Raw genomic sequence first — 72089 nt, forward strand, 5'->3', positions numbered from 1 at the left:
CAACAGTTTTGAAAAACAAAAGGCCCACGGGCCTTAACGGTCAACTGACTATAAAAAACTTTCAGCAGGGAGTTATTTTTGCTTCTTTGAATGAAATCTTACTGAGAAGCTGATTTCCATGATGCGAATGATATTTTTGGTGAGAAGTAGGTAACTGTAACAAGTGTTACCTATTTACTGACAGAAACGTTTGAGCTCAAACCAACTGGTGAAGAAATTTTAAATAGATGTTGAACAGGAAAACCATGATTTCACAATCGTGTTACAAAATGGAAGTTTAGACAAGGGCGAAAAATAACAACAATCTGTTGGCTACCGTACCTTAACATTCTCACCAATTTTTAAGTTTCAAATATGTTTTTCAAGATGGCGGTCATTACGGCCATTTTTTATTTCAGAACTATCCGAAAAATAAAAACACTTGGTCAGGACCATCTCAGGATAATTTCATGCAAGTTTGAGCTCAATCCCACTGTTAGAACTTTAGAAGAGATGTCAAAAGTTTACACACGGCGTACGACGACGGACGAAGTACAATGGCTATAGGTCATCATGACCCTTTGGTAAAAATGTATCAGTATTGTACTTCCGTTCTCGTAAGCCATCAACGTTTCGGAGAATTTCGAACCTTGTGAAATACAAATGGATTTATATGGATCAAAATTAAGAAGTCATTACGAGTTGCTGCATAAAGCTTTCAATCTGACAAAGATCAAGGTCACAAAAAAGTTCAACGACAAAGGTCAAGGTCACACAAACTTTTCTACGGTGAAGGCTATGTGTTTCTTCAATCAAATTTTACAGCGTCTTGTCATTCTCCTAGAATACCCCTTGGGCAGCAATAATGTATGCTTGTACGCTTAAGCATACGGTCGAATCAGCGATTATTACTCACGGAAACTATTTACTGCGTTTTGTCATTTTTGTTGAATAAAATGTGCTGGTGTAAATAAGATACTTCTGACTAGCTAATACCCGACAGCGACCACCCCTTTTGGACGAAGCACGTATTGACTAAGGAATACGATTGGTAACAGTTGTCTCTTTCATTGAGAATCTGGATCAATATCACGTTGCAAAATACTTGAAATTGATAATATCGATTTTTCAAACTGTAGCAATATTCAACAATTGACCCCTGAGTTACTTAACCCGATTAGTAAACAACCACTTTAAATGTGACGATATACAATTTCCGATAACCATTCATAGCTTGCTAGTTCAGTCGAGTTCTTACGCTCGTTGATACTAAACCCGGATATTATCACTTCCTTAGTGCACCCAGCTGAAGCTGGAAAAGAAAATACGAGTGAAGTAGCTCTCGTCAATTTCCCGAATGTGGTAAAATGTTCACTGTCATTTAGCGTTAACTAGAGGAGTTTTCAGTGTCGATAAGTAGATTGTATTGATCAGTAAATATTCATGAATATTTCAATAATCTGCATTTAACATTCGTCTGATTAATACTGAAGAAAAAACAAGAACGGAAAAGTGATGTGTGTGCACGGAAGTCCGCCTAGCTAGCTGGTGTTTAAATCATAATGGTTATACATATTTCATATCACTGTTTTTCAATTCAGAATTCAAATATCAAATATTCCGCATCGTTATAGAACTAATAGTGTTCACACCGTGATTCCTTTATGACCCTGTCTTTGTCCAATGAACGGTAGGCTATTGTTGATAAAACTTAAGTGCACAATCACCCAATGAAAACACATATTCACCTGAAATATTTGTCTATACAGATTCGATATTTTTTCTCGCTTTACGCGTAAACGAGTTATATGAGGATATGTAAATTTCAGCCATTGTTTTCCTGTGTGAGGCTATACTCAATTAAACAAACGCGTGAGTAAAACAGTGACTTGTGATAATATTAAATAACCCAGTTAGTGAGGCGACTACTTAAATATATGAAGTTTTGTCACAAACTTAGTCAGTTAGTGTGATCTTTGACTATGTCAGCTAGTTTGGACATTGACTAAGTCAGTTAGTGTGATCATTGACTAAGTCAGTTAGTGTGATCTTTGACTAAGTCAGTTAGTGTGGTCATGGACTCAGTCAGTTAGTGTGATCATTGACTAAGTCAGTTAGTGTGATCTTTGACTAAGTCAGTTAGTGTGGTCATGGACTCAGTCAGTTAGTGTGATCATGGACTAAGTCAGTTAGTGTGATCATGGACTAAGTCAGTTAGTGTGATCATTGACTAAGTCAGTTAGTGTGATCTTTGACTAAGTCAGTTAGTGTGATCATTGACTAAGTTAGTGTGATCATTGACTAAGTCAGTTAGTGTGGACATGGACTAAGTCAGTTAGTGTGATCATTGACTAAGTCAGTTAGTGTGATCATTGACTAAGTCAGTGTGGACATAGACTAAGTCAGTTAGTGTGATCATGGACTAAGTCAGTGTGATCATGGACTAAGTCAGTTAGTGTGATCATTGACTAAGTCAGTTAGTGTGGACATGGACTAAGTCAGTGAGTGTGATCATTGACTAAGTTAGTGTGATCATTGACTGAGTCAGTTAGTGTGGACATAGACTAAGTCAGTGTGATCATGGACTAAGTCAGTTAGTGTGATCATGGACTAAGTCAGTTAGTGTGGACATGGACTAAGTCAGTGAGTGTGATCATTGACTAAGTTAGTGTGATCATTGACTGAGTCAGTTAGTGTGATCATTGACTAAGTCAGTTAGTGTGGACATGGACTAAGTCAGTTAGTGCGATCATTGACTAAGTCAGTTAGTGTGATCATTGACTAAGTCAGTAAGTGTGGACATGGACTAAGTCAGTGAGTGTGATCATTGACTAAGTTAGTGCGATCATTGACTAAGTCAGTTAGTGTGGACATGGACTAAGTCAGTGAGTGTGATCATTGACTAAGTTAGTGTGATCATTGACTGAGTCAGTTAGTGTGGACATAGACTAAGTCAGTGTGATCATGGACTAAGTCAGTTAGTGTGATCATGGGCTAAGTCAGTTAGTGTGGACATAGACTAAGTCAGCTAGTGTGGTCATGGACTTAGTCAGTTAGTGTGGACATTGTCTAAGTCAGCTAGTGTGATCATGGACTAAGTCAGTTAGTGTGGACATAGACTAAGTCAGCTAGTGTGGTCATGGACTAAGTCAGTGCAGTCATGGATTAAACCAGTCTTTGTGGTAAATTTGGTTGCAAGTAGTCAGGGTGGTGAAGAATCTATTAAGATATTGTCAAGGTATTTGTTGACAAAAAAACCCGGATGTATTGTCACTATTGATCGTGATAATCTAGTTTAAACAAAGATTGAAAACATCATTATAGTAACCATTATTGTTACAAACTTTGTTAAGTTCTAGTTAACATGGAATATTTTCACACATTCTTTAAAGTTTGTTTAAATATGTTCATTGACAATATCTGCACTAACGCAGATAAATAGATGACTTCAGAACAAGGACATTTGGCACAAAACGTCGAGGAAGTTTCCGTTCGTAAAGCTCAATTCGCTTGATAAGTCAATATTTATAGAATCTCGCACGGAAATTATCATGAATATTTCGTTACGACAGAAGAGCGTTACACATCACGTTTCTAAAATGTGACACCCATCTGTCTGCAAGTGTATAGAAATAATTAAACAAGATCATATTTCGTTTAGTACAATTTTGTTTGTAATTTATTCATTAATATAATGTTACTTCAGACAACTATGTGAAGTATACAATGATTATATCTTCAGGTTGGACTCATGACCAAGATAGTCATTCAAGATGTAGAAACACAAATTCTTTAGAAAACATTCATAAAAAATATATCATGAAATGAAAACATTGCATAATTAACTATAACGATGACAAGCAGAAAAATATCGATTTTTTCTTAATTCCTAAAAGTCGACCATTACACTCTCAAAATTCAGTTAAGTGTATTTAAAAGCATTAAAAATAGAAATTTGTATTTAAAAGAAATGAAGGCCTCAAATTCTATTGTGTTCATTAAAATATGAACGCATATATGCGGTTCATATAATACTGTAATTAATCCATATTTGGAAGAACTAGTTAATTTTGGCTAAATCAATGTACATGCATTATATTTATATATATATGTATACAATTATAGTGAAAGTATAGATGATTTCTGTCCTTCGACAAACAAGTGATAGACTCTTGTTCCACTAAAAGTACCTTTACGAAGAAGAGTTCTGCAAACAAATTACTTCCGGTCCACACTTTTTTTTCGGTCGTTTAAAATTTCACGTATAATCCACGGACGAATCATTATCCATTTTATTAATTACTGGTACACAATATCACGTCACACTGAATGGTAACAACTTGCATGATTTTTGCCATTACGTTTCCATAGCAACGGACTTTTCGAATTTCCTCAATAGGGTGTATAACTATGCGATCAATATCACTTCAACAGATGTCACAGTGTTGCCGTGAGATACCGCGTGTGTAAACACACACTCTCCAACTTAGTGACGGGACTTTTTTCCCTTCGGCTGATGTTTCAGTTGTAAAATCCACATAAATTTAAACATCTTTGACGGTGTTATAATCGCGGACATCATGTTTCAGAATCTTTTAGCACTCAACGATTCCATGTTTGTCTGCGTTGTTTCTAATATTGAAATTCGTCTTAAAACTATTCAATGTTTTTCTTTCCAAAAATAAATCTATTGAAGGCGCATGCTATCTCTCTCAGTCTTACCAGGCACCGTCTTAACAGAACAGATGTCGGCAAAAGGTCACAAGTTCACATGCATAACAAGGTCATGTTTTTCTCTTGTGAGGCACTTCAGTGAAGAATTGGCTCATCGACATCGTCTGTCGTCCATCATTCTAATCCGAACAGCAATTTGTTGCCCCAATTTGCAACAAAACAACTTACAAAAAACATTGCAAAACACTAGCAATGTTGTAATTATTTGCAAACCGTGAGAACCTACTAGTTAGAAAGTGCGACGGGATTTTTTCAAGCGTTGAGATGTTCTGTACCGGGTGTTTTCAAAATTCTAAAAAGTCAGTTTCATTTTATCGATCCGACACAGCACGTCATAATCAGCAGTAATAAAAGTTACAATTTTACATGTTCTAGTAAACTTTCATAAAATGGATGCATGCATATCGAATAATTAATTGTCAATTACTCTCCTTACTTATTCCCTGGCAATAGACTGTGGTGTCATTCCCTGGACCTCTTGAGCTTCCTGTACTAGGGCACATATTCCACAAAAACACCATGTAAGTAAGTCCGACACGGCCGAGCCTTCAATTCCTTTAGCTTCACGGATTTTCCCACGGATCTTCATCACCGCGTAAAAATTCACTAAAGGCACCATTGATGCTAGCCCGCAAAGGAAACACCCTTCTCCAACGGCCTCTGCATTTTTACCAAACTGGTAACAGGGCACAAAATATGATACGAGGCACAAGCCGATGTTGTCGAAACATCCAAAGAGACCATGTTGGAATTCAGCCATGTTGAGTATTAAATGTGAAGCTGTTTAGCTTAAAGAAATTCGAAGCGTAGTGACAATCTGTCGCTTGTCTGACCGTGTGTATATGCCACGCCTTTCTGGAATCGCTGCTGATGCACAGAGCATGCGTACTGACAAACTATTTTATATAGCGTAGGCCTGTATCTTAGGGGGACACGACAGGGTACAGCTGTATCGGCTGCGATCAGGAAGTATGTTTAACACAACGTCATTGAAAAGATGAAGTATTGAATGTCACTCGTTTTTTTAACATGACACACGAGAAATTTATCACAAATTCATGATAAAGTTAAGGTTAGTTTAGTACTTTGTCATGATCTGTAAAATTTGTAAAAGATGAAAATTAATACATGTGAAACACAACCCTCTAGGCACCTCAATGTGGCGTTGAAGGAATTTGCCCCTCGGGATGTTACATACGACAAGATAGGGCTAGAAGGCATACGCCAATTAGTTTACGATACGTCCCGCTGACCCCGACGGCACATCCACGGATTCAAAACAAAAAGGTTTAGATATATACTTAAAATTAGTATAAGAACTGACAATGCGAATCCAGTGTAAAACGTCCCTGTGGCTGTTTGCGCTGTCAAACTTTCACCCGATAGCACAAGTTTGAAAACAGCCCATGTGAAATACACACGTGTGACGACCTACATTTGTAATGGCTAGGCTAGTCGAGTTCAACACATTTACATTACGCGTATACACAACAAAACTTGGCTACGCATCATGTATTTCTGACATTGTACGGTGACGTTACCTATCTATAATTATGTTACTACGGAAAACCCCGCCACTAACTACTTTCCTTGTCGTTTTATCTCCACAATCCCTAGGTGTGCTTTCAGTATACTTTTACACCTACGCGATATGATTCTGAAACGTGTTTTCAAGATTGTATACTTTAACGAGTGGAGATATTTGATATTCAAACCACAGGTTTGAAGTGGGCGTCAATGGCATCCCCTCATCGTAATCATAGTCAGCTTCAAACATGAAAAAATAAAACGCTGCATCAATTTTCATTGCCTAGCGTCCCCCCACCTTTTTCACAATTTCAATTTCGCTTTTAAAGAATATACAAAACTTAAGTATATATCAAGATATTAGCTTTAAAGCGACGATCGTTTCTTAGAAGTCACTAAATTTATCTTTCAACAATGTCCTCCAAACATATATTAATTGATGTGACTGATACAGCCTGCCAAGCCTTCACCCTAGCGTACTCGATGCCTAAAAAATAGTGTGGAAATCTGTCTTAAATCAAAGAGAGGTTAGATATTCTGATTCTACTCAAACACATTTATTTGAACAAATTGAACACGAGTTTATAAAATACACTTACTCGATGGCGAAGATCTGGATTATAAATTATACACAAATGTTATTCTGATTAGAATGATGATAGTATGGTGGGACGTTTCTCTAAATAGGTTACATGACTGTTACACATCATGAATCTTTTTATCAACTTTCGTGATGATCTAACTAGGCCTGTTATGATGATTATCTCAGCAAATCCACGGATAAGATATTTACATGACCGAAGTATGAAGTAAAATAATTGACTAGAAATGAGTTTTAAAATTTGTTTATTGTGTAATATAAATCAAGGACGCCCGGAAGCAAGCCTACCATTAGGTAGATAACACCACTACGATCATATCAGTATTAACGTCATTAGCAACGGAGTGGACATATTCTGTTTCCCTTGACACACCTGTACATCGTCCTGTTACAGAGTGGACATATTCTGTTTCCCTTGACACACCTGTACATCGTCCTATTGCAGAGTGGACCGTATATTCTGTTTCCCTTGACACACCTGTCCATCGTCCTGTTACAGAGTGGACATATTCTGTTTTCCCTTGACACACCTGTCCATCGTCCTGTTACAGAGTGGACATATTCTGTTTCCCTTGACACACCTGTACATCGTCCTGTTACAGAGTGGACCGTATATTCTGTTTCCCTTGACACACCTGTCCATCGTCCTGTTACAGAGTGGACATATTCTGTTTTCCCTTGACACACCTGTCCATCGTCCTGTTACAGAGTGGACATATTCTGTTTTCCCTTGAAACACCTGTCCATCGTCCTGTTACAAAGTGGACACATTCTGTTTTCCTTTGTGCACCAGGCCATCGTCCTTTTTACAGAGTGGACATATTCTGTTTCCCTTGACACACCTGTCCATCGTCCTGTTACAGAGTGGACATATTCTGTTTTCCCTTGACACACCTGTCCATCGTCCTGTTACAGAGTGGACATATTCTGTTTTCCCTTGACACACCTGTCCATCGTCCTGTTACAGAGTGGACCGTATATTCTGTTTCCCTTGACACACCTGTCCATCGTCCTGTTACAGAGTGGACATATTCTGTGTTCCCTTGACACACCTGTACATCGTCCTGTAACAGAGTGGACATATTCTGTTTTCCCTTGACACACCTGTCCATCGTCCTGTTACAGAGTGGACATATTCTGTTTTCCCTTGACACACCTGTCCATCGTCCTGTTACAGAGTGGACATATTCTGTTTTCCCTTGACACACCTGTCCATCGTCCTGTTACAGAGTGGATCGTCCTGTTACAGAGTGGACATATTCTGTTTCCCTTGACACACCTGTCCATCGTCCTGTTACAGAGTGGACATATTCTGTTTCCCTTGACACACCTGTCCGTCGTCCTGTTACAGAGTGGACATATTCTGTTTCCTTGACACACCTGTCCATCGTCCTGACACATATTCTGTTTCCCTTGACACACCTGTCCATCGACCTGATACAGAGTGGACAGAATATTCAGTTTCCCTTGACACACCTGTCCATCGTCCTGTTACAGAGTTGACATATTCTGTTTTCCCTAGACACACATGTCCATCGTCCTGTTACAGAGTGGACACATTCTGTTTTCCCTTGACACACCTGTCCATCGTCCTGTTACAGAGTGGACATATTCTGTTTCCCTTGACACACCTGTCCATCGTCCTTGACACACCTGTCCATCGTCCTGTTACAAAGTGGACATATTCTGTTTCCCTTGACACACCTGTCCATCGTCCTGTTACAGAGTGGACATATTCTGTTTCCCTTGACACACCTGTCCATCGTCCTGTTACAGAGTGGACCGTATATTCCGTTTCCCTTGACACACCTGTCCATCGTCCTGTAACAGAGTGGACATATTCTGTTTTCCCTTGACACACCTGTCCATCGTCCTGTTACAGACTGGACATATTCTGTTTTCCCTTGAAACACCTGTCCATCGTCCTGTTACAGAGTGGACATATTCTGTTTCCCTTGACACACCTGTCCATCGTCCTGTTACAGAGTGGACCGTATATTCTGTTTCCCTTGACACACCTGTCCATCGTCCTGTTACAGAGTGGACATATTCTGTGTTCCCTTGACACACCTGTACATCGTCCTGTAACAGAGTGGACATATTCTGTTTTCCCTTGACACACCTGTCCATCGTCCTGTTACAGAGTGGACATATTGACACACCTGTCCATCGTCCTGTTACAGAGTGGACATATTCTGTTTTCCCTTGACACACCTGTCCATCGTCCTGTTACAGAGTGGACATATTCTGTTTTCCCTTGACACACCTGTCCATCGTCCTGTTACAGAGTGGACATATTCTGTTTCCCTTGACACACCTGTCCATCGTCCTGTTACAGAGTGGACATATTCTGTTTTCCTTTGTGCACCTGTCCATCGTCCTGTTACAAAGTGGACACATTCTGTTTTCCTTTGTGCACCAGGCCATCGTCCTTTTTACAGAGTGGACATATTCTGTTTCCTTGACACACCTGTTTTCCTGTTGTGACATATTCACCTGTCCATCGTCCTGTTACAGAGTGGACATATTCTGTTTCCCTTGACACACCTGTCCATCGTCCTGTTACAGAGTGGACCGTATATTCTGTTTCCCTTGACACACCTGTCCATCGTCCTGTTACAGAGTGGACATATTCTGTTTTCCCTTGACACACCTGTCCATCGTCCTGTTACAGAGTGGACATATTCTGTTTTCCCTTGACACACCTGTCCATCGTCCTGTTACAGAGTGGACATATTCTGTGTTCCCTTGACACACCTGTCCATCGTCCTGTTACAGAGTGGACATATTCTGTTTCCCTTGACACACCTGTCCATCGTCCTGTTACAGAGTGGACCGTATATTCTGTTTTCCCTTGACACACCTGTCCATCGTCCTGTTACAGAGTGGACATATTATTTTTTCCCTTGAAACACCTGTCCATCGTCCTGTTACAGAGTGGACATATTCTGTTTTCCTTTGTGCACCTGTCCATCGTCCTGTTACAGAGTGGACCGTATATTCTGTTTCCCTTGACACACCTGTCCATCGTCCTGTTACAGAGTGGACATATTCTGTTTTCCCTTGACACACCTGTCCATCGTCCTGTTACAGAGTGGACATATTCTGTTTTCCCTTGACACACCTGTCCATCGTCCTGTTACAGAGTGACATATTCTGTTTTGACACACCTTTGATCGTCCTGTTACAGAGTGGACATATTCTGGTTTCCTTGAGATATCTGCCCGCCGTCCTGTTACAGAGTGGACATATTTTGTTTTCTCTTGAGATACCTGTCTATCGTCCTGTTACAGAGTGGACATATTCTGTTTCCCTTGACACACACACCTGTGACACCTGTTTTCCGTCCTGTTACAGAGTGGATCGTCCTGTTACATATTCTGTTTTCCCTTGACACACCTGTCCATCGTCCTGTTACAGAGTGGACATATTCTGTTTTCCCTTGAAACACCTGTCCATCGTCCTGTTACAGAGTGGACATATTCTGTTTCCCTTGACACACCTGTCCATCGTCCTGTTACAGAGTGGACATATTCTGTTTTCCCTTGAAACACCTGTCCATCGTCCTGTTACAGAGTGGACATATTCTGTTTCCCTTGACACACCTGTCCATCGTCCTGTTACAGAGTGGACATATTCTGTTTCCCTTGACACACCTGTCCATCGTCCTGTTACAGAGTGGACATATTCTGTTTCCCTTGACACACCTGTCCATCGTCCTGTTACAGAGTGGACATATTCTGTTTCCCTTGACACACCTGTCCATCGTCCTGTTACAGAGTGGACATATTCTGTTTTCCCTTGACACACCTGTCCATCGTCCTGTTACAGAGTGGACATATTCTGTTTTCCCTTGACACACCTGTCCATCGTCCTGTTACAGAGTGGACATATTCTGTTTCCCTTGACACACCTGTCCATCGTCCTGTTACAGAGTGGACCGTATATTCTGTTTCCCTTGACACACCTGTCCATCGTCCTGTTACAGAGTGGACATATTCTGTTTCCCTTGACACACCTGTCCATCGTCCTGTTACAGAGTGGACATATTCTGTTTTCCCTTGACACACCTGTACATCGTCCTGTAACAGAGTGGACATATTCTGTTTTCCCTTGACACACCTGTCCATCGTCCTGTTACAGAGTGGACATATTATTTTTTCCCTTGAAACACCTGTCCATCGTCCTGTTACAAAGTGGACACATTCTGTTTTCCTTTGTGCACCAGGCCATCGTCCTTTTTACAGAGTGGACATATTCTGTTTTCCTTTGTGCACCTGTCCATCGTCCTGTTACAAAGTGGACATATTCTGTTTTCCTTTGTGCACCTGTCCATCGTCCTGTTACAGAGTGGACCGTATATTCTGTTTCCCTTGACACACCTGTCCATCGTCCTGTTACAGAGTGGACATATTCTGTTTCCCTTGACACACCTGTCCATCGTCCTGTTACAGAGTGGACATATTCTGTTTTCCTTTGACACACCTGTCCATCGTCCTGTTACAGAGTGGACATATTCTGTTTTCCCTTGACACACCTGTCCATCGTCCTGTTACAGAGTGGACATATTCTGTTTTCCCTTGAAACACCTGTCCATCGTCCTGTTACAAAGTGGACATATTCTGTTTTCCTTTGTGCACCAGGCCATCGTCCTTTTTACAGAGTGGACATATTCTGTTTTCCTTTGTGCATCTCTCCATCGTCCTGTTACAGAGTGGACATATTCTGTTTCCCTTAACACACCTGTCCGTCGTCCTGTTGCAGAGTGGACATATTCTGTTTTCCTTTGTGCATCTGTCCATCGTCCTGTTACAGAGTGGACATATTCTGGTTTCCTTGAGATATCTGCCCGCCGTCCTAACATTCCTGATGGTTCATAGTTAACTTGAGTATGAAGTATAAGAACTTGTTACACGATTATTTTTTATCTCCATTGAAAATTTACCAATATAGAAAACAATTTGAAGATAAAAAACGTAATGTGTTGACCAAGATATGCTGGGCGAAATTTTTTTGATGTGTAGAAAACCCACACTATTCCGGATCGTCTGGTCTTATTCTTCTTGAAATATTTATTGGTCTATTTGTATGTACATTACGTGTCCCTTTCTACTAGTTTAATTGATTTCTAATTTGAATTAATATGTTATTAACGTAATTGTTAATAAGAGTTGTATCAAAAGAGAATATTTAACATATAACTTCAAACTCAATACTCACATTTCGTCATGAGTTCAAGTATTTTTTGTTCGCATATAAATTGCTAGGAATTAGAAGGAAAAAGAAACTGATGGGATTTGGAAGAGAAGAGAGTGAAGGAAGAAAATGTTTACAGAATATTACGAAATGATTCATATCTGATTATGCACGATTATGCATTGTTCCATATCTTTCAATCCCCTTTTGATTTTTTTTCTGTAATTGCTTGTGTTTTTAAATTTCATAAAATCTATGTTCTCCTAAGGGTGAAAGTCACTCACATGACTGACACAGAAGTGCTGAAGGAATACAAAATTATTCTTAGTAATATAAGTTGCACTTGTACCAAGTGAATGTAAGTCGTGTTATCATTTTATATCGCCTCAGTTTATCTTCGGGTTCATCAACTTGTTAACTATCAAGGGAGGGGTGTTAGAGCTCCAAGGAGAAGAACAGGTCCAACGTTCACAATCTCCAGGGACTTCTCTGATAACACTGCGATGTCATCTGCAGTCATGGACGGATATCTCTCCCGTGTCAAATACTGAATCACCTAAAGCCCGTCTACATAAAGACTACCATGGCCAATTAGTAAGACTGACCTGCACGTTATCAACTCGGCCATCTGTCGCCCATCACGTGTGGTCACAAGTGAATAAATTCCGGACGTGCTGTTAAGGGGGTGTTATTAGTCTTTAGTGAATTTGATAATGTTTGTTAGCCTGGACTCATCTTTATCGAACACCCCCGTTAGGATTCACTTGTTTGTTTGTTTTGTTGTGTTTGTCGCCCGCCAACAGCCACGGTCATTTTAATGGGGTATTCTCGCAGTATTATGAGAGCCATCGCTTCTTCAACTACTCAACATTTCGGATATCCTGGGAGACGAATCCACCCACTGTGGGGGTTACAGTTCGCCCTCTATCGTCGCCAGAACAATGACGGACGAGACAACGCCTAGAAATAGGAGTCAATTCGATAAAAAAAAAAAAAAATAAAACCTGTAACTAACCGACCAGGTATCAAAGTGTCTTTCCTTCGTATCACTCGACAGGGACAGAATGTGTTGCAGCAGTCATGCCGATGCTTGTTTTACTGAACAGCAGAAGGGAGGTCCGTCGCATTCAATTAAAACTAATGCAGTAAAGCTAGGTATCGACCACAAATATAATACAGTTTTCCACATGCGGGGACAAACACTCAATACCGCACAAGGAAACAGTAAAAAGTCGTATACCAGTGTGGTAAATGCATGTGGTAACAGGTGGTCCTTTATTATTCTATATAACCCGTTTTAGACAGGTAGTGTTTACTGTTACTGTTAATTATTAATTATCTATATGTTACCACAGTGATCTATGATACGTAATAAACATATAGATTACATAAATGAATTACAGAGAAATGTATCAGACGGGTCAGTCGTCACAGTTAGACGCGGATTACGACCATATATAAGTAAATTACAGAAATATGCCACCATATCTAGCCTTAAACCTCGTTATAGCGAATTACTACCAAATAAGGCGATACGGAAATATTACACAAAACTATTATGCTGTTTAGACACCGGGGAATCATTCGTAATACCATCGATATATATATAAAACATTGTAGTTTCCAGGCGTTTTCAAAAGGAGTAATTTAAACCAGGGATTGATAATGCATGTTCAATAATGAATCACACTTTGATCACAATGTTTTGGATTATTTTCATTTTATGACACAGACTAAACATTTCACGGTTCATCATTACCTAGATCGCCATAGTGTTGACATAATATATATTTGAAAGTATATTTAGAAAAATCCCTCAGTTTTTAAAGCTATTTATTGGCTAAATTTTAGCAAAGTATGAAGCCCTTAATTACTATGTAACATATGATATATGTTGTCTTTGTTACGAGAGGATCATCATCTGTACATTGTACTTAATGATGAAATGTATAGATAATGATGGACCAATGACATAAAGGTTAAACTTCTGCTTTAACATCCTCAAAATTGAGTAGGAAATATTTTTTTTATATAATATGCCTTCGATTCTATATTCGTTTTTTTTTTTTTTTTTTTGGTGGGGGGTAAGTCTCTGGTTAATAACACCAGTAGGCAGGCCATAATGAAATCCTTCCGCAGTTTCGAACACCGGTATGCGTATTAATGATCAAGTTTCCCGTGTCTCTATAACAAACTAGAATTACCGAGAGTCTGAACAGCTTGTTCTAGATCATTAACTTTGTAAAATACACGCAAGACACCTCACGTAAAACTTCAGTAACAACACTTAATTAGTTATAAAAACATCTCTAAATATGACTAAGATGTAAACCAGTTATGATTAAACTTAGGTCTGTGATATTGTTACATAAAACACCGAGTTTCAGGATTGATTTACTATGTAACTATATCATGTGACCTGTTGGCATGGTGACCACAAGAGATAACATTGATTCGCATTACCTACTCAACGACCGACCACCACTGGGCCGAGAGCTGACCACTGCTGGGCCGAGAACTGACCACTGGGGCGTCTATCTTCAACTAGATTGTTAATCTGGTGGTAAGGCCTACAACCAAAGGACCGTAAACGGATGTAACATATCAAAACACAGAGTACAATCTCAACCTCGGAACGTCTTACCTTCTATCATGTATACTGTTCTCTAAATTTGAACCCTGTATGTACTCTGATAGTCTAACCTTTTGTACTGTATACTGTTCCCTCTATCTCTAAATTTGAACCCTGTATGTACTCTGATAGTCTTACCTTCTATCCTGTATACTGTTCCCTCTATCTCTAAATTTGAACCCTGTATGTACTCTGATAGTCTTACCTTCTATCCTGTATACTGTTCCCTAAATCTGAACCCTGTATGTACCCTGATAGTCTAACCTTCTATCCTGTATACTGTTCCCTCTATCTCTAAATTTGAACCCTGTATGTACCCTGATAGTCTTACCTTCTATCCTGTATACTGTTCCCTAAATCTGAACCCTGTATGTACCCTGATAGTCTAACCTTCTATCCTGTATACTGTTCCCTCTATCTCTAAATCTGAACCCTGTATGTACTACGATAGTCTAACCATCTATCCTGTATACTGTTCCCTAAGTCTGAATCCTGTATGTACTACGATAGTCTTACCTTGTATACTGAGACGCTATATTTGTCTGTAAGATATATACTTTGCTATAAGACACTATATCTGACTGTGAGACGCTATACTTGACTGTAAGATATATACTTTGCTATAAGACACTATATCTGACTGTGAGACGCTATACTTGACTGTGAGACGCTATACTTGACTGTGAGACGGTATACATGACTGTAAGATATATACGTTGCTATAAGACACTATTTCTGACTGTGAGACGCTATACTTGACTGTAAGATATATACTTTGCTATAAGACACTATTTCTGACTGTGAGACGCTATACTTGACTGTGAGACGCTATACTTGACTGTGAGACGCTATACTTGACTGTGAGACGGTATACTTGACTGTAAGATATATACTTTGCTATAAGACACTATTTTTGACTGTGAGACGCTATACTTGAATGTGAGACGCTATACTTGACTGTGAGACGGTATACTTGACTGTAAGATATATACTTTGCTATAAGACACTATATCTGACTGTTAGACGGTATACTTGAATGTGTGTTAAACTTTACTATGTGTTATACTTTAGTTGAATGTGATGCACTAAACCTGACTTTGAAATACTATACTTAGCTTTAGAATATGAAACAATTTGATTTTGATTGCGTTTATCATATTATTTCCGTTTCCATTTCCAAAGCTTTTTGTTTCCGTATTTCTCTGAACGTAGTCATTTATCTCCTCTCTACTGACAGCTACTGCTTCCTGTGCTGATTTCCTTGTCTATTTATTAGTTAGAGCTGATATCCTTGTCAACTTTGTTATTTCTCGGTCTGTCTATCTCCACTCCAACAACCTGGACCTCACAATTATCTGTGTACGAATAACGTTGTATTGTACACCGACAGATCTGTATGAAACAGGTCGGAAATAATAGATTGTATTGTTCAGATGTGATCGATGAGGTTTTAAATTGTGATTTCATGGCAACGAATACAGACTGTATTTGGTGTGGCGTTTGTGTCAACTAATGACGATTGTGTTGACAGTGTAGATACGGTTTATATTTTTAAATCAATTTGGACTTGAGCAAGTCTTATTAGCAGTAGTTGTCTTTGGTGTTCCGGTGAAAACGGGGAAAAATAACAACGGGTAATATGTGTTAATATGATCCAACAAACAATGTCAGTTCAACTAAAACATCGGTGATCTTTCTCTTCTGGTCGCGATATAGATAATGTCGGGCTCCATTTAATTATGGCGACACGTTGAAGCGCTGCTACAACTATTTAAACGAACAAAAATATATCTTCATATATTGCATTCTGACATATATCATAGACCCCTTATGTTCATTACCATAGATAAACATATATGTATGGGTTTAACTTGTAGACATGCTGTGCATCGTTTACATAATTACAAAGATAAAATTAGCACGGTAGTTTGCTAACGACAGTAAATGGTCATGGACTGTGTTATTTAGTAACGTCATACACTATAAGCAGTAACACTATTTCCCTCTATTCTTATCATTGATTACGTCATAATTTCGTTACTAAGTCACCAAGGATGTTCTCCTCTGAAAGGGAAATGAAAGTGTCAAACATTTTTAACTGGTGATGATTTTTTGAAAGGTTCGATTTTAGAAAGAAGATTAAAAGTAAATAAATCAATACATTGCTGCACTACATTGTCCGGTATAGGCGGAAGAATATGTGTAACAGGAAACTTACTTACTTTTTTTCCCGAATAACAGACGTTCTTTATTTTCGCGGCAACCTTTCTCGAAATTAATTTTCGTCTTTCATTACAAAGAAAAGGTATGATACATGGATTAAGAAAACAATCTTGTGAAAATGCTTTTTTTAGATGAATTAAGTATCTTTCAAATGCATAGCAACGGCTAGTATTAAAATTTGTTTCTAAAATTTGTTTCTATTTTCATTATTGAAAAAGAGAGGGTCTGTGTTTTATGTTTTGCAATTATCATCCAATGAGCTACAAGATCAAGAAACCAAAGGAATGATTTATCTGTAGGTCCTGAGAATCCGAGAAAGTGGCCATCAGGTCGGAATTCACGAATTTGAAATCTATCATTTTCGGTGATAATGTATACAAAATTTAATTGAAAATCTACTCAATACTTTCAGAGTTATACCCAGATGAAGTACCGTAACAACCAGAAAACGTTGGAATTGTTGACGTCATAAAGCGAATCACGCCGTCAACTACACCGTCAAAAGTTTTAATCCCCGAACGAAATTTCTTCAAAACGTCAAATAGATCTACCGTTTTCAACTTATAAGTACAATTGTAGATAACTGACAAAGTATATAAAAAGACAAATCACAAAATAGGGTAGAGAGTTTATTTTATATTGAAAACTTCAGAGGAGTACATCATTAAAACACCTGAACACCTGAAGAGGGCCTCTAGGCCTGAAACCGCTAGCAAACTACCGTGTTGATTTATCGTTTTAATTATGTAAATAAATATATATATCCTGCATGACGTATCAACTTCCGGTTGTGTCCGCTGTCGTCCCATTACCATATAACTGCTAGACAGAGGCAAAACTAATAACTGCAAGTGATCCCCACGTATTGTGATGTCATAATAATTTTGCTAACAATTCCAGGTGTTGGCTGTTCCCTTTACTGCATTTACTCTAAGGTATAAGATGAAATTAAGTTTAACCTGACCTATATTGCCCAAAATGTTGACTGTTATGTAAATATAACCAGAAAGTAAATAATAACAAGAATAAAACACAAACGATTTTGCGGTAAATGAACGAGCAAAGGCTATTTGATTTAATGACACATATTTGAAAAAAAAAAAAAAAAAACATTCAGGTTCCTCTTTAAGTCTATACTACACACCAGCTCACATATTATATTTCGGCTGATTCCGTAACTATCGACGAAGAGTACCGAAATCAGTCGAGGATAGCCGAATCAGGGACGTATAATACCGAATGTAATTTTCTCTTATTATCTACATCTGGACATGATCGATCTCCAAGCCACTGACCTCTTATCGTCCAGTATCATTGGATACCGTCGCTATGATGGCCCTATTCTCCCCTAGAGCCGACGGAGGTGGTTATTACAGGGTACTGAAGTCCATGTTTTAAGTGACACCTACCGGCGATTAAATTACAACGGAACATATGTCATCTCCTTACATAACACTTCCCTTTCCGCAGACTAGTGATTTAATTAGATCCTAGTCGACCGTGTTATAATGCCAACGGTCATCATGGCTACGGACACATGTCAGTGACGTAATCAGCTATTCAAACCGCGTTAATAACATATGGGGAAGAGCTGTGATCACATTTACATAAACAAGCGACGATAACGAAAGCAGCGTGCCATTAAATACAGTAATATTTAATGACTCTTCAGTATCACCAATAATGGCGGTCGACGCCTACAACAAGAACGTAAACGTCATCAGGACCTACTTACTCGTACAATTGATAATTTATATCAAATTGATATAAAATCTATACTGTCGCTTTTTCTCTTCTTTTCTTTCTATCCTATCACCTCATCTTTTCCTCCTTTAGACAAAATGATTTAAACTTACAATTGTACGTCTACGAGTTACTTTATAGTATAAATATGTGTCACGTGCAGTATATTAATCATTTATATCCTTTATGGAGCAGAGTTCATAAGTTGCTAGAACTTTTCTCTGATCTATTTATCTAATTCTGATAATAAAATATGTTTATATTAATAAATAATGTAAAATGTATGACGTCAGGGATGTTTACAAGCGACAATATACAAATACAATGACATTTTCGAATTGGATTATATTTTAATGGTTGTCATAACCGTAGAAAGATTTATAGTTAGATACAGAATGTATTGCTTTTCTCCCGAAAAAAAGAGATGCTTTTGCAATATCTAGGAGTGGTTATACGAGAATGCCTTAGTAATTTTATCAATATGTTTTTATCGGTTAAATCAGAGACGTATATGTGTGTTATATATGTCTCTGGTTAGATTGTGCAATCAAATCTACTTAAAATTACATTTCGATTTCGCAATAACATAGATACAGTGTTAGTGCACTTTAGAACATGTACACGCGACATGGTAAGTTAACAGTGACAAACACAGATAACCCTTTGTGTAGTCTGATAGCCTTACTGTACCTCCAGGGTAAAAACCCCATAGCTATCTAGATAAGAAGTGAGGGTCACCCTCGCGCAGTGGTACGAATCATGTGAAGGGATAAACGCTTTCTAGATTTTCAGCGTTTGAATATATTTTGTAGAAGAATATAGTCTAGCTTATCATCATATAAGTGTTTATTTACATCTATAATATATAGACATATTGTACAACTTTTCGAGAGTTTAAATTTAGTCATGATCTTGTTTTAGTTCTCACGATTTCCTGTACAGAACAAGATAGATAACTCTTACATAAAACTCTTACGATCTCAGAATGTTTTTATTGTTCAGTAAAAACAAAATAGAAAGAATAGATACGTGCAAATATATAAATAAACAAAATATTGAATAGAGGAAAATATAATTAAATAAAAATTAAGTCTATACTCTACTGACCACCATGTATATTTGAATGTTAGATAAAAATGATTATGGTTTTTAAACAAAGGACTTTTTATAAGAGGAAAACGCAATATTTCAGATTAACGACTTATTTTATTTCGTAACGTCTTTAAGTGAGTTTAAGGTATTCTAGTATTAGTTACATAAACAATGGTAAATCGGTTAAGGGGATCTACCAGACACCAGCAGCCTCAGAGTTTCCCTGGACTGCGAACAATACCCAGAATACTTTGTCTAACATTTCCGGAACTGCTTCCGGTATACTAGCAGCATCCGAGCCCATTTGGATATTCAATCGCTGTAATATTTCGCTTCCCACATTGCTTTCCACTAACGACTGAGTATTTTCCACCGTCACAGACTTTTCACCCTTCAGCGCCTTTCCAAACTGAAAAAAACGTGCTCACCAATGTAGTTAACCCCGTGAAAACACACTTAAATATCGAGGTTCAAAACTTTCGGTGTCTAGTCGGACACCCTACCGCTCGACACAAGGGAAATCACCCTACATACCCTTGATCTCTAGCCAGACATTCTAACGCTCGACTCAAGGGAAATTCCCCCTATAGACCCCTGACCTCTAGCCAGACACTCTAACGCTCGACACAAGGGAAATCACCCTACATACCCTTGATCTCTAGTCAGACACTCTAACATTCGACACAAGGGAAATCACCCTACATACCCTTGATCTCTAGTCAGACACTCTAACATTCGACACAAGGGAAATCACCCTACATACCCTTGATCTCTAGTCAGACACTCTAACATTCGACACAAGGGAAATCACCCTACATACCATTGATCTCTAGCCAGACATTCTAACGCTCGACTCAAGGGAAATCCCCCTATAGACCCCTGATCTCTAGCCAGACACTCTAACGCTCGACTAAAGGGAAATTCTCTCTATAGACCCTTCAGACTCTGACAGGACACTCTACCTCTCGACTCAAGGGAAATTCCCCCTTCAGTCTCTGACCGGACACTCTATTGCTTAACTAAAGGGAAATTCCCTCTACAGACCCTTCGGTCTCTGACCGGACACTCTCCTGCTCAACTAAAGGGAATTCCCTCTACAGGCCCTTCGGTCTCTGACCAGACACTCTCCTGCTCAACTAAAGGGAATTCCCTCTACAGACCCTTCAGTGTATTGTCTGTTATTGGTTGTTTTTGTTTACCATGAAGTTTGATTTAAATCGCCGGTTAAAATGTGACAGAGTATTAAAATGCTTGAAACATTTCCAATGACAATGTCCATCAAATTTATTACATATATTTAAACGACATACTAACCACCAGTAACAAGTTTGACGCTATTTCCGGTAAGCATGCGCGGACAAGCTCCAGTAGTTCCATAGAAAAGTAGGTCATGGCGCCAATAACGTGACCACAAGCTTTAAATATGGCTGACGTAGGGACTGAGATGGTCAATTCCATATCGCTCTGTTGGACAAAGCAAACAGCTCGTCAACATTAGAAAACACCTCGACATTTTGATAGTATAAAGCAATATTTATTTTCCTCTGAAAGACATATTTTCTTTCACAAAGTAATTTCAAGGTCGTTTGGACTATATGCTGTCATTGAGAGTCGTTAATCTATAACAATAAGTGCAGATTTGGCTCTTTTATCAGGTGTGTCTTTAGAAATTAGGTCACAACATAGACGAGGTCAGCGCGTATTATGACGTCAATCCAATTTGGATTAGTCAACCACCGATAATAAGAATCACATCATTCAAATTCAAAAAGATAGATAATTAATTCTAAAATTAGAAACAAATGGATAAACTTCTGCTTCCGTTTTTTTTTATTGAAGGTTGTTAACTCTTTATATATGAATGATAGTTTCAAGAATTATTTCAGGATAAAAATTTCTGAAATATGACAAAATAATTCCGAAAGAAGGGTGTTACCTTCTCACTGAATCCAGAAAGCTTAAGCAGCATGAGACAGGAGTCTCTATCCATAAACACTTTGTCACCGATGTTGATCACGTGATTTTCTTCTGTACCAGACTTAGCATCAAGAAACTAAAGCAATGAAGAGAAAATAATTGTATTTCAGTACCAAAATGTACGAATTAAAACGCTGAGAAGGAGTACCCCTTCAGGAACCTCAGATCTTTTTTTTGTATTACTTATATAGGTTTCCATTTATTCAAAGTCAAAGATAGAAAAGTATTGAAATGATAAACGTATTATACAATCTATGATGTTGGTTATTATAGGGTTAATATATCAAAACGATTACAAGGGAGAGTTACATCAATCACAAGGTATTAAGTGAGGCATCGAACAAATGTTGCCGATACTCTCATTAGACCTTTAAGACAAATTAATGGTTGAATGGTAAATATTGCCGAGATACTCATCCAACCTATAAGACGATATAACTGTTGAAAAGTAAACTGCATAATATTATGCATATCTTTTATTTCAGATAAATTTCAAAATTCAAAAATATCTTACGATTTTGTCTAGGATCTCAACATCCTCTGGAAGCAAAATGTTGAGAACGGACGTAAAAGATTGTCGTTCAGTTTCCGGTAGGTCTAGTAATGGCTGGAGGACCGCCACTATATCTTCCGGTGTGGTAATGACATCGTTTCCGACGTTGGCGGCTTCGAATGCGAATAGGAACGCATGTAATGCAGACAAAGTGTGTGACAAGGGAGACAAATCTAACGCTCATATGATTACTATAACAATTTAAAGAAAATTTTCAGATATATTTCTACACGGCAAAAAAAGACCACCGATTCTTTTACTTATTATCTTACTTAAGTGTAGTCTATATTAGGAAATTCTCTATGGGTCACCCTTTGTCTTTTTATATATCTAATGTGATTTACATTGCTTGAAGGTTAAAGATGTTTCATGAAAAGCACATGAATAAAGGACAAATGATCATGTCATCAAATGAACAAAAGGGAGATAACTCTGATATTTGATAATAAATAAAACCAAAAACACGTTTTTATTTCAAAAGGAAAGTTTATTCTTTTAAAGGTTGAAAAAAAACCTATCATCACAAATTAATTTGCTTTTTCTAGGAAATAAATGAAGGCAAATACAAAAAATAAAAAATAGTTGTTCTGATCCCTTACACCGTCCAGTGTGTTATGACAATGCACAAGGTGTTCTAACCCAATTTTAAATGTGTTACTTTCTGGAATTAATAAGTAAAAGTATAGAGGCCCTTTTCACACGTTGGGATGAAATCATATCCATTATAATTTATAAGAAAATGTGAACGATATCCTAGCGGTGCTTCACAATTCACTATATCTGAATACAGTTTTTACAATTAGAACTACTAATCTACGTGTTTAGAAGAAAATTCCTGTATCAAGTTGGCCTGTACTTCGTCCGAAACATCAGCAGGTCCCGGCATGGTATTAACTAAAGGATAGGGAGGTAGATCGCCATCTGGAGGCTCCCCAATTGACGGATAAACAGTTCCGTCAGGTGGCAGCATCGGTGGAGCTGACGGTAATGGTAAGGAGTCATTTGAGTTATCTCCCCCTGTTAACGTTTCTACGGGTGGCTGTATAGCCTCACCTTCATTTGTCTGCACAACTTCTTCTATTGGAGCAGTAGTTTCCGGTTCCTGTTGTGGTTCCGGTTGTGGTTCCGGCTCTGATTGAGAGGGTTTAACTTCTTCTTCATCTTCATCACTATCGGCTGTAATTAGAGGAAAAACTTAATATTGAGAAAAAGAAAGTTATTTAATACAGGAAATTTAAGAAACCCAGCGATTCAAATTATGCGGCAAATACGATCTAAATCATGGTATGCAAGACGCATGTGATTCTATTCAGACAAAAATGTTTTACCTGAATGGAGACTACAACGTTTATTAGCGTACAACTTGCATGCATATAAGTAAATTGTAGACACACTTTCATACGAGTCATCGATTGTCCCATCGGGTGGTACTCCCAGCATCCTTGAGTCCTCCTTGAATCCACCTTTGACTCCGATCCCCATACACGGTACGACGACACCGGAGGGAACCCCAATCTGGAGAGGCATCACTTTATACGCTATAGGAGTGCCGCACACAAGTCCGAGATCTTTACTCTTGTCCGATGTTTCTTCTTCGCCAGACTTCTGTGTACCAAGGGACATAACTCATATTACGTTCTGTGTATAAGGGGACAATTATGCTAACGATGTATATTGTAAGGGACATCACTTGTAACACTCATGATAATCTCGAGGAAAGAAACATATCTATGACTGAATATACGTGGGTTAAGGGAAATATTTGATCAGGGTTTTATAAGCTGTAATATTTCACACCACTCAAAATGGAAAAGTGTAGGTAGTAAAACACTAGCTACTGTAATCCACTGTACACCTAATCCTGTCTCACGGGTAATTATGTTTACAATGAAAGGGACTGTGTGCAGTGGACTGTGGTAAGGATTTGAAAGAAAAAAGGGAGATAATCATCACGTTAATAATGATTAGATCGATGACACAGATGAAAGCATCTGTTTTAATATAGTGACATTACCATTTCTTGATTTTCAAATATTTCACACAGCCGGCAACAGGATTTTAAATTTCTTGAACATTTGTTTCAGTAGGAACTGTGTCGGGGGTGGGTGTGGGGATTCTGTCATCATGGAAGTGTATCACGGTTTTTAGAGTGTAGAAAGAGGCTCGTCGTTCCGATAAACGCATTAGGTAATCTGTTTGAGGGACATCATTCTGACCTGATTTTATTAGGGTATGGAACAAGTGTAGGTAAACATGGGTAACGGCTCTTCTAGAAAAGGAATTCTACTTCAATAGATAGATATAATTCAACTCCAATTTATCATTTCAATTGTTGTATTAACATGAATGTTATACCACGTGTAGTATAATAGTTTAACAAGTTTTGATTATCTGTCAGGATGAACTTTGACCTAAAGGGCACTAACGGAAGTAAGAACACTCAATAAGTAATTCATGATTTTGAAATAACTTTTTCAACATAAAGGTGTGGTTATTAGATATGTTACCTCTTTCACTCTAGTTAGTTATTTTCCAAGAGTTGTTCAAGCTCCTGTTTTTTTTTTGTTTTTACTCGAGTAAAAGAAATACCTAATGCCAATACTACTCGTTCTGTAATCTCCATTCATGATATTAAACGGAATTCCGTTTAAAGAGATGCTCGATTATGACTGGTAATATTTTGTTGTTTGGATCACCGACGATCGAAATTATTTGATAAGGAATTTTTATTTGATAGCAAGTATCTATGTGATATGTAACAATGTTATACAAGAAAGAAATTGGATTCTACGGTGTTATGTAGATAATAGTCAATAAATGGGATACAATTTCAAAGCTATCAGATGTTAGCAATGGGGGATATTAAAACATAAAATATTTAAAAGAAACAAACCCCGCATCAAACAAGACTTTTTACAAAGATGTAGTAGATTAAGTATTGACTTTATGCCTACCCGTTTGATTGAAGTAGTTTTTATTTCAGCATCTCCGGCCAGTTTGACGATGGACTGGACAACACAGATGACATTTTTCTTGTCTTGACATACCTGATGGACCCAGGGATGATCCAAGTTGAGTTTCCTTCAACAGACGTGGTTTTAGTTATACTTAAACAAATGTACGAAAATATCTGTAAAGGTTTCTAAAGATATGATATAAACGCATTCATATTCCCAACCAAATTATACTTCAGCACCAGTAAGCCTAATCCAAGAATTGAAAACTTCAATCGTTTGTTACTAACTCCGGGTGTGTTGCAATCGTTTGGATATGACGAAGTTACCATATACGACGTTACCATGGTTACAATTATTTATACTAATGAATTAAGGAATAAGTATATAAAAATAAAAAAGATAAAGGTAAATTATAATTTGCAAGAATGAATAGATAAATATGTAAATAATTTATCTATGCCAACCTTCCAACAAGTTTTCTGTATATTTTATTAGGGTCAATTTTGTCCATTTCTGTCTCTCCTACATTTGCTTCTATCCTGACTTTGTCCTTCTGAGAGAGGCTTTTGTCACCCAAGTCATTCAGTATGGCTCGTCCAAACTTCCCACTAAGTGAGAGTTCTATTTCTCTGCTCCATCTGCAGAAATTCGATGTCTTTTTCTTAGTCTTCATCTTCTTTTTGTAATTTACCAAAAGATTTTTGATCTGTAATGGAAACGTTCGTAAAAACCACGTTAGAGATTGATCGATATCAGAAACTCGTGCTTGTTCTTGTTTTTTTTTTTTTTTAGTTTTTTTTTTCAGTTTTTGTACTTGCATCTAGGAATATCATACATTAGAATAACTTTCAGTGCGCACGCAATCCTTACGTTTACACACGATATTTACCGATATTCATAAATTATGAACCAAGATTAGTTGGCGTCATTGACAACACCCCAATAGCACCAAATAATGACAGATGAAAATAATTAATGTTTTTAATTGCTCATTTACATTCATATTTATATACAGAGAAACATTTACACTTAGTAGTGACAAGGACGTGCACCCTTGCGCAAGTCTGATCACCATATGTATAATCGATTTATGTAATTCAACACAGGGCTTTGTCGGCTTCCTCTAGAGACCATACATTACAAATGTAAATAAATAAGAAATGGTCCATGTTTTTTTGTACGAAAACAAAGGAGGATCAAAATAACTTTTACTGCTAAATCTAATAATTGAAATCTCTAATTAATGTTTGTAACTAAAATGTTTGATTTTCCATCAGACGAATATATATGTAACCCTGGTAAAATACTAGCCGCAATATACCACTCGGCTAGAGAGAACTTCTCTTTAGCTCGATTGGTTGAGCGTCAGACTAGTAAGCCAGGTGTCCCAGGTTCGATTCCTAGCGGAGGCATTGAGATGAAAAATGACCTATGTTACATATAAGATATAACAAATAACTGTAGAAGAAATGATAATTGCTAAATCTTCAATGATCACAAAAATTTTTAACCTTTGATCCAGTATTCAGTGTAGAGCGTACATTTCTGTTTGGAAACCCTGTATACACACCTTCAGAGTTACTTACTTTGAAATCGTAAGGCATGTAGATGTATTTATGCCAGGCGTAATGTCTCTCGCGTCTCTGTACCACCACCTGTAGCAAGTCTATGCTGTTGGCATGGATAATGGTTTCTATGGGAACGAGACTTTCAGTCCCCGTGCTTCTGGTAAAATTGTCGCTTATAGCTTGAAACATTATTTCTGGAATAACAAATAATGTTTAACTTAGTAGAAAGACAAAAGTTTAATTTTATACTTCCAGATTAGAAGCTGCGATTAATATACAGCGTGATATGCTATTTATAGAATATGCGTATTCCTTATAAGTAAATCGTTCTGTGAATTCCTCTGATTTCTTAAAGAAATACAATATTATGTAATAGCTAGACAAACAAAGAAAAAATATCATTTTTAATACAGTACACTGTCCACTGAGTCAGTATTTCAGTTTTAATCCGAGAGTGATTGAAATAGGTCAGTATAGAATATAAACATGCACTTTGTTTACATATACATATAAAGGACAGTGTTACTATGATAACATTACCTACCTGTTCGGAATGAGATTCTACAATTAGGTATAGATAAATTATAGAATATGTTTATCATTAACAGCGATTTAAAACTAGTTTTACAAGGTTTCGAAGATGTCTGTTTACTTTATCAATCAAAGAGTTTTGGTGACTGAAACCTGACGACAACAGACAGTCTGAACACTCCTATACAACAAACAGTCTGAACACTCCTATATAACAAACAGTCTGAACAATCCTATACAACAGACAGTCTGAACACTCCTATATAACAAACAGTCTGAACACTCCTATACAACAGACAGTCTGAACACTCCTATACAACAGACAGTCTGAACACTCCTATACAACAGACAGTCTGAACACTCCTATACAACAGACAGTCTGAACACTCCTATACAACAGACAGTCTGAACACTCCTATACAACAAGCAGTCTGAGCCACACGTCCTCATTGGGTGGAGCCCTCTGTGTGTGGATTGGTCTAGAATTCAGAGATGGTTCCCAGGCTTAATGGTTACTATCCTGTCTACTGAGCTGAGTCATCTTTTGACACTATATATAATAGTTATTTCTGCTAAGGATAAACTTACCTGTTGTCTATTTACGAAGGGTAAATAAGATCCAAACAGACATCAGGGTAGATGTAGTCATGAAAATAGATCACAGGCGAAATAAATTTCACTTTACGATATCAACACGACATGTTTTGTATCTGCTAACTTCCAGGAAGTGTTTACTTCCGGTAATCGACCATTCTTGGTGGATCAAGATTTTCTAAGTATATATCTATGTATTGTTTGTATGGATACTAGGTTAACAAAACTACAACAAAAATAACTGGCTTGTCGGCAAAATCTCAATTAAAACTCAAATTTGATGAAACTAGGGCAAATTATCAATAAAAAGAAGCTTTACACGGAAACCTATGAAAAAGTACAAGGAAAATAAGACTAAAATATGTTTTATTCTCTTTACTAGTAATATATCTTTAATTGTCTATTCATATATCGTTTTTCCGATCGACATTTCAGTATTTCTTTATGTTAATTTTTTCAAATGAATTTTCCTAATAAGCGTGTCTAAACCCCTCGGTTAATATCATCACTAAAATGATCAGACATATATAGTTATTTTATAATTGCTATATATTTCTGATAGCGTCAATATCCTCACCTATATCAAATTTTTGTATAACTAGATATAGATAATGAAATAACGCTTTGAAAGAATTTTTAATACAATTTACAATAGAAATGCTGTAGATATTTAAACATTAGTTGAGTGTTTCGTTCGCTGGTGCTTACTCGGGAACCTTATTCATCTTGACCATTGTGTCTTGATCAAAACTCTGTTTTGTGTATAATACACTTTTATACATGTAGATCACATACATATGTGTATAGGACCACAGGTATTTGTTGGTTTGTCACATCTAACCGGAAGTCTGCACGCGATGGATCACAGGCAACAGTGGACAAGGCAAAAGCATTCTCAGGTAATATTCATATATTTAAATATCAGTATATTTTAATCGATTTTATACCATTTTAATTTATAAAACCAAAAACCAAATATGATTTTGAATAAGCAGTTTGTAATAACCTAGATATCGTGTACAGCAAAAGAGTACAGAGCTATTATTTTGCGCGGTCGCCTCTTAGGTGTAAACAAATATAGGTCTTCAGCACCACTGACAAATCCTAGGAGGATGAAACAACTGTATGATGTAGCACTGACGAGTCCTAGAAGGACGAAACAGCTGTATGTTGCAGCATCACTGACGAGTCCTAGAAGGACGAAACTGTTGTATGATGTAGCATCACTGACGAGTCCTAGAAGGACGAAACTGTTGTATGATGTAGCATCACTGACGAGTCCTAGAAGGACGAAACTGTTGTATGATGTAGCATCACTGACGAGTCCTAGAAGGACGAAACTGTTGTATGATGTAGCATCACTGACGAGTCCTAGAAGGACAAAACTGTTGTATGTTGCATCCTATTGTAAATTTGTAATGAACGGTGTTTATTACTTGCGGTTTTTGTGTAAGATGGAAAAACATGATAAATATTTAAACAGATGCCTCTATGCTTTTTTTAGATTTTACAAATTTATTGCATTGATGGGTTTGTGAACCTTTACCATATTAAATTAACAGTTTTGTCAACTAAGTTTGATTTTCCGCCTTTTAAGTTTCAATACAATATTTCTCTAGCACCACTAACGAATCCTAGAAGGACAAGACAGTGACACGATACAGTTTTTAATTAATTGTTTAAGTCTGCTCGCGAAAATTTGTAATGAAAGTTTCAGTCCACTTGCCTTTGGTAAAATATCCCAAGAAATCTATGAATTATAGAAATGACAAGAATAACGTCGTAATAACGACTCATTTTTTGACCATTTTATTGTGTGACATAATTTGATATTATTGAGGAACAAAGGTTGAATATGATACCCATTAAACGGAACATAATGTTATTAGTTTTAGACATTGTTCCTGTTGTCACTGCAGAAATAGAACTGAAATATTCAGTGTATCATATATCACATAGTCACAGAGATATAACTAATTTGTTGTCGTCGATGCCTAAAATAACATTAAGAGTTATATATCTGTCAATCTCCTCATTATTGTGTGTCGCTTTATCGATCATGTATATTATAGCTACTGTGTACACGTACAGGTCATCCAAGACTGACCTAATTGTCCATCAGAGAAAACATTGGCACATAAGAAATTCTCCAAGAAATTTGGAAATGAGGGGTACTACTGTAAGTCATTTTTCGGTCATTCAGTGACACGCTTAATATTTAGCACGAAAATTTTGGGGTCAAAATTTGGAGGAGATAAAATGTTTTTATTGTATAAGTTCTTACAACCTTAATATTGAAGTGAAAGTTTATCACTGAGATGCTAAAGAACCAGTCAGGTTAACACATTTTACATGTTATTTATAATTTTTTAATTTGTCATGATGTTTAACATTATACATATTGTTACGACAGGTGATTCAAATATGTAATTTCACATCAACATACGTTTACTGTATATGATGCATTGTGTTGATAGAAATGCTCGCCTGTGTACACGACACCTGGTGTAATAAAATAGGAATGAATATGTACATATAGTTATAGTACTGATCTCTATACAGGAATGGCCAACAGAAACTGTCTTCCAGCATGTTCACTTGTACACGGGAGAACATATTCCCTCGACAGGTGCTCGGAATTTCCGGCGTCAGCGAGTTCCTTACGACCAACCCAAATCTGTAAAATACCGACCAAATGTGGCCATTGTAAGTATTTTGTCATTCGTATACAGATATTGTATCAGGTAAATATCAAATACAACTGTTGTATCATTTTCAGATCACGAAGTGAAGATTTTAACGTCATAAAAGTGTTTTCTTATTTGGAGACTTTTAAAAACACCACTGAAAAAATATGTATTTATATCATTAGACAACGATGGTTCATAAAAGTACTTCGAAATAGAAATGTCAATGCGTAGTTTAATTATTTATAAATAATATTTCCAATCAATTACTCAGAATTTGAATTTCTGTGTGGCTATTTTTAATGAAAATTCAACAAAATAGAAAAACAGAAATGATTGTCATAGACAAAAGACTATTCACCATACAGATATTACACTAATTTTTATATACTTTCAGCAGTAACAATAAAGCGATCCTTTTTCAAATAACTATTTTAATACTAATATTTAATTTTAGAAAAAGGTATACTGTTTAATATTTGACATATATCGCGAGATATAAGCAATATTTTACATAGATGACGCGTTATACGAAATGCTTATAGAGATTATGAGTAAATATTTAACAGAGATTACGTGATTTAAGTAATATTTAACAAAGATTACGTAATATAAGTAATATTTAACAAAGATTACTTGATATAAGTAATACTTAACAGAGATCACGTGAGATCAGTAATATTTAACAGAGATCACGTGAGATCAGTAATATTTAACAGAGATCACGTGAGATCAGTAATATTTAACAGAGATCACGTGAGATCAGTAATATTTAACAGATATCACGTGAGATAGGTAATACTTAACAGAGATTACGTGATATAAGTAATATTTAACAGAAATGAAATGATAAAAGTAATAATTTATTCTAGTGACATAAATGTTATTTCACAGATGTGTTTTCTAGGTTACGCGATATTAGTAATACTTTGAGAAGTGACACTGTATAAGTAATATTTGTGTTTGACAGGTGTCGTGATATAATTGATATTTATGTTTGACAGGTGGGGCTACTTGTCTTCTTCATCATGACCACAATCACTGCAGTCACTGTTCTGTTATTAAGGGAGTTAAACCGGAAGTACGAATAAATAAGTGATTTGCATGCTATAAAATAAAAATAATATATATTAGTTTTTTCCCCATTTTTTCATACCTAAATGTCATTATATTTATAGCAAACCGTGTTGATATTGAAATATTATGTTATTTTAGATGGGAATCACATCAGTTTAACCAAGACACATTTTAATATTGTTGAACTTTAAATTTTAAACCAGTCCTTAGTGTTGAAATGCGTTACAGTTTCCAGTTTTAAAAACACGAAAGAAAATACCGACATGTAAGCAGAATCTGAACTGAAACTCAAATACATATATTTAACATCTACTTGTTGTTTTTTTACCTTTTTAATAAATACCTTTGTTGTGGCAAGTAATCATATGCTTTACTTACAGTTACCCGGAAGTACATGTAAAGGTCAAGGTAAGCCCAGAAGCACTAATGTCTGCATATCCTGGAATGTTCCGTACCGTTGACGAAAAAACCGAAGATTTAAACACCGAACAAAAACTTGAGGGATTAAAACCAGTCAGACAATTTGTCAGCATAGGATCAACATGTAGTGTTTCGTGTGATTCATCTACAGCAACTTCATCTATCCGAGATGTTCCGAACGTCAACACACAGCCGCCATTTACACTGCATTCGAACACATTGAGGGATCAAATGATCAAATCTAATATCACAGGTGTATCCAGGCCGCCAAGAATACGAGACAAGAGATCATCGTATCCAGATGATTCCCTGTACCACGGATGTTGCGTGTCGTAAGGCATATCTGTTTTCTTAGTTACAAGAGTGTTTAGTTTACACCAAAATTGGCGTAAGAGTCGCAAAGATTGTACAAAAGACACACATTTAAGTTAGACACAATGGAATCAAAGTATGATTTAAACTGCATCATACAGCTGTTTCGTCCTTCTGGGACACATCAGTCATGATAAAGGCCTAAATTTAAAGCCAATGGGGCGACTGTGAGAATCCAAAGTGATCGAAAGAAAAGGGAAAATCCAGACGAGGAGGTGCAGCAGCCCCATAATGGAATCAATATTGTTATTTTCATTTTAGAGATATTTTTAGAACAATGTCAAGTAAGGCAAACCCCGGGGACTAAAAGTCAACGAGCTTTGTCTACCACCTGTTATCTCAATTATTATTATTATTACATTCTTAACGGCCCGTCAACACATAAAAGGTCATTAGGGGCATCAAACGGTAAAACACACAGCGATCCACAAGGAAATAACATTAAACAAACCAAAAGGTAAAAGACGAATGTTAAAAATCTTAAATGGGTATGTAAACACAAAGGTTAAAATGGTACGTCAAAGTCAATAATATAGACCAACATCTTTCAGGTAATGTTGAATTTTACAAATCTCAACAGTTTCAAAAAGGGATTTTAGACATGTAATGTTACGATAAAAACATTCTCAAGTAGACAGAAGGTCACTGCAGTCCAATAAAAAAATGATTAACGGTGAATGGCTCATCACATCCAATGCACCAAGGATTATCTCCGCCTTTCAAGATATATGAATGTGTAAGGTATGTATGGCCCATCCGAAGACGGGCAAGGAAACCTTCGTCTCGGTGGTTGTCTCTACAGCATTGAGACCATTCACCAATAACAGGTTTAAAGGAGTGCAATTTGTTATCTAAAAGGTTGTACAAAAGTCACTTATGCGAATAGCACCTCTTAGTACTAATTGGTTTCAATATTTAGGCCCCAAATATCACCGATGAGTCAATGAGGACGAAACAGCTGTATGCTATTACATCACTGTCTATTCCTCGAATTTTATTTAATTATTTGACTATCTAATTCCAAACTTGTATTGCAACATGCCATTCAGATGGCTTTTGTAGTCTTAGACTTCTAGACTTTTCAAAGTATTGTCAACATTTAAAAAATCAGTTTGAACAAATAACGTCGATAGGGACAACCCTAGTAAATGAAAAATTAAAATATTTGAAATTTGAAAAAGAATCAAGGCGCCACTGAGCAGAGAAATTGCGAGGTGTTGTAGTTGGATGTACATTTCGGGTAGCTACACACAGAACGCCTGGTACATTTCCTTTACCTGTGTTCAGTTCTCAGTTGTGCAACTCCAGAGAAACACAGACATTAACATTTCTACGGGTGTAAAACAGTATTGATATATAATAATAACTTATAACACCATACATCATTTTCATTTCAAAAGGTACAAACATGACTTAATATCAGACCGGATTTTTTTCAACGTTTCGTTACCAGTTTCTCAATCCGTTTTTCAAGTTCTATCTATGATCTCAATCGAATACGTTACAAAAAGAAAGTAAGAAAGCCATATTTTATTTTTGTTGGAATTATAACAGTTTAAGCTCTGTATAAAGTCATTAACACAGATATCCTTGTTTCTACATCTGCCAAGTGACCATCATGAATCTCTATACGTATTTAATATAACGATCTTATCAATTTTATTTCGCTTGCGAAATTCCCCATTCTTATCCCTAAGCCTCTTCTTGTGAAAAACAAAAACACTCCAAAACCGGATGTTGATTACGCATTCTATAAAACGAAACGGATTACGGGAACGCGTGACCGACATTAATATATTAGAATAGAGGCATGTTCTATAATATACACATGTATTCGATGTTCTATTGAAATAAATAATAAGTCAAATATTGAAAATTTTGAAGTCCATTGAATCTTGGATTAAATACAGTTTTAATGTCCCACTTCAGAATTTTGTTGCAACTGGGGACATTGTGTTTCATAAGCAAATCTTTGTTCTCTACTTATAATGCATTGTCCTTTTGTATTGAAAGACGTTATTTACTTGGGAATCTTTTGTACAATCTTCTATCAATTTCTATGATAATAAAATAGTTACGGTCTATAGAGTACATTGTTGTAACTGACTATTTCGGAGATTAATTTCTTTTTATGTGAAACATAACATGTAAGAGATATCGTCTTTTTCCAGAAACTTCTATCATATAAGTCCCAAGACACTGAGAACTATTGAGGGACATTCCAGAACTTTGATACAGCTCACAAACACGAGACAGTTATTTCAAGTTGAGAACTGCAGGTATGTTTTTTGTTTTTAAGTGCAAGACGAGACTTAACATTCGAAATCTTGATTGTTCTTATTGATTTGAACGAACAGTTCAAATGGAAGATGATTTTGGAGAAAAAAGTATCCATTTTTATGTTGACTTAATATACAAATATCCTGTTTATTAACAGAACCATATTGATTGCAATTTCGATGAATCTAAAGCATAGTTTGACAAAAAAAATCAAGATGACCCCTGAAAAGGACAAGGATAATATGTCCTGGTCTTCTTTAAGGGTAAACGTCTTCAGCTTGTTTACGAAACCGAATGTCGGAAACTCAACATAGATTCACAAGCTTTAAGGAAAAACGATATTTTCTTTACGTTAGGTAATTACCTGAATAGATAGAATTAGTACATGTGCCCTTAAAATGTAAAGGTATTATCATTCATTGAAATATTCAGAGCTATAACCTTAATTTTGTTTACTCTGTATAGTTATGATCTTCAGATTTCCCCCTCAAATCACTGAAGAAAACCGCATTATCTCGACGTCGCAATGAATGAAAGAAAATGTTTATTTTCCACAAATGATATCCCCTCCCTCTTTCCTATCTTGACGTCGCAATGGACACAGGCGAATAATTTTTTTAACCACAAGAGATATTCCGTGTATCCTATATTGACGTCGCAATAGACACTAACGATGCTTATCCTATCTTTACGTCGCAACGGACACCAGCGAATATTTATTTACCACAAGATATTTTCCGTGTGTCCTATCTTGACGTCGCAATGGACACTAGCGAATGTTTTTTTTTTACCACAAAAGATGTTTTCCGCGTATCCTATCTTTACGTCGCAGCGGACACCAGCGAACCCTTATTTACCACAAGAGATCTTCCGTTTCGGTTATATAAACTCTTCTAAAAAATATTTAGCTGATCACAAGTTCAAACTATACGATGATTTTGTAAGGTTTTATTTATTTGTTTGTTTGTTTTCGTTGATTCAGAATGTTCACCGGGCTGTTGAAAGAGTAACATTACAGATATATTGATCAACATTAATTTATTCCAATAGTGGCATGTTCAATAAAATAAACATGTACCGGTTGTTCTTTTGAGAGAATTAAAACATTGAAAATTATGAAATTTATTGAATTTTTGATTGAGTCTTTTTTTTCTTTTTTTTTATTAAATTATTGATTTTGAAAGCTTTCGATCTTCCGTATAGTCGTCTCTAACAATGAGGCCCTTAGCATCACTGACGAGTCCTAGAAGGAGGACGCTACTGTGTCAAGCAGTTAATGACAAGCTTCGTTCATTCGATGTTGTAGAAACGATAAAATAGATTCGAGATGTTAATCATGAAATGGAATTAAAGTAGAATGGGGTTGGAAACGTTTTCAGAATACGTTTTTTTTTCGAATCTGTATTCATATATATTCATTATATCGTAATACGAGTATTTCTTTATTTTATTCATTGGGCGTTCTAATTTCAGCCAGGCCATTGGCTGTGACGGGTGTACCTGTATGACACAACAGGTGTTGACCACTGCTGTTGTACTGAAGACAGACTTGGAATATACCGCGAAAACAACGATGGATGATCTTGAAATCCAAATGTTTTATTTTGATGGTTGTTGTAAATGCTTAAATGTTGGTTCTAAGAATTGAAAGTGTATGTTTTTGTGTGATGGAATGTTCTGTTGTGTAATTATATAATGTTTTGATTTTTAGAAAGTATTCATGAAGTGACTGGGGATAATATCACGTTGTAACATAGTATTAAGTTATTGAGTCTGTGAGGTTGTGAATTCAGTGGCTCAGTGATCAGGTTCACTTTGTCTATCAAGGCAATAAATGACGATGGAACAGTGATAGTTGCTTATGACTAATATCACTTAATGAAATAAATAAATAATTTCAGAATAGATAAAGAGACATAAACATTTAAAGATAAAAGCGTGTATACGTCTGACCCCCTCATACGCCAAGTGAAAATTTAGCATAAACGAATATATCACTGGTATATATTCCCCCCCACTTCCTTACTCTACTAAATTAGTATTTTTGACAGACAGGAGAATATCTTGGACATTAACATATACAATCATTGTATTCATTATAATAATGTTGATTATAGCGTTGTCATTCTGTCATGTGATACACTATTGTTATGGCGTCTTAAGTAAATTACGACACTCAGATTGTGATGAAGCAAATTATTGAACTCGATTGATTTATTCAATATGACATGTCGCTCATGTTGTATATCTCTGTCTATAAATAACTGCAATGTTGAACTTTCAAAAAATGATTAAGATGTAAGTCCGATAACTCTGTCATACACGAGTAAATAAATTGTATTGACATCTCTTCGGCTTATCTTAGATCAAAATAATGTGTCATTATAAACTAGTAAAACGATGAAGTTCTCTTTTGAATTCCGCATGTAGTTTTGGACAAAATACTTTCCAATTGCTCATATTAAGGGTATGTATGGTTAATTTTTCAAAAAATGATATAGGATGAGAAGTGTTGGTGCTAACCTAGCAGGTGTGTAAAAAAAAATTAAAGCAGTTCTTTCGTCAAACTTTTTATACGTAGTTTTCGTTGTCAATTAATGTGAAATTTCCATGGTTTTCATACTTTATTTGTCATTATGCAAACACAGATGCAAATAAAAATTATGTTGAAGTTTTTATGATGAGGAACTACCACTCATGGTTACCTACTTCACACTTCTAGTTCCACAGGTGTGATTGATCTAAAACTTGTCATGAATAATCCGGAGATGATGCTCACCAAGTGCTATTACTTTTTGGAACGGTCGAATCCGATATTCCGATATTGCTATTGGTGTCATTGATTCGAAAATAGCCGGGTATGTTAAGGACTTACTCAGGTCACTAAGCCCATTTCCTTCTCTCTCTACCCTCACTATGACTCCCGCACCTTCATCTAATGGAATGATATCATTATCTCTACTTCCATAACCCACAAACCAATGTCACACCCCTCCTTTCCTTCTCTCTCTACCCTCACTACGATCCCGGTACCTTCATCTAGTAGATTAATATCATTATCTCTACCTCCATAACCCACACACTCACGTCACTACCCTTTCCTTCTCTCTCTACCCTCACTACGACCCGGGCACCTTCATCTAGTAGACTAATATCATTATCTCTACTTCCATAACCCACACACTCACGTCACTACCCCCCCTTTCCTTCTCTCTCTACCCTCACTACGACTTGTACCCTGTACTATATAGTAACAAAACCTAAACTTTTTTTCACAATAATTTCGATACAAAATATTAAAACTCATAACAGAATGTCTAGGTGAAAGGTGAGTGCGTTACCACTGCACCAGCCGACAACCTGAAGTATCACCACTCCGAACTTTCATCACCACCGCTTCCCTGCATCCTTTCTTTACGCTCTGCAACCCGGCCCTTACACTGTCTAGTACTATCACCACTTCTTATTTCCGATGGAACAAACTCACCACCCTATTACTCCTCCCTTTTCCCCCCACACCCTCACAACAATTTCGGCCCCTCCACTGTCTATTGGTATCACCTCTCCTTACTTCAATAGTTCACAAATTAAACCCCACTTTTTCTCTCCTTTTACTCTCTACCATCGCCATCATTTCAACTGATCAGATTTTCATCTTCGATAGTTCCTCAACACGAGTTCAAAGAGGAACTACGCTTTAGACCAGACATCAACCCCATCCCCATTCTCGAAATATACCGGCTTTATATATTATATGACAACGTAACCTGTATTCAAGTGCAGGATAAAAGCACTATTATGTGTAAGTGCCTTAGAGAGATGGCGTTACCACTTGAAATACTTTACTAAAACTGTTGCGGTGTTAACGGAATTTAACTCTTGGTCAAATCTTGCCCGGTATTTTGTGACCAAATTTGATTCATAATTATTGTTATCCTTAAACAAAAGTATCGACAAAACTGACTAATACTCCCCGAAAACTACTTTATTGGACATATGATTTAACCAAAGGGCAATAATTATGTACGTAAGAAGCTGCAAGCTCTGAATTCGATACACTGCACATTTTCTTAGTATGTATACACCAAGTTTCAATGACTCCTAAAATATGCAAAAGAGAGTTATCGTTCTTGCACAATGCAATTCTCCTTATCGAGATCTATCTACCTAGATTCGTGTTGATGCATCTTATAGATTTTGTGATATGCTCCTGAAAAAATCATGACGGACGGACGGACGAACGGAAAAAGCGGCGACTATATGCATAAAATACGTGAAAACAAATAAGCTACATAGCTAAATCTTATTTTTTCTGCACCGAATATAGCTTAATGTCATCTTTCTAATGTTTACTTCAAATGTTGGTGACAGTGAATGCTACCTTTATTTTAGTTACCTTGTGTGACGAAGATGAATCACGAGCTTCGAGATTTTGTTTCTTGGAAAAATTACCTATGATTTTCTTAACACATCGGTCATCTGGATATGGCATAGTCACACTGTTCTACATGAGTATATGGAACAAAAAATAAAAATACTATATTTGGCAACATTTTATAAAATATATTCTTCAACATGAATATACCAATATATGATTGTAAACACGCGTTATGGACGCCTCCAAGACATTTTTTCTTGTAGTTGGTTCCAAAATAATAAAGATTCACATTTACGGACGATAATAAATCTATATTTGTAATTACTAAACTATTTTTGTTACTAGTTTGTATAAAACACATATAACTGAATGATTTGGGTAAGTGTTTACGGACTTCAGACTTTATAGGGTGAAAAGTGCCCCGACACAAAATGTCACAATTTTACGTTTTTAAGGTCAAAGTCATTGACGAGTCGTTATTTATAAAGCGTATGTGCCTCACACAGTCAGCGGTTAGATGCTGAACGCTAGAACAACATGGAGGTTTCTCATTTTATTTCCCTTTTTCTCGTATTCATATTGATAAAGGTCAATATGGCAGACGGTAAGTTGTCTCTTAAAAGTAAGTCAAAGTCGGGGAAAATGCAGAGAATGTCGCAGGAGTTCGATTGGTCTGACCTATTCGATCACCAGATTGATAGTCTGGAAACACACCTTCTCACTGAATCCAAAAACATGCTAAATGGTTTATTTGAAGAAACCGGAACCGGAAGTTCAGGAAATGAGCAGGTGCGGAACGACATGGATGATTTGATTACACAGTTAGGAGATTTACGGAGAAATATGGATACATTGTCAAAGGCACAGGCTCTGTTAGAGAAGAGAATGATTGCTAGTCTTCGTACACGGGCGGAAAATCAACAAAGTACCATGAATGTAGAGAAAATGATCCGTGACCTTAATAAACTGACCGGTAAATTAGCTGATATGAGTGGAGCTGTAACCAGCCTCACTGAGAGAGCAAGCGACATCAGTCTCCGGAATCCGGAAGCTACAAGTAGGTACACTTGGATAAAATTCTGTACACGGCATAAACTATTAGCAATGTGACTTTATTTTGTTGATCGTCAAAAACCTAAAACTATTTAATGAACAAATTATCTTAACGGCAGGTTCTTTAGCAAAATTACGTTTCCATGTATAAGTCCAGGTCGGTTCAATGAAAACATATTAGGGCTATATACAGTGTTCAGTAAACAGGGAAATGAATACTCGCTACAGATTTAGCTCTCTTGTTGTTTTATGTCATACTGACATTTTGTAAATATACTAAGACACGTGTAATAACACTATTGTGACGTCATAAATAAGTCACATCATGGTGACGTAATATGATTGTCTCGGTAGTGCAAAAGTGCCGTCTACGTCGAAATGAGTATGTGTTATAGGGATATTTAGCTTATTTTTTTCAGAAATACGAGTTATATGATAAATGGAATCTAATACTCCTGTCGATGTAATATGAAATATATTAAACTTGTTTTTTTAATTTGATATGTAACACGCCTAAGTGCTCGTGACATAAAATGATTGAAATGTTTGAATGGATTTCATATTACATCGATATTAATGTAAGAGACCTCATTGTTCTGTATGTTTTGGTTTCATGCACACGTAAATACACGTCCTTTGCTGTGACAGTCGTTCTTCTGTATGTAACGAAATGAATTATTTACTGTTAATAATTATTATTATTACTTCATTCTGAACGGCTCGTCAACACATAAAAGGTCATTAGGGCCATCAAACGGTAAAATACACAGCAAACCAAAAAGAAATAACATTAAACAAACCAAAAGGTAAAAGACAGATGTTAAAAATCTTAAATGGGTATGTTAACACAAAAGATTAAAATGGTATGTCTATTATATAGACCAAGATCTTTCAGTGATGTAGAATTTTACAAATCTCAACAGTTTCAAAAAGAGATTTTAGACATGTAATGTTACGATAAAAACATTCTCGAGTAGACAGAAGGCCAATTTTACTGTTAAACATTGGTAAGGCTAAAAAAATATTATACACATCTTTCACAGTTCATAGCTCAGGAATAACTATTTAGCTTATGTATTGTCTTAGTTTATTTAAATGTAGCCACCTAAACAAATGAAATATAATTATGCTTTTCTAAATTATATTACAAGGTGTTCCCGATATTTGTTACAACTAAACACATCTAATTACATTAAAACAAATAATTGAAAATCCCAACAGCTTTTATCTTTTGAGCCATGGCGATGTGGTCGTGCACCGTTACAATAATGCTGATAATTTTTATTCAAAAGATCCCGTAGACTGCCAGGCGGTGAGGAATTGCAATGACCAATACGGAGATGGTGAATACTTCATTTACCCGAGAGTATTGGAAGGTCAAAAGGTCAAGGTCTACTGCAGAGGGATGGGCGGCCCTGACCCTAAGGAATATATCACCTTACATAACACTAACACCGCTACGTACAACTACTCTCTCCGATACGACAACGACTACTGCAGATTCCGAGACAGAGATGGTGATGCAGTGTCGACCTTCCATAAAATTCGGATCGATGTCGAGGTAACGTTCATGTATGGCTAAAAGTTAAATTTGTCACTGTTGTGATGTATTTCGTTTCGACATTTGAGCTCTACAGGGGTTGTCTCATTTCCTTAAAACAAATTTTTCTTTATTCATTGTTTAAAAATTGTAATAGGAAGGAGTTATGGAAAAATATTCTGCCACCCCCCGGTTCAAACTAGCGACCCTTCGGTATGTAACCGGACACTCTACCTCTCGATTAAAATGAAATCCTCTACGAGGTGATGCTAGTAAGGCGACCTGTAGTCTCAACTTCTAAAATTGTATAGAGATCAGAAATAATGTTATGAACGTTTGATCCTATATTGATGTTTTTGACAATGGACAAAAGACTATTTAAGGTAAAAAAAAACTCCGCTTCAATTTGGATGAATGCAGAGTTCTGAATTCTCAAGGGAGAGATGCGCTGTTTCTATAGTACAGTTTGCGTTCCCATGATGCATTATTAAAAATATCTGCCATCCCTGGCAGCAATCTGGTTGGAGCGTCATGGTAGGGGGAAAAGCTAAAGAAACACCTGATATCCTGAGACATCGTGTATTTAATTGTCAACATCATAGAGTATCGCATGTGCTGTTACCGTGTGTATTTGGATTGTCGGGTTAGTTTTCATAGTATCCTTGAGTTTTGGCCCGTTGGTCAGGTTAGTTTTACGATGGCATCGAATTTTGGCATGCTTATACCGTGTGTATTTGGATTTTCACGGTATCCTCAATAATCGGCATGCTTACGCCGTGAGTATTTGTATTGGTAGGTTAGATTTACGAAGGCATCGAATTTCGGCATGCTTATACCATGTGTATTTGGATTGTCGGCTAAATTTTACGATGTCATCTTGAAAGAGGGTTGTTGTACGTGAAGGTTCGCTTCTGCGCGAAATAAGGTAAACAAGTCAAAGAAGCTAAACGTGCAACAACCAAATAAGGCAGTAAAGGGAAATAACCAAGGTGAGGAAAGTAAGCCAAACGATCCCGATAAGTCACAATAAACTAGACAATCGAAACAGGCAAGAAAAGTGAAAAAAAAAAAAAAATTACATTCTTAACGGCCCGTCAACACATAAAAGATCATTAGGGCCATCAAACGGTAAAACACACTGTGATCCAAAAGGAAATAACATTAAACAAACCAAAAGGTAAAAGACAAATGTTTAAAATCTTAAATGGGTATGTAAAAGACACGAAAAAACAAAAAAAACAAGCAAAACATACCAAATATATCAATTATCCCAAACATACCAGACATACCAACTTGCAAAATAAGCTAGATAAGCGAAATAAGCCAGATTAATTGAAAATTCAACTACACACGGAACAACCATGCCGATGGCATCTTTAACACTAAGAAGACAATCCAAGCACACAATACATGAATGCTGGAACTCGACGGGAGCGAAAAATATGCTAAAGAAACATCACATCCCTCTCGAGGATGTACGACTGATATACACTGATCAAGCGTGATGAAGGATTCGCATTATGAATGATAAGAATCAGATAGCTCTCCTATTTGGTCTTTTATTCACGCTTCCAAGTACTGGAGGTTCGAACATCTTTATTAGGTAAAATAAACGATGCATAATGAAGTGGTATCGAAAAGAAAAGGTTACAATAATTAATTCAGAATAGCAACATTGTCCATTATATACCCATTTTTATTGTATATTGTGAAACCTCACTATTAAATCAAACTTGGAACTAGACGAAATTCTTAATAATAGGGTGGTCTGCTTATCGCCTCTTTTGTCCAGTTATTGGTTTTAGAACCTTAAACATAGAGCAACTGCAGCATGGAAGACATTTACATACCGAAATATGATTTAGACAGATGAACACGTGATGATAAGCACCAGCTGGTAACTTTGTGACCCGTCAGAAATCTGATTAGTGTAATGGGTCTTTTGGACTTTTAAAACTGGTTTCTATTACTAGATGGTCTTCATGGTGAAGCTTTCAATACAAAGATATATAGACAATTTTTGGGTGACTAAAATGAAGTGGTCTCAATAGAGAGGCTGTCTTAATTTTGAGGTTGTCTTTATGCGAGGTTTCAGTGTATTTACGTCATAGTCATTTAGTAAAAGTTTTTTTTTAATATTATTAAATTTGTTTGTTAATATGATAAATAATAATGCAAATCTACTAAAAATAATGTAGAGTCAGAATGTAATTAATGACTGTAATTGTGCCATTGCGATTGCGCGTATCCCAGTAGAAGGATTACAATTAGCATCATTAATGGAGAAGAGAAACATCATGATTTTTTCAGGACATGTCTGTGCAAAGGTATGACTTCCAATTCGCAGACATCATTGTTGAAAGACCGAATCATGAGGAGCCGACGAAATTTGGAGCCGGCGGAGGGTGTTCCTGGGACTATATGTATAGGAATTATAGGGACTGCATCGCCCCTGGGGGTTTCGTCGTTGACACTACAGGAACCGGCCTAGTGGTTGATCCCGAGGTAACGCTGTGCAACTGAAAATTAGTATGAGACGTGTTAGGGTAATATCTTAATATTTTTTTCTAAATGGTTTGTGACTCCCGAAAAATAGTCAATCAGTTAGCGGACGTATTAGCAACTGCTTTTATAATAAGATATTTCTGTGATATATTCGCTCTGCAAAAAAATTTGTGTGATAACCATGAACAAGTGATCCTGTGGAACACATGTGTAAGGACAACAGTATTGTCAGTTTTGTTTAGTTTGATGTTTAAATTGTTAAAAGAATCACAAAAAGTCGTTTTAAAAGACCATCTATTTGATATAACAAATACAACTGGTAGCTACATTGTACATGAAGGCAACGCTTATTCTCGTATTGCTGTTTTGTTTATGATGTATAACTAGCTGATAATTTCCGATATAAAAGAAGGTCCGTTGTCTGTACATATTGCAAATCATACACCATTCCCTTATAGTTACAATGGAGGACATACGGGTACGGAGGGAGGATTGAAGAGGTCATCCGTTCCAATAACAACGCACACGTGACAGCTGCATGTGACGGCTGGTGTGCATGGTGTTTTCCTGTAGGCGAAATGATTCTGAAATTAGCACCGGAAGTTGGTACGTATTAAATAATCAGGTCATCTTCAGAGGTGACCTATGTTTGACAACAGATGTTACGTACTCATTCTGGTAAGTTTTTATGCGCATGTGTACAGATATGGATATCTAGACGACCATGTTTTAACCATTGACATCCTCTGGACTGACCATATCAACCAGACAATGTCTGCACATTTGTCATCATTTGGAAACACTAGAGTGATTGGTTCTTGTTTATCGACATATGTCACTGTATTCACTGGAAGAGTAGACCATAGTTAAAGATTAGTGCCCAAAGCAGTGTGGTAATGTCGAGTACACAAGATACTAGCCTTTTGTATTAAGTTTTCTATTACATGTCAAGAAGAATTTTATAAATGTCATCTGCGAAATATGTGTATCTGGCTGCCATATTAGACAAAAAGTTCCATTGTTTTTTTCTGTTAATGGCTGCATGTATTGCCCATCCATATAATATAAGGCATTAAAAGATTCGAATGCGCATTTGTAAAATGAAATAATTGTCAAATCAAACATCGACATCATATGTTGAGCTCTCTTTTTCAAACAAAGGTAAACGGCGGTACAAAGACATGGTTGTGAAGTGTACTACGTGAAAGATAAAATTCAAAGAAGATATATACAGAGAACGTAATCAAGAAATTTACTGAATTTGCGATTGATAATACCTTACTATTGTTTTCAAACGAGACAGCATTTATCGAAGAGCTTATGAAAACAGGTCACAAAGTCCTTGCGAAACCCTCAATAAATTTCACTTTCACATCGTGTCTTTAAATAACAATGATAATACCATAACTATCATAGATACCCACCAAAATTTCATATCAATGGGTTTTTGTTTCTGGATAGGAACAGACTTTTCAATGGCTTGTTCTAAAATTCACATTGGAATAGGGATATCCAAACACAAGTTTTTTCAGGAGTTACCGTTTAAGTATTTCTTTTGTCTATATATTGCCCCAGTATGGATAACAATTCTGTTAACATGCCGGTTTTATTTTGTTGTTTTTCACATAGATAGAATATGACAAATCATGAATTACAAGGTAATGTGTTTGTTATAATGATGTAGTTCTCATACTGGCCATTGTCATACTGTATCAAACAATCTATGCCGAGATGATATACAGTTGATGTTTTTCAATGGTGCAAAATTTTGCGATTTTATTTAAACCTAGGTAATACAATATATATACATCATTAAAGGTGTTTCTCATTTGTAGGTGTCTTTTGTCTTTAATAACTGGCACTGTTTGTTTCTTAGCTAAACAGCAAAGGCCCTTACTTACTTAGATTGACCAATGTTCACATGACGGGTGTCGTCGATGAAGCAGAAAACGCTCACTATTACGGAACACATGGTCTTATTCGCCTTGAGCTTTCATGTGTCTCCGTGTCAATTTTTCTTTTGTTCATATTCTGCACTCGTTTTGTTGAATTGGAGTTTGGATTATGATTATGATGATATGTTGGTATTTTCTTGTGTTTTGTGTCATTGTAGTAATTGGCGCTGCTAAGATACAGCGTCTTGCCCACATAACTACTATTATTGTTTTTATTTTACGATATCGATGGCTTTAAACTGTGACATGTCAATTTCTTGTTTCAGGACTGATTGGGGACGCAACAGAACCACAATGTACATAAGGCGTTATATGTCGTTTGATTTTTGAGTGTAGGAAATGTGATTTCGTAACCTGACCAAATTACAATATAATATTAAGTACTTGCATACACATTGCTGTCATTAAACTAGTTCTTCAGCGGAATATGTTTGGTTTCTTATATATGTCATATACATTCCATTGTTCTAACAAATTATTGTAGAGTTGGTAATGTTCTCGAGGAATTTAATTTCAATATATTCCTAGTTATTAAAAATTTCAGTAGCAGCAGATAAACAGGAAATCAAAGACTCAAAGAATGTATATGGAAAAAAAACTGATCTCCTTTTGACTTCTCTAAGGCGGAGTAGAGAAAACAGTATATCTCTTCATCCTGGACAGTATGAACCTCGTGAAACACCTATACTGTAATTCAAATGTTTGCTTGGCCTGTCATTACCGACATGTCAGTCTGTGTATGGTGTTAGGGGTGCTAGATTGTGTTTAACTGATTGTTACCTTTCAATGATCATGCCGAAGACACCAGACAAGCTGTTCTCTCCCTCTAAATATACTTATATTTACAGAGCTGTCTTAACTTAATCCTATGCATCATGATCCGTACTTACATTGTCTCTATATGATAACACATATTATAAGCATAAGAAATTTATTTTTTGTAAAATATTTGACGTCAAAACAAAATTATCATTAAAATCTCTTTCGAGTTTGACATTATGAGACATATTTTTGCACACGACACACATTTTCGTGAAAACGACGTGTGAAAATCCCTTCTTATAACGTCAGCATTAATTTATCATCAAAGTATCGTATTCATTTAAAATGATTTTGGCTCACATAAATGATAAATAGATAGTTATACATACACATACATATAAACACACAGAAACTGCAATTAGGAAAATAACAATTTAGCTCATATCTCTCAATAATTGTTTTATTAACTACAAACAGAATCTGCAACTAGCAAAATGATACTTTAGCTCATATCTCTCAATAATTGTTTTATTAACTATAAACAGAATCTGCAACTAGCAAAATAATGATTTAGCTCGATATCTTTAACGCAAAATGTGCTAAATAAAGATTACAGTATATAAGCTTACAGTTTACATTCTGATAAAAACATCTGAAACGATTGACATATAATGAACAATATTTATTGCTGACAAGAGACTAAATCTAGAAAAGTTTTCAAATATTGTACAGATGAAAACAATCAGTGCATTATTTGCTTTTCATTTAAAGTAAGCAAACTGGATTTATGAAAATCCGGAATTATTTGATCTGTAGCCACTAAATTTTATTAATTGTTCCTTCATCATGTGCCGATATGTATGTAAACATGAAGACTTCGTTTTGAATTGCTAAAATTCTACACTAAAATATGCAGCATGAACATAAATGATACATAAAAGAAAAAAAAAACTAGTTGGTAAAACTAACACCTGCAATAGCATACCGATATTTGGGACATTATGAAAAGTTCATAAATATCATATCCAGAAAATCACTTTTTAACATTATCCATAGATCATCCATTCTGCTGATACATCTTTAACAAGCTGACTACTTACAGACATTATAAGATCGAGTAAAAACCCTGTACTACTTTGGAAATCCGTCTATTATTGACTGGGAAATATTGCACGAGTCATATTTTCATAAATTACATCCACAAGCCATGTCATTATCCTTGCATTCCGACGATAACCAATTCTCATGGACCCTCCAAACGAATAGTGTTGTTGAAGAAATCCTGCTCAACCTATTAATTTTCATCATATCTCACAGGGCTTGATACCATGTTTGTGAAATATTTTCAGTTTGACTTGAATTATATTAATTTCTTAAAAGTTATACTTAAAAATATTGTACAATCGCGGTCTTATACAAGCTGTTGTCACTTCCTTTTCGTTAAAGAAAAACCTTGCGTTGCATCCACCACAATAATCAGCCCTGTAAAAAAAAGGCAAATAATGTGATTACCTATGTTTAAACAATGCAGAAGCACACACTGTGACAACAGCACACGGATATATAACCTTTACGTTTTAGCCTTACCGCCTCTGTGTAACATTGGAAGGAGATCAGATTGTTAACAAAATTGGTGGGATGGCGGAGCATTTTTCATTTGATGACTCTTTTATGGATCAAGCTTGTTATGAAGCCGCGAAAAATTAAACAAATGAAAAAAATAACCTGTGCAGTATTCTATAAAACTTTCATATTTTAATCACTCTGTCTATCGGAACAGAATCAAATTATAAACTGCACAAATAAATACACACATTTAGGTTTTTAGCAAAACTTTTTTCAAGAATTTTGAAGCTTAAATCATTACGTTGGTCTAATTGTTTCACACCTTCACCAGTCTCTGCATGGTGCTTTACCGCATGAACGCATTTATTTACATTTACAAGATACGCTAAAATTTGGACCAAAACTGCGCGGAAAAAGAAACGCAACTTCAACTTTATGGTTTACTAAAATAATAGTTATTAGCCTGTGTTAAATGCCTAAATGTGAAATGCAAGAGTTAACTTCGAAGATTGGATCATCCGTCTTCAAATGATTTAGAATTGGTGAGGACATCATTAGACGGCCGCCATGAATTAGGGTATCCTAATGTGTACAATGTTTAATATTGGCAGTAAGGTAAGGTGCCCCAATATTCCTCTTAATTTTCATATGACGATGTCTTAAAGAAGTTATGTTTCTTTATCCTCGCCATGACAATAAGTTTCATCTCTTCAGACAAGTCTAAACTGACCCAATCAAATTCTTTTCTCAAATGTTTCCCCTGTATTATCTGTTTGTATATACTTATATGTTTTATAAACTTTAACATTCAGCCATTTAATGTAAAAGATACCACACTGATCACTATAATCGCCCAGCTGTGTTTAACCGACACTTTAATGCAAATGGAAACGACAGACCCGATCAAGAAAGCGAGAACAATCAGGGTGATATTTTCAAACGAACATTTATCTGATAGAATTAGGCATTCGGATAAAATAACTATAGAACAATTGATCGTAATTGAAACAAATCTGCACGTCTCTTTAGATGACAAAGGGATGACTATACTTACACACAAGTAGCACGTGGAAAAAGAGGACACTGTTGTACGTCACAGGGGTTCAGAAAGCAGTTCACTCTTGGTTTTCCGTCTTTACAAGGTTTTGGCAAACTTCTTGTTTGTTTACATGTGTTTGTCACATCACGTCCGTTTAGGTAGAATTTTGCGTTACAGCCTCCACAATAATTGTCTCTGTGAAAGAGAAGGGAAATGAGTATGACTGATGATCACTGAGCTGTAACCAGTTTTTTTACCAATGACAGGTAAAAACGTCATGTCGATTTGGTTATCATCTCATTATCAAAAACAAATATTTATGATCAACTTCTATAACCAATAAATCGAGTAAAGGAAAATAAAATCCTGTGCGAATTGAAGAATAAACAGAAAAACTATCAGAATGATTGGGAATTTAAGTTGGCTTTTTAAATGAAACTATTTTAGTTTATAGAAATAAAACTAAAGGAAAAATTTGTGTTTTTCTACAGTAGTAAAGTTAATAACTTTACATTAATACGGTAGTCAAAACAACTTCGTTATTAAATACAAAAAAAAAAAAAAATCGACTTTAAATACAAGGATTACCTGCGCATACTTTATGCTTGATAAGTTTATTTTCAATACATTTCTATGCCCATAACATCACTGATAGACAGTGAAATCTTCATTTGGTTAAAAAAAAAAAATGAAAATTATATTGTCACGAGAGTTTTATTTTTTGTTTACATTCGGAGGAAGTTGCTTCTTTAAAGAAAATAATACAAAAATACATAATGATATATAAGACGTAAAAAAGATATTTACTTACACACATTTCGCCTGAGGATGGTTCGGACACGTCTCTTTCTCACATGGGATAAACGTGCAAAATGCCATTGGGACATCAGGGGGGCATGGAGTGGGAAGGGGATTGGGATCCGGAAGTGAAACAGGCTTTTCTGTAAAAAAAAAAAAAAAAAAAATCAAAATCTTCATGACGCTACGAATACACATTGGTTACATACATATTTTAAGACCACGCAGTAACCGCATACAGTGTAAACTGCTAATCCCCAAACAGGACAGGAAAACCCTGAGTGTGTCTGAATTACTATGCTCTGCGTATGTCTATATAGTTTTCGCATGAAATGGGAGGTGACGTTTTTTCTTACTTTTGTTCATATTTTGACTATTTCTTGGAATAGTCGGAGCTTACTACTATAAATTCAACCATTTTCGTGAGGTTGGGAGGGAGGTGGGTATTACTTATCAATAAATTCATATGTCTACGAAATCTTTATCAGATAATAATTTAAATGAACTTTAGTAGATTTAGAGTAAGTTTTATACACGAAATTGAGTGCCAATGGAAATGCATATTTTTGACGACCAAATTTGAGTCCCAATTGTAAAACGTAATGTCTTGTATGCATATATTTTCCTTGTACATAATAAATACTAGGATAATTGATATACATATGTCGTATATCTTGCTGGTATGCATTGTAACCCAGTCATTTTATGAATAATTCAAATCTAGCATGAATGCTTAAAAACATTGATATTGATTTCAGTATAAATATATGCTTCCGTGCAATTATATATGTTTCGCATGGACTAAGCCGCTTAAAAAATTAAAAAGTTTCCCTTTCGCATTTTAATTCATCAAATCTACCAAAAAACGCTTCATAAAAAAGAATCAAATGATCAATACTGGTATTTTGTCAATCACGTTTCCTAGAAACAGGTCCAAGATACAGTTTATTTCATTATGGCCTCTACTTGATCTTATTCTGAACTTGCATTCCCTTTTTTGTACCAATTTATCAATACTAAACGAAAACGTTTGTATTGTAGAGTTCACAAAATAAGAAGACAAAAGTCTGTCAAATACATTTGCACTCACTTCAATAGTGAAGGGCAATATTCCTTATCATTGAGAATAGTACGAGTTTCTCGCCTGGCCCAACTTTAAACGTTAATTACCATGGCAACAGTGGGGATTGATAAGGGGAATACATATGTTTTACATCTAAGACTGACAAGAAATTGAAAACAATAATACAAGATCTCATAACCGTATGACGAGTTTCTTGTCTGAGATATTGATCAACTCATTTTTACATTTAACCGATTAAAAGATAGTAGCTGATCTGATTCCATTCGGAGGATATTAAAGATTTTAAACGTAATATGACGGTTCAAATAGTTGACAATGTACGTAGATTTCTGAGTATCCATGTCAGTCTTTTCAATTACGGTGCCATCATAAAACAAAATAACAAACCAAAGAATATTCTAAGGAAACCAAAACCATATTACATTCCGGTTGTTTTTGTGAAAGTAAACGTTTTCCCCTCTTTATATGTTTTGAAAATAGTATGCAGTTAGCTTACCCATCAAAAGTTACATCTCTGTCCAGTTATACCAATAGAACTCCTTGTTTTAAACTGTTAAACGGTATTAAAAGTAAGTAAGTGTGAAAAATTTACGTCAGTTTCGAAATTTAATTAATTCATGGAAAACACTTTGGTAAAACCATTTAGAGAATAAGTTTTTTTTTAACTTACTGCAGACTGTTCCTCCACATGCTGTCGGGCAGCAGATTCTGTCTGAAATATAAGAAGCACGTTTCGTTTTAAGTGAACTTAAATTAACACTCAGATAAATAAATAATTGAATAAATAAACTTTGTATACTTCTGTATGATCATTAATTTTCGTGCGTGTGGAGGGATTTATTTTCGTTGATTTCATGATCACTCTTAATTCATGAACTCACATATCCTTGAATAAATAGAATTAGATTTTTTGAGATCTATTATCCACAAAACCAAGTGTCTACGAAATAGAAAGGAAGTTATTATGAAAATCACAGAAAATGAGTCCAACGAAAATATATGATTTTACAGTAATTTTTAATGAAGACTGGTTACTAAAACTAGTTAAAACTGAACACTTGTTACTAAGACTAGTTAAAACTGAACACTTGTTACTAAGACTAGTTAAAACTGAACACTTGTTACCAAGACTAGTTAAAACTGAACACTTGTTACCAAGACTAGTTAAAACTGAACACTTGTTACCAAGACTATTGAAATAACACTTGTTAATGAAACTGTATAAAATGAAGACTTGTTACTAAGACTAGTTAAAACTGAACACTTGTTACTAAGACTAGTTAAAACTGAACACTTGTTACCAAGACTAGTTAAAACTGAACACTTGTTACTAAGACTAGTTAAAACTGAACACTTGTTACTAAGACTAGTTAAAACTGAACACTTGTTACCAAGACTAGTTAAAACTGAACACTTGTTACCAAGACTAGTTAAAACTGAACACTTGTTACCAAGACTAGTTAAAACTGAACACTTGTTACTAAGACTAGTTAAAACTGAACACTTGTTACTAAGACTAGTTAAAACTGAACACTTGTTACCAAGACTAGTTAAAACTGAACACTTGTTACCAAGACTAGTTAAAACTGAACACTTGTTACCAAGACTATTGAAATAACACTTGTTAATGAAACTGTATAAAATGAAGACTTGTTACTAAGACTAGTTTAAACTGAACACTTGTTACCAAGACTAGTTAAAACTGAACACTTGTTACTAAGACTAGTTAAAACTGAACACTTGTTACTAAGACTAGTTAAAACTGAACACTTGTTACCAAGACTAGTTAAAACTGAACACTTGTTACCAAGACTAGTTAAAACTGAACACTTGTTACCAAGACTATTGAAATAACACTTGTTAATGAAACTGTATAAAATGAAGACTTGTTACTAAGACTAGTTAAAACTGAACACTTGTTACTAAGACTAGTTAAAACTGAACACTTGTTACCAAGACTAGTTAAAACTGAACACTTGTTACTAAGACTAGTTAAAACTGAACACTTGTTACTAAGACTAGTTAAAACTGAACACTTGTTACCAAGACTAGTTAAAACTGAACACTTGTTACCAAGACTAGTTAAAACTGAACACTTGTTACCAAGACTAGTTAAAACTGAACACTTGTTACTAAGACTAGTTAAAACTGAACACTTGTTACTAAGACTAGTTAAAACTGAACACTTGTTACCAAGACTAGTTAAAACTGAACACTTGTTACCAAGACTAGTTAAAACTGAACACTTGTTACCAAGACTATTGAAATAACACTTGTTAATGAAACTGTATAAAATGAAGACTTGTTACTAAGACTAGTTTAAACTGAACACTTGTTACCAAGACTAGTTAAAACTGAACACTTGTTACTAAGACTAGTTAAAACTGAACACTTGTTAATAAGACTAGTTAAAACTGAACACTTGTTACCAAGACTAGTTAAAACTGAACACTTGTTACCAAGACTAGTTAAAACTGAACACTTGTTACCAAGACTATTGAAATAACACTTGTTAATGAAACTGTATAAAATGAAGACTTGTTACTAAGACTAGTTAAAACTGAACACTTGTTACTAAGACTAGTTAAAACTGAACACTTGTTACCAAGACTATTGAAATAACACTTGTTAATGAAACTGTATAAAATGAAGACTTGTTACTAAGACTAGTTAAAACTGAACACTTGTTACTTAGATGTATAAAATGAACTCTTATTACTAAGACTATAAAAATACTTCCGTTTAAATGTGCAATTAAGTACTGAAACCGAAATTAAGGAGAAAATAATCCCTAATTGAAAACTGAAACTGAATCTAGTACAACGTTCTTTGTTTAAACAGTTGGGATAGAAACTAGAAAACCTCTCATCTATGTCATATAAACAGCCGTATCTAAAAATACTAGACATAGTTCAGAATAAACGTGTACACATTTTATGAAATAGATTGAATTTCGAGTTTGCCTGATACAGTTTATTCATAGCTTCGCTATATCTGATTCTGAATTTGAATAAAAGATGTCATTCACTTATGTGTCGTTTGTACCATATCAGAGAAGCTCCGCTCTGGGCTATATACTGTAGTAAAATTTACCTGGGCGACATCCATCAGTACACGTAAATGCACATATACCAACAAGTCCCATAGGAGGACAGCGAGGATCTGAAAAAAGAGGTGATCTACGTAATTGATATTATTGTTTGGCTTAGAAATTACGTGTTAAAGTGTTGTTTATAAAGATTTTTAGGTTGAAGTATAATCACAAAATGTATTATATTGTCACGTTAAATCCTACACAGTCATATTCTTAAAGAAATAGCACATCTATATGTATTCTGGGTAATAAATCTTAATCCTAAGGCTCGCAGTGCAGTTTGTCACGTTAGAAAATTCTGGAAAATCCTTTTTCTGGCTCATTCCGGTGGCGTAGGAAGGGGGATGTTTTCTATTTCAGACATTTTCATTTTCAATTTCTATTCGAAAAACTAATTTTCTTCTCTACTTTTCAAGCTTCATCGGAACAACTTCCGGCTCTAAATGATTTACCCTACAAACTACAGCAGTTAAGATTTCTTTAAAAAAGAAATTTCCTGACTATAGTTTCAAATCATAAAATATGAATCTTGCTTTTGAATGGTATGAAATCGATTGATTACTTCATTTAGAAAGCTTAGCTATATTTATCATGTATTTCATGTTTTTGTTTGAAATGTCTTCGGGATCAACAGACTTATCTTACTTACCTGCCTGTGATGGAACGTTAGGGAAAGGGAATGATACAGGCTCAGAAACTGTAAATGGAAACGATATCTTTGTAAATTTGTTTTGACGACTCCTTTATATAAGTAGGCAAGTTGAAGGATAAAAAGGGATTTCGTTTACCACTAATACAATGGAAACATAACAAAACAAAAGAAAAAAGAAACAAAAATCATCTACTCGACTTGAAATTCCGGAAGTAATTGGAAAACAGCAGAAACAAAAAGAGGAAAAGAAGGGGAGACAAAAGCAGCAAAAAAGAAGATAGCTAACCCAAAAGGTACATTTCAGTTACGGCCAACAGTCGTCAATTTAGATATCTAAAACGAAATTGATATAAAATATCATAATACCGATGCTTAAATATCCCTCTGAATGTTCAGCAATCGGATAAACTTACTTACTCAAGCGGTAACAATGAGGATAAACACTAAATCTAAGCAATACATATTTAAGAAACAAGCAAAGTTCTGTCGTTTTGGTTTATTTTTGTAAATAGATAAGAAAATACCTGAAAAACCCTATAGTAAAATGGTATTAAAAAGTTACATATTATTTGTGATAAAGTTACTCTTTTAAAACGTTCTTTTCAGAAGTGATATTATCGTGCCTACCTGCAGCTGATCCGTACACATGTACTGCAGTAAGTATGAGAATTAGTGATATCGTCATGGTGAATGGTATCAGTCCTAGTATTTGTCGTAGGCTCCTCACTGTAGATAATATATATGTAAACTATTACTTATTCGGATCTCCTTTCTCTTTTATACACGTATGATCAATCGACTATTTTCCAGGTAACGAAATTCTGACTAACATTCCTTTGACGTATTATTTTCTCGGTAAAACCTCACGACATGTTTGTTTTTACCTGAGGTAGGCCGTGATGCACGACGTTCTGCATGGATGAGTTTCGAAGAAGGAATTCTAGTACACATGTAAAGCATTTGTGACGTCGTCAGTTTTCATATCCCATATTCAGTCAACACCAACTTCCTTGTTCATACATACGTGATATCAAGAAAACAAATAAAATACATAATTCTGTAAACTGAACATGAAGATAATTTTGTCAAAATTAATTAAAAAGAATTAGTGATTTTTTTTTTTAAATTTAAACATAATTTGTTAGGAAATATCTTTGCTAAACATACTTTTAAACCTAGAAGTTATAATACAATAAATGTAAGTGTTCATCTTACTTATACATATGTATATATATAACTTTTTATAATTGGTTGGAACAATGCAGGATATATTTCTCGTTAAGATGTTAATGCACATTAATATATACCAAACAAGGGCCCAGATTGGCTGTTATGCATATTACGTTGGACTCATTCCTTTCGCATTGCGAACACTGGGATAGGTGCACTTAATTTATACTTTTAAGATAAATGTGAAGTCATTATTTGACATCGGTTTCTTTTAAGGTTTGATGGGCTAATGACACGACAAAATTTAATTCACATGTGTTATACAATGGCCGAAACTATGATCTGATATATGACATCCGTCAAACATTACTACAGCCCGGAGTCTTCCTACACTAGATTCAATGATGTAGAAAGTATGTAAGTCGTGGAAATGAATGAATTTTAAACTATACTATTAATTTGACCTTTGAAATATCAGAGAAAATGCATCATGAAACATTTATCATCACTACAATGATGAAATAAGAAAAATTATATCATCACTCGTGATGGAAATTTCCAGTTATTATATAACGTTTTAGGATATAACAATCACGGCAGGGCCTTCTATTCACTGGTTCTCCATATACGTTACAGATTGACGAATGACTGATGAGTAGATATTATTATATAGTATTTTAATACTAAAATCGAGTCCAGATAGTCTGATTTGATGCTGGTTTGGTTTTTTATAGCTCAAAGAAAATTTTTAAAAAGTTATGAATTTAGTCAACAAAAACGGCTATTTAAAAGTCTAATATAAGAATATTCAGAGTAATATTCAGAAATATGTTAAGTTAACAGCAAAGCAGTTTAATATACAGCTGATGATTCTAAAGTGTATTTTGCTGTTTTGTCATGTTAGTGCCCAATCACAGAGGCAAATACAATGTGGGCCATAAAAAACATACCTAATTTTACTCAGGTAACTGCTGGCCCTTTGCTTGCAGAACGAATTACTAGCCAACTCAGCAGAGATAACAAACGCTTTTAAAGATGCGTATTAAGAGAATTAATGACGAATTTATATAAATAAGATTAACTTACCACGTTTTAACATGGTAACAACTACAGAGCACATTTAACATGCCTAAACGCGATAGCGGATGCGTTTTGTTACTGAAACATTTACCAATTTTAACCAGATAGTGATTTACTTATCGCGTTTTACATACACGTAACGCGTTAAAAGGAGATGACTTGAGCTTTTAACGAAATAATTCTCGCGTATTAACAAAATCAATATGTCAGTATTATGCTTTCATACATATTCTTTTTTATTTCTGCGCAAAAAAGGGCGACATATAATCAAGCTTTGATTTCGTCACTATTAAATCAAAACGAGCATATAGTACAATGATTGCCCAACTCGTCTTCAAGGTTAACATTAATTCGAATAATGGCACGGTCCAGAATATACACATGTACAAATGAACCATTTTAGAAGCCAGAAATGTTGAAATAATAAAACGTTTCATTACTTAGGCACATATAACATGTCCTCTTCCCTTGATACAGTGCGTTCTGACAATTGGAAAAATCGTGCTGACGCAATCATCCATAATTATGATTCTATGGACCGCAGATATGACAGATCATTCGATATTTTAGGAAATGCGATTAACTGCCATACCGAAACTGAAATCTGTGTTATTAAGGTGTTTGCCTGCCGAAAACACAGATGTAAAAAGTGAAAGAAGATTGTACAATACATCAATATTCGATTTACAATTCAATATATTTTAAGATATCGAAAGTTTATATTGAAATATGAGGTACATATTGGTACGTAGTTCATGACTTTCAAACATTATCACTAAGACTATTACTGGTTTATTTCAAAAATATAATTCAAGTATCTTTGTTTAATGTGCGTATTTAAGAAAATAAAACCTACAAATTGTATTACAAATACAAAGTTTGGATGTTTCTAATAATCATCACCATGTCTAGTTACATTATGTACATTACTTATGAAATGTTCTATTTTGTAGACTGAGCATGACATTTAAATGTAGGTAGATTTCGTAAGTGACGCGGTCATATGTCAATACTACCAATAGGGTACTAGGTCATGTCAGAATATGGACAGAGCATGGCATTTAAATGCAGATGAGTTTCGTAAGTGACTAGGCCGTATGTCATCATATGCTATCGATCTAATTATATGAATACCATCGAAAGACAACTACAGCAACGTCTGAATCGACTACAAATTTGGGCAGATGAAAATGGATTTGACTTTTCACAATCAAGTCAGTTTGTATGCAGTTTTGTCAAATGCGGAAACAACACTAAAACAACAGATTGTAGCGATAAAGCTTCCTTTGCGGTACGATCTGCTTTTTTATTTCCTGGTATTCCCATGTGCCCAAGAACCCAGCAAAAAGCAATACGAAAGTTAAAGGCAAGTTCATGATATAGTATTAAAGAATGAAAGAAACAACACGAGGGCTCAGGATCTCATATCAATAGCGTAAAACCGTTAAATGTTCATTAATGACAATTGGCGGTTTCTTGTAACCATGGGAAAGTCCTTTCCAAACCATAACCGATCCACTCCAAATCTGTCTTGCTCGACATCGAGGTGTCATTGGCAAATCAACGCACTGATGATGTGGAAGTGAATTTCCGTCTCGTGTTATATTATTTACTTATTGAATAATACAAACGAATAAACAGCTATTGTAATGTCTCCAAAACAATTGCCCTGTTCTATTTTAAATTTGAATATCAACGAATAAAACTAAACATGTTTTATGTTTGAAACTAAATTGATTTATTAGCACAAACATCAATGTTAATTATGTTAACTCCCAAGTTTTCTTCATTGACTCCTAAAACGTTTTGCAGGCAGTTTTTGAAACCCAAGTTTTAAAATGGAAGGTAAATTCCTACTTCCAAAAGCATAACCGATCCACCCCAAATCTGTCTTATTCGACATCGAGGTTTCGGTGGCAAACCAACGTCATGATGACGTGGAAGTAAATTTGTGTTTCGCAGTCTATTTCTCAGGTTTAGGGTGGATTCAATGGTTTCCATTACCAATGGTATTTCGTACCGATTTGGCTGCCGTCAATCTCCAGCAACGCAATTGGCAAGCTGAAGGTATCGATCTAGCCATCGCGACGTAACACATGGACGTCCGGATCTCGGTCTCTAATCAACTGCTCTCGTGATGTTGAGACGTTAAACTAACTGACTTACAGTCGATTTGTGAACTCCAAAGTGAGTAGCAACCTGCTGTTGAGTGCTACTTCAGAACAAGTTGGGATAGCCGTGGCATCTTTGTAAAACATATATTGATTACAAACGTATTGGCGATCACGCACCTTGGTGATAATTAGAAATCGACACTAGTTTGAATAGTGAATAGAAATGCTGCATTTATACAGTCACGGTATATTGGTAATTTAGGCGAACCGGATACGGATTTTTTTTTATGTCAGGGATGACAGATTTTTATAATTTATTGGGGGATAGATAAGGTGCCATATTCTTCTTGCTCTTCTTAAACGGCTATGTATATTCAAAACGAAATATATTTCCTTTCGAAAGTACTGTGTAGAATCTTTTGCATCTGAGAGTCGTAAGACATACGCTTATTACATATGATTGTTCTAACTTTTACTGAAATATTAACAAATGATTCTACGCCAAAGTTTGTTTGACAACGGATTATATCTATTTTTAAGTAGGCAGAGAAGTATTGCCATCTACATCACTACATGCTGTGTCGTCGATATGTTTGTTTTCTGATGTTTTCTTAAGTGCAGCCGATAATATGAACATGCATGTCGCTAAGCCAAGACCAGCGGACACAGAGTAAAATGACGCTGTGTAGGTTTCTGTCTGATCCGTCAACAGGCCTGTAAAACAGAAGATAGCTGTTACAATCTACATGAAAATGTTGGTTACTATTTAAAGTATTGCCATATAATATTATTATGTACTATATACATCATCACTAAAAGTTAACAGCTCGAAAAAATTCTGGAATGAGATAATGGTGGAGGACATGAATTATAGAGCTCTTATCAAAACAAAATAGGACTAATTAGACTATGATTCCATTGTGTATGGACCTTCATATCTCAAATTATTAGACACTGTTCATCACCAGAGTCTCAGGCTCGCTCTCACACCTACAACAAGTCTCTTTGTAGAGGCTAACGAACCATCACTATATAGCCGTCGAAACAAATTGGCTTTGCAATACACCATTCAGCTAACGGCAAATCCGTCAAACACTGCTTTTTCACTTGTATTTCATCAAAAATATAAAATCTTGTTTCAAAACAACCCAAAGACCATTCCACCATTCGGTATTCCAGCTTCTGCTCTGTTTCAAAACACAAATAATGATTTTGACCACATTCAGTCATTTGGAACGATAGAAATTTCACCCTGGCTCTCGAATTTACCTGAAGTTGACTTTTCACTTCATAAAATGGTTATATCAGACACTGACAGTTGCACCTTTCTTTCATTCTTCTCGAAATTGCAGTTAAAGTATAAAACATTTCTACATTCATACACTGATGGTTCAAAAGATAATGATAAGTTTACTGCGGCAATGGTTACACAAAATGAAGCATATGGATGCCGGCTACTGAACATGTTGGTCTATATATAAAGACTATAACGTTACCATTTCAATTTTTTTGTGATCATATACCTATTTAAGATTTTCAGCATTTGTCTTTTACGTTTTAGTTTGTTTGGCAATATTTCCATTTTTGGATCGCGGTATGTTTTACCGGTTGATGGCCATACTGACATTTTATGTGTTGACGGGCCGTTAAGAATGTCATAACAATAATTCTTTCCATTGATCCTAGTGTGTTTTGTTTCCGTAGACTGCACGCTTTGTAATGTCGTGCTGTATCATTAACTTCTCTACTCGAAAAAGAATGACAGGTCTACAAAATAAATGTTTCATATTAACTTCCTTCAATGATAACACAAAGTAATTTTTTATATTTACCCGCGATAGGTCCAGCAACGCAAGAGCTGATACCCATGAGAGTCATCAGCATTTCCATCCCGGCACTATAGTCCTGAAGTTGTACCAGCTTCATGGTTGTAACCGTCTTCGTGGCGACACATACACCATGTGTTATCCCAAAACAGACCAGAAGGACACTAAACATGGTGTATGTTTCTGCGTGGGGAAGGAGTGCAGCCGTTGTCGATCCGGTGATGGTAAAAAACGCAGGAATTAGGAGAACGCTGGTTCGTGGAATGTACTTTATACATAATCCGGGCAAGAATCTTGACAATGCACTTCCCACTTGGAGATAGAAATACAACAGCATTGCTGTTTCAGTTTCAAATCCTTTAGCCATCAAGAAATCAATCAGAAAAATCAAAGATGAATTTATTGTTGGAACAGAACAGCACATAGCAACAACGTATATCATATATACTTTGTTAGTTACTAATTTATGAAGCGATTTCATGAAACTGTACTCTGTCGATGCCAGTTTAGTCGTCAAATCTACCGATTTATATGCTGTTGTTGTGACTCCAACTGATAGTGGTTTGCATACAGCGAAACAACAAATCATATTTGCTGTAAGTCCACCTAAGATAAGCAGGCAACCCTTCCAGCCAAATTCTAAAATCATGTATTGTAGAATGTATGGAACTATTAGAGAACCGCATCCTGATCCAAACGAGACGAAGGACAAAGCTATTAGCCTGGCATTTCCTTCAAAGTATTCACCGACGCTGGTGATTGCCGAAATAAACGCTGCAGAGAATCCAATTCCTAATAAAAATTAACAAATATTACATATTCAAAACTAAAACAATGTTGCCTGGTGTTTAACCAGAATGTTTCATCCAATGGAGAAATGCCTTTCACAGAAATAATAATATTGATAATAATATGTTTTAAAGTGCTGCAATGTCATAGTCCGGGAGTTTCCGAACCAGTATTTTTCTGGAGCACCATGACGTCCTGATCACGAAAATAAATGTTAACATTGCTTAAGTTGGGATGAACTTCCGGTTATGACGTCATCAATATGGCCGTCATAATGAAATTTACCCAAAATGTGAAAAAAAACTCATTAAATCGTTATTTTTTCGATCAAATTTAACAAACGTGATATCAAAATGACCACAATAGAATAACAAACATATCTGTTTGGACAGTGATGCAAGGTTCCTCTGATACCCAAAATCCCCCAAAAGATGATGGCCCGCTGTCAAAGAGAAGGCGTGGTGAAAATTGTAAAGCATCAACGTTCGATATGAAAACAAGATGTGTCATCCATATTCAAGGATTAAAATGTGGACAACTGCAGTTATCCGTGAACATGAAAGATGGCAAGAAAACACGGGACAAAATAAAAGAAGTACGATCCCGAAGACTTTGCCAACCAGTCGGTTCTATACATAGAATGCAGCAGGTGTGCAACCTAATTCCCGAAACACATACAGACTCTGATGGATATCATCGTGAATGTTATCAGAGGTTCACCATGAATTTTAATCGCCTTGAGGTTCCTCCAGACACGCCAGAAGCAACATGTTCATCTAGAACAAGTCGGCGATCTTCAAAGGACAGTGATAAAACTGTCTTCAAGCCCAATTGTATATTTTGTAGCTCCGAATGGCGCAAAAAATTAAGATGAAAGGTTACTGGACAAGTAAAAGAACATTTAAGTTTGACTTTATGGTTGGAGAAGACTTCTAGAAGTAGCAGATCAGAAATCCGATGAACAACTCCTGACTAGAATTAGAGGAAGCGAAGCGCAATTTCACAAGAGCTGTAGAGTAAAATACATTACAGACCCAAAGCAATGAAGAAGTACTGATGATGAGAAGAAGACAGAGCAGGAAAAGTTTGAATTGGCACATAGGACAGCGTATCAAAATGTGTGTGATAAGATTAACAAAGATGTGATATGTGAGAAAAAGATTATCACAATTTCTGACCTTGTTCAGGTCTATATTTCGAGCCTGCAAGATACGGAGTTCGCCAATCCTAACTACCGCAGTGAGAATCTGAATGTCAAGCTGGCGAAGGATGTCAACTATTGTGGCAAACAATGAAGTTGTCCAGTATAAGCAACAATGCAATATTGCCTTCCAACTATTTGTGAAATCCAAAAGCCAGGGCTCGGAGTTGGACATGAAGGAGCTGAAGACGTATCCGCTGACCCCTGTCCCATACAGTATTGGAACAGCAGATGGATTTCTGGGAAAGACAGACAAATTTGAATGTTTCCAGTATCTGACCAAAGAGGGTGAGGATGCACCAGTTCCATCGGCTGAGTCAACACTTGTGATATCTGATGGTACTGCCTACTTCTACCTCAAGGAGATACCAGCCAATTTCAGCTTGATCTGCAACAAGATTTTTGGCATCATATCATCGACAACATATGGGGTGTTCAGCACAGATATGTATACTCCCGATTCTGTCAAATGCATGGAACGTGACAGAAGGGGCTGTAGTGAGAAGCTCATAGCAAAGAGGGCATGCACAAATACCCCTCCTGATTGGAAGCAGTTCCTGACAAATGAGGACAACAAGACACAATTCATCAATCTCCTCTGCAAGACGTGGAGTAATCATTCATATGGCAATAAGCTCCTTGGAAGAAAAGTTATTATCATATGTAAAGGAGCTGCATACCAGCTGACGTTTGAAGATGGGCAAAGCACAGCGAGATCGAAACTATACGCTCATCCCAAGAGGAAACTGATTCCAGAGTAGTTCTGTACTGGAAAGGACATGGGATACGAGTACATTCGGATCTTCCGATCAAATTTATTTTCTCCAGTCGCCTTAAGTTTAAACACTAAAATGCGCCTTACAAGTTCTTTCAAAGAGTGGAATGACCCGAAGGGTACCCTTAACTATCATTTTTTTTTATCTAACTCGAATTTCGACTCCCCTATCGGACGTACAAAGATATGGGTGTCGTCGCTTGCCCAACTAATTGTGTTCCCTGCTACTCCGATTTCCTTCTACAATAAATGCTTACACGCACTTCCATCTGTGATAATAGAAGTATTTAATATAAACTGGTATCAAAGTTTATCAATTCTTAAAGCTAGTGTTGATGTTACCTGTCACCAATCCAAGTGTTCCTATGAGATAAGGAATACTTGTAGCAAAGTAAGAAAGAACCAGTCCGAGTGTTGCCATTGTACTTCCAGTTATTCCAGCGGTTCTAGCACCATACCTGGCCACAATCGTCCCACACAATGCTCCTACATTGAAAGAAATATAACATTCAAGGTGGTCTATTAATGAACCTACATAATCTGATTGAAATAATGCTCTTTTTCTCCATGTCATAACAATGTATACATACGACTACTTTATAGATTTATATTGCAATGATACTAGACGGTCAATGCAATATTTGTCCAAAATTGCTATTTACAAAGTTTTTTGGCTATTATATCGCTAATTAATTAAAATAAATAAAGTAATAACAATTTAAGATAAAATATGTTACCTGCTATATATAATGCTCCGATCGTAGTTGACTGGACTAGAGATGTTTCCGCCTTGCTTTTCTCAAACGATCTGAGGAACTCACTGTTGAGGATAGACATATTGAAGACAAATCCAGGACAAAGAAACATGACGAAGTATCCAGACAGCAACAAAAACCACTTTCTTCTACCTGACGAATCCTTCTGAATGGGATTTGCTTCCTGGTCGCAGCTGGATTGAAACGTATTAAAATAATTAATCATATGTTGCATATTCACTTTAAAAGGGTATCTGGCGCCAACGCACACTTCACATTCGGAATGTAACGGTATTTCAGAATATTGGAATACGCACAGCAATGTCACATATACATACGTATGACAGTACTGTCGTCACAAGAAAATAAAGAGGTGAACGTTATATTACCATAGTCTAACACTATAGAAAAAGTATAATATCTAGATGTTTCACGCAAAAGAATTCAGAATGATATCCGATGAAAAAGCAAGTACATACATTTCATTTACGCCCATCTTTGGAACACTTCTTGTGTGGAATTATAGTAAACTAGTGCAGTATATATCTGACTGTTTCGTAAAAAACAGGTACCATCGATGCGTATATCTTAAGTAATAATATGTTAGACCATGCACGCCATCATTCCTGTCACCTAATGAGGAATCACTCCGTGGGATATCATACCGTTCTTGTATATACTTTTTCAGGAGTCCCCAAGTAAATCTTTCTTCTTCCTTGAATTTCGGTTTGGACTGTAGTTATGTTGACATAATAGTATTTTCTTGTTTTTATTCGTTTACACATTTGTGGAACTCTATAAGAACTGAATGATCATCACTTTTAAGAATGAGAAATATACCTCAACCCAGGACTTCTTGGAGATTTTTACACTTCACTTTAGTCCGCCTATATTGATAATTCAACTGTACTGGCGCGAGAAAACCTTTCTATAGATTTTAATAATCTGATAAGTGTGCTTTCCTCCAATTTTTTTTCTGGCATTCGATGTGTTGATGAGGTTGGTCGCTGATAGACTGAAATAGAATGTACTTGGTTCCTTTCTTAAACATTAGGCATTGGAGCATCTCCCCAATTCTAGTAACTTGGATTTTGATATTCCCAGAAAATCTGTTTGGTAGTATACAGAAATCGCCTGTAACATTGTGGTAAAATTTCAGATTGATAGAGGCACAACACATAGAAAACATGTTGAAAGAATCAAAATCTATACTCTAATTCAATATAACTAGGGCAATAAAATCAACTAAATAAAGACTCGTGATAAAGTTAAAGGAGAATACGACCTGGTGTTCTGAAAGAGTAGCATCTTCTGCATTATCGACATCAGCCATGTAAATCATGTTATATCAATATAAGCAATTTCACGAAATGAGAACACGGTAAACACTATTGGAAATTAGATGTATACATGCAATTGATGTATAAAACTTCCATCTCGGAACCCTGCAAACTCAAACCCTTCATCAACTTTGGTTGTTAACTGTGGATCAGAACTTCATATATAACATTCATGATTTGTTTGATTGAGGTTAATGTGAGAACAGGTATCTATGGTAGATGAGAAAGAAATGATTTTTCACGGAGTATCGGCTAACTTGACATGTAAATTACTGTTGAGAATACAATCCAAAGATCTTGGGATGCTGGAGGTAAGTATTGTTAATATGGTCATTACACTGTATCCTCTTTGCCAAACCCTCCTATATAATGGTATTATGTATCATTAGCACTTATCCGCTTGTGTGTTTGTGGTTAGTGCAGCAAGGTACAGTTTAAGAACAATATATACAATGTGTGTGGACGTGCATAAAAACTGATTTAAAAATCACAAAACAAGCTGTTGGTAACGGAGAAATTAGAACGAATCGTAGTTTTTACCTCTTGACTTTTACTTCAGATAACAATTTTGATAACTTGTCGGTATATTCTTGTTCGTCTTTACCTCGATATTTTTTATATATTCAAATCGCTATGCGTTCGTGGTCTATCCGTCAGTCCGTAAATAGTTTTCGTTATCACTATTTCTTGAGAAGTACTTGATGCATCTTTCTCAAAGTGTATATGTAGGTTCCTTGTGGTCTTATGTTGTGCACGTTTGATTTTGGGACCGATCAAAAAACAAAATGGCCAACATCTGGAATTATTTCAATGAAGTTTGTCATCGCTATTTCTTGAAAAGTAAGAGATGGATCTCTCTCTAGTTTCATATTTATGATCCTCCTGGTCTCTAGTTGTGCCCATGTAATTTTGGGACTGTTAAAAAAACGAAATGGCCGAAAGGCGACCATCTTGTATTTTGACTTTGAAAGTTTGTTATTGCTATTTCCTGAGAACTACTATATGGATCTTTCACAAATTTCATACATAGGTTCCTTTTGGTCTTTAGTTGTGCCCATGTAATTTTGGGACGGATTAGAAAAAAGGTCGAAAGGCGGAAGTACCTGATGGATCTTTCTTATATCTTATACGTCGATTTCCCTTGATGCCTAGTTGTGCCAGTTTGATTTTGTGTCTAACCCAAAACCAAAATCGCCGACAGGCAGCCATCTTGGATTTTGCCTTGTAAAGATTGTTATTTTTATTTCTTTAGAAGCACTGAATAGATTTCTTTCAAATTTCATACGTATTTCCCTTTTGGTTTCTCTTTGTGCTCGAGGGCTTGTTGGATTGTTCAGAAGAAACACAGTTGCTTCTAGGTGGCCACTTTGGATTTGGCAGGTAAAGATTATCATCGCTATTTTTAAATGTTATGTTCAAATGTCATTAAGAGAAAAACAGAGAAGATAAGAGAAAAGGGGAATGATAAAACTTTCAAAGAGCTTATAAAGTTCAAGCAATGGTCGTCACCAAGATCACTGTGGGATCTCGTTTTTAACAAAATGGACATTAAAGTTGACATCCGAGTGTCTTTTTGGGTCACGCATCAGCCCTCGGACAAATAAGACCGATTGTGTACACAAAATTAAGTTAATTTCATCAAATGATGTTTTAGCCCAAATATGACCAAACTTGTACCATTTCTTCGGGATGTACTCCTCTAATGTTTTTGAAGGGAAGTAAGACATAATTTAATATGAAAAGAAATTTCAACACAATATCTTGGACTTTTGGTTTTTTATGGTTGTACTTGGTTGCAAACGGGCGATTTATATGACGTTTTGGAGAAATTTCGCTCGTGGACTACATTCTTGACAGCGTGATTCGGTAAATAGCGTCAACATTTTGTGGTTGATAAGGTACTTTGCGATTAAGTTTGGAAGTCTTGAGTAGATTTCAACTAAAATTCCTACTAAGTGACCGCTTTCTTTTTTAGGACCAAAAAATAAATATTTCTTGATCTTGGAAAAACTGCCTCTTTCGGAGAAAGTTACAAAAAAGATAAAGCATAGAGATGCCCTCTTTTTAATCATGAAAGACCATCCAATAAAATTTCACTAACAAAAGTTAGTCTTCAAAAAAAAAGTATAATACTAGAATATTGTCGAAAAAATTTTGTGATTTTGGAACATTTTCATTTTTTGGTTGCTATGTAATTTAAAGGGCATTAAATCGAATGAAGAATTTGCATTTGCATGGGAATGTGAAAAATGACATACTTCTGTTATTTTTTTCAGAAGAAAATGATTTTGGTTTTGAAAATGCTATCTATACTCCTTTCCGCTTCGACTCTCGCATCCCAAGAAGCCTTGAGGCGACAACGGACGCAGCGTTATGGTGTACCAAGTAGGCTTATATCATCTACTGAAAAAGTAAACAGAGAAGCCACTTTAAATGAGTTTTTCATTTTTATTTTGACGCTCACTCGCAAGGTATGGCAGCAGCAGCGACACAGAGAACTAAACCAGCATGGCTTTTGAATACAGATTCTCCTACACCGCCTTCAGTTTCATATTTGGATGCAAGGCCTAATTATTATTATTGTGAGTCTTAACGGCCAGTCAACACATAAAAGGTCATCAGGGTCATCAACCGGTAAAACACACCGATGCAAAAAGGAAATAACATCAAACAAACTAAAAGGTAAAAGACAAATGTTAAAAGTGTTAAAAGGTTATATTATCGTAAAATTGTAAGTTATAGTCTTTAATACAGACCAACATCTTTCAGATAACCTAGAATTTTATTAAGCTCAACAGTTTCAAAAAGGGTCTTTAGATTTGTAATGTTACAATAAAAAAAATAATCGAGTAGAAAGGCCAAGGCAGTCCAATAAAAAGTTTAACGGTGAATGGCTCATCACATCCTATGCATCGAGGGTTATCTTCGCCTTTCAACATTTATGAATGTGAAAGGTATGCATGACCGAGGACGGGCAAAGGCAACTTTGTCTCGGTGGTTGTCTCTATAGCATGGAGACCATTCACCGACAAAAGATTCTTCGGTCCTCCTCCTGAGCTGTTAGAATTTCTTTGATAAATGGTTCAGAATCAGTAAAATGAATTTTAAAAACAGGTTATAGCGATAAAGCTTTATGTGCGGCACAACCTGCTTTCTTATTGCCTGGTATTCGCATGTGCTCAAGAACCCAGCAGCAAAAAGCTATACGAAAATTAAAGACAATTTCATGATATAGGGTTTATGCATTACGAATGAAAATATTTTCGATATTTCTATTGCTAAGACTTTGTAGTACAGAAAGCGAGTTGGCTTCCGCCGAGAATATTAAGGCGTTGATCGGTAGCCGGCATATACAGGCTTCATCTTAATCATGGCCCCAACAACCTTATCATTATTTTTTGAACCTACATAAATAGAGAAATGATTGATATTCTAACTGCAATTTCGAGAAGGATGAACGAAAGGTGCGACCGCCAGTGTCTGATTTAACCATTTCATGAAGTGAAAAGTCAACTTCAGGTGAATTCAAGAGCCAGGGTGGAATTTCTATCGTTCCAAATGTGACTGAATTTGGTCAATATCAATATGGGATTAATTTTTGTAATAACTTCCTATATCAAGTCACATTATATCAGCTCTTATTTATTTAATTCTGAGTCAGCTTTCTAAAACTATTTGATGAGGGGAAACTATAAGACTTAATAATCAGGTTGCAGGCTATATTTTTTCACGGCTCTTATTGGCACCCAGACAGAACAGATGCTAAGTTTAAAGTTAGGAAGCGACCCAGGTATTTATGGAGAGGTATGAGTCCTATGATTCAATAATTTCCCGACATTTAAAAACAACATCAAGTAGATAGCTACATTTTCTGAAACGTGCCTTACTTTGAATGAACTATAACGTGACATGTAGGTAAATGAGCTAATGTAAATGCACGAACACAAATAGTTCTTGTGTCATTTGACCTGTGTATTTACTTTGATCTTAGGTATGTAACACTTTCTTCAGACATCCACAATAGCCATTTTAGAAGGATGCATTTTCTCAGATTACAATTATTATTATTGCATTCTTAACACACATAAAAGGTCATTAGGACCAACATCGAGTGCGTCAAAGCGCCATGTTTCAACATAAACATAACACTTAACACCTTAGCGTTATCTACAGTTGTATATATGGATACGTATACTGTATACAGGCATTATATGATATCACTGAAAGCATTGGTCATGTCGCGTAATATGCACACGCTACACTGTATAGATAACACACAATTCTTATCGAATACCCGTTTTGATTTTCAGGCATTAAACGATCAAGAAAATAATTTTCCGAAACAATGTTTGTAATATGGATAAAGAAAATAACGTATCTGCGAATGCCGTTTTCGTGGAAGATTTGCCAGTGTCTCATCCATACGTATCAAGTAAATTCCATTCCTTTAGTTAACCATTAAGGCACATCTCAATGTCAGTGGTACACTGTCCCCCCCACCCACCCACTCGACTATTACTATCATTATTATTACAATCTAAACTTGCCAGTAACCTGAACGTAAATCAAGGTTACTGAAATATTTTGACCCAAGAAACGAGTCAACATTATCATAAAATCTAGGCAACATCGTAACGGACTCGTTTTAATTTTTTAAAATATCAGCAGGGGAAGCTCTGTCTCCTGAAGAAAACAGACTTTTCTTTGCAGTACCTCTCAATAATCGTCGGGTTGCCTGTAGTAGCTTACTTGGACACACCTCTTGATCAATGACTAAGGAACTGATGTCATTGTCTCCCCTTTGTTTATGAAACATCCCTCTTCAATTCATCACATGAGAACTGAGTGAGTTTTGGGAGTGGGATGCAAGTTGCCAGAGTCGTATGCTCATTACGAGAGTAATCTCCCCTTGAGCGGAGTCTGCGACTTGAAGTGAGTTAATAGTTTTCAATAGTCTTAAGAAAAGTCATTGGCTATATGTGATATTTCATACTGAATGAAGAAGTCGGGTTAGACACAGACAAATATCAAGAATTAAGCTACTGTGGTTGGGGTAAGCCCTACCGAACAATCTTAAAAAGATAATTTGTGTGCTTGCCTCTTCATCAAAACTCAAGCAAGCAAACTCTTAGGATGTATTACCATCCTTATATAGAGAAAAGATGGTGGACAACCTGCTCTTTTATAGGACAATTAATCCTGTTCAAAATTTTATGGAAGAATACTTGACCCCGAGTTGACCTTGCGTATGTAGTAGTACAAAAACTTCAGTGTGCTCTATAAGCAGTAAGTATTGCGCTGCAAAGATATCTGGGGTGATATGCCCCTTATATCTTTCCACCACGTCAGTGGAGTATGGTGGGATTTCTAAGAAAATAAGGTGAACTGAGGGATATCTACTTAAAAAATCTAATTATGTTCCAATTTTATATAATCGATACAGTCCTCCTTGGACTTGTGAGAGATTGAAATAAAAGGACCACGTTTGGTGGTTAATTACACGTACCAAGCCAAATATATAAAACTATTAGACTGTACTTAGCAAACCAGACTTGGAAGGAGGACTGTTGATTGGGAAAATTTAAATCCATTTTCATCTACCCAAATTTGTAGTCGATGCAAAAATTGTTGTTGTCTTTCGATGGCATTCATATGCTTAGACTGATAACATATAATGAAGTCATCGACATTTACAGAAACCTTCGCTGGTCTAAAATTAACAAATATACAAACCCCACCTAACAGGGGTCAAATTGACTGGCATTTCAAAGTTCTTTACTTTCAGATATGGCAGGGAAGACATATAGGAACACACAATTCACAATTTGTTTTTATCCAATGTATTCGTGAACCATTCCCGTAGTTTTCCC

At 35.9% G+C, this 72089-nt stretch overlaps 6 protein-coding genes across 6 annotated transcripts; 2 read left to right on the top strand and 4 right to left on the bottom strand.

The window, feature by feature from the left end:
* Nucleotides 1–5149: 5149 nt before the first annotated feature.
* Nucleotides 5150–5473, bottom strand: LOC132563949 (cornifelin homolog A-like). Its single transcript, XM_060228708.1, has one exon. The coding sequence runs from the start codon at nt 5471–5473 to the stop codon at nt 5150–5152; it is 324 nt and encodes a 107-aa protein (XP_060084691.1).
* Nucleotides 5474–19920: 14447 nt separating this feature from the next.
* LOC132563633 (uncharacterized) lies at nt 19921–21717 on the bottom strand. The gene is made up of 3 exons (XM_060228377.1): nt 21664–21717; nt 21042–21191; nt 19921–20136 (listed from the first exon to the last, which is right to left on the bottom strand). The coding sequence occupies exons 1-3, from the start codon at nt 21715–21717 to the stop codon at nt 19921–19923; spliced, it is 420 nt and encodes a 139-aa protein (XP_060084360.1).
* A 1348-nt stretch (nt 21718–23065) lies between these two features.
* On the bottom strand, nt 23066–26971 carry LOC132563655 (uncharacterized). Its single transcript, XM_060228398.1, has 5 exons — nt 26801–26971; nt 25679–25920; nt 25212–25338; nt 23648–23862; nt 23066–23426 (listed from the first exon to the last, which is right to left on the bottom strand). The coding sequence occupies exons 1-5, from the start codon at nt 26969–26971 to the stop codon at nt 23066–23068; spliced, it is 1116 nt and encodes a 371-aa protein (XP_060084381.1).
* Nucleotides 26972–28764: 1793 nt separating this feature from the next.
* Nucleotides 28765–36391, top strand: LOC132563644 (uncharacterized). Its single transcript, XM_060228386.1, has 6 exons — nt 28765–28806; nt 30470–30613; nt 31599–31675; nt 32052–32423; nt 34635–34742; nt 36217–36391. Exons 1-6 carry the CDS (start codon nt 28765–28767, stop codon nt 36389–36391), a joined length of 918 nt encoding a protein of 305 aa, XP_060084369.1.
* Nucleotides 36392–39627: 3236 nt separating this feature from the next.
* On the top strand, nt 39628–46600 carry LOC132563701 (uncharacterized). The gene is made up of 5 exons (XM_060228456.1): nt 39628–40178; nt 41467–41735; nt 44025–44219; nt 44678–44825; nt 46441–46600. Exons 1-5 carry the CDS (start codon nt 39659–39661, stop codon nt 46476–46478), a joined length of 1170 nt encoding a protein of 389 aa, XP_060084439.1. The 5' UTR covers nt 39628–39658; the 3' UTR covers nt 46479–46600.
* A 1234-nt stretch (nt 46601–47834) lies between these two features.
* Nucleotides 47835–55854, bottom strand: LOC132563960 (kielin/chordin-like protein). The gene is made up of 8 exons (XM_060228718.1): nt 55797–55854; nt 55167–55214; nt 54517–54585; nt 52094–52135; nt 50353–50482; nt 49557–49736; nt 48354–48418; nt 47835–47839 (listed from the first exon to the last, which is right to left on the bottom strand). Exons 1-8 carry the CDS (start codon nt 55852–55854, stop codon nt 47835–47837), a joined length of 597 nt encoding a protein of 198 aa, XP_060084701.1.
* Between the last annotated feature and the right edge of the window lie 16235 nt (nt 55855–72089).

The sequence above is a fragment of the Ylistrum balloti genome, unplaced genomic scaffold (assembly GCF_031769215.1).
Source record: "Ylistrum balloti isolate Yb309-2 unplaced genomic scaffold, AGI_CSIRO_Ybal_v1 Utg369676, whole genome shotgun sequence".
NCBI lineage: Eukaryota > Metazoa > Mollusca > Bivalvia > Pectinida > Pectinidae > Ylistrum > Ylistrum balloti.

What these genes read in the sequence shown, in the direction of transcription:
- LOC132563949 (XM_060228708.1), bottom strand. Translation starts at nt 5,473, where the DNA reads ATGGCTGAATTCCAACATGGTCTCTTTGGATGTTTCGACAACATCGGC.
- LOC132563633 (XM_060228377.1), bottom strand. Translation starts at nt 21,717, where the DNA reads ATGGATAGAGACTCCTGTCTCATGCTGCTTAAGCTTTCTGGATTCAGT. An exon ending in TTTCTGGATTCAGTGAGAAG is followed by an intron (nt 21,192 to 21,663) that starts GTAACACCCTTC and finishes TTTGTCCAACAG; the next exon opens with AGCGATATGGAATTGACCAT. An exon ending in CGTCAAACTTGTTACTGGTG is followed by an intron (nt 20,137 to 21,041) that starts GTTAGTATGTCG and finishes CGTTTTTTTCAG; the next exon opens with TTTGGAAAGGCGCTGAAGGG.
- LOC132563655 (XM_060228398.1), bottom strand. Translation starts at nt 26,971, where the DNA reads ATGTTTCAAGCTATAAGCGACAATTTTACCAGAAGCACGGGGACTGAA. An exon ending in AAACTACTTCAATCAAACGG is followed by an intron (nt 23,863 to 25,211) that starts GTAGGCATAAAG and finishes CTTGGTACACAG; the next exon opens with AAGTCTGGCGAAGAAGAAAC. An exon ending in GATGACTCGTATGAAAGTGT is followed by an intron (nt 23,427 to 23,647) that starts GTCTACAATTTA and finishes TACAGCCGATAG; the next exon opens with TGATGAAGATGAAGAAGAAG.
- LOC132563644 (XM_060228386.1), top strand. Translation starts at nt 28,765, where the DNA reads ATGGATCACAGGCAACAGTGGACAAGGCAAAAGCATTCTCAG. An exon ending in TACCACGGATGTTGCGTGTC is followed by an intron (nt 32,424 to 34,634) that starts GTAAGGCATATC and finishes GTCTTTTTCCAG; the next exon opens with AAACTTCTATCATATAAGTC. An exon ending in TTTCAAGTTGAGAACTGCAG is followed by an intron (nt 34,743 to 36,216) that starts GTATGTTTTTTG and finishes TTCTAATTTCAG; the next exon opens with CCAGGCCATTGGCTGTGACG.
- LOC132563701 (XM_060228456.1), top strand. Translation starts at nt 39,659, where the DNA reads ATGGAGGTTTCTCATTTTATTTCCCTTTTTCTCGTATTCATATTGATA. An exon ending in CCGGAATCCGGAAGCTACAA is followed by an intron (nt 40,179 to 41,466) that starts GTAGGTACACTT and finishes TTTATTCAAAAG; the next exon opens with ATCCCGTAGACTGCCAGGCG. An exon ending in AAATTCGGATCGATGTCGAG is followed by an intron (nt 41,736 to 44,024) that starts GTAACGTTCATG and finishes TGATTTTTTCAG; the next exon opens with GACATGTCTGTGCAAAGGTA.
- LOC132563960 (XM_060228718.1), bottom strand. Translation starts at nt 55,854, where the DNA reads ATGACGATATCACTAATTCTCATACTTACTGCAGTACATGTGTACGGA. An exon ending in ATGTGGAGGAACAGTCTGCA is followed by an intron (nt 50,483 to 52,093) that starts GTAAGTTAAAAA and finishes TTTTTTTTACAG; the next exon opens with AAAAGCCTGTTTCACTTCCG. An exon ending in CATCCTCAGGCGAAATGTGT is followed by an intron (nt 49,737 to 50,352) that starts GTAAGTAAATAT and finishes TCTCTTTCACAG; the next exon opens with AGACAATTATTGTGGAGGCT.